The 72,089-nt window shown below is 43.9% G+C and overlaps 1 protein-coding gene across 1 annotated transcript; it reads left to right on the top strand.

Moving 5' to 3' along the window:
• Positions 1-20,792: 20,792 nt before the first annotated feature.
• On the top strand, positions 20,793-58,284 carry LOC118391628 (trimeric intracellular cation channel type B-like). Its single transcript, XM_052458473.1, has 6 exons — positions 20,793-21,218; positions 39,033-39,189; positions 50,107-50,291; positions 52,302-52,389; positions 56,383-56,500; positions 57,192-58,284. Exons 1-6 carry the CDS (start codon positions 21,095-21,097, stop codon positions 57,480-57,482), a joined length of 963 nt encoding a protein of 320 aa, XP_052314433.1. The 5' UTR covers positions 20,793-21,094; the 3' UTR covers positions 57,483-58,284.
• Positions 58,285-72,089: the final 13,805 nt, after the last annotated feature.

Here is a 72,089-nt window from a genome sequence, read left to right on the forward strand (position 1 = left end):
CCTCCTCCCCCATCCCCCTCTCCTCTTCCTTTAACTCCATCAGCTCCTCATGTCCAAAGAGGAGTTTCTGGTTGATCTCCATGGTAATGAAGGGAAAGGAAGGACAGGGGAGGGGGTGCTTAAGACCTTCTGACTTAATTAAGGAGATGGCAGCTCCCACCATGTGCTTGTTGTGATAGTCTTTCTGACACAAACCATTCTTGAGATCAATGGTTTTATATGACATCACATACATGACCACAATGATCGAATGGCATACAGTATGTGACGTAGTGACGAGAGGACATTTGACCCCTGCTGTATTCACATGCCATTGTCATACATAACGGGATGGCTACCACCACAAAGAGTGGAGACAGACAGTAGCGGTTCGTTGAAGGTCTTTAATGCCGAGTAGTAGTTTCACCGCCACCCAACACTCCAGTTATAATGGAGCAGTCACCTCCAGGCCTCCGGGTGTTGGTGCCATTAAGATGGTCTAACTGGGAGGCAGTTCGCCTGGCAGGGATGAGGAGATTGCCCTCAAAACAGCCCTCCACCTCTCCCCTGTGGTGTGGTCTGCCTGCATCAGAAAAGACTACACCCTGATCTGGAGACTCTTCCCAGTGTGACCATATGCTCCTAGATATTTTGCTGTGCGCCAGTGCAACCAGGAAACAAATCACCCAGATAATAATTGTTGTACTGATAGGCTTTCACTGTGCAGTTGTTTCCGGGTGCCCTAGAGAAAAAAATATAGTGCAGATTAATTCAATCCAAAGTCCACATATAAGGAATATTAAAGAATGCATCAGTGATTTGTATTCCTTGCTACTTTCTGAAGAGTTGATGTCATGGGAATGCCTGTAACTACCACATTGTGCAGTCACTTAGCAATGCCAAAAACAGTCATTTCTAAAGAGTTTTCCCTAAAAAGTTCCAAATGAAATGCTCACTGCAAGTAGGCTTACCTGACAGAAGGATAAGATATCATGATGGTTAGTATCCATCGTATCAATCAGGTGCTCTTTTGTCAAACAACACCCACTTGTCACAGACGTCAATTCAACGTCTATTCCACGTTGGTTCAATGTGATTTCATTCAGTGTGTGCCCAGTGGGATAGGACAGTCTCTTGAAGTGAACAATTCAAATGAAAGGGCAACTATACCCTCCAAAATATATATTTTTATTTACTTCCCCAGACCTCAAAAGTGTTCTCCTGAAGTGGTTTTAAGCATCCAATTGACTTGTTTTTCTATTAAAATAGTGTGATTTTGAGAGTGAAAATCGAAACCTGGAAAAACAAAACTGATAAATGTTTTGTGTGGTTTTAGGTGTTATTATGGCTAATAAATGCATTGGCCGATAATTCTGAGTGGCTGGTATATTTTCTTATCTACCTGCCACAGTGGAAGGTGGACCAAGAAGTTAGTTTTTATTTATCTAGGCAAGTCAGTTAAGAACATATTCTTATTTTCAATGACAGCCTAGGAATAGTGGGTTAACTGCCCTGTTCAGGGGCAGAACAACAGCTTTTTACCTCGTCAGCTCAGGGATTTGATCGTGCAACCTTTCGGTTATGAGTCCAACACTCTAACCACTAGGCTTCCTGCTGGTTACGAGTCCAACACTCTAACCACGAGGCTACCTGCTGGTTACGAGTCCAACACTCTAACCACGAGGCTACCTGCTGGTTACGAGTCCAACACTCTAACCACTAGGCTTCCTGCTGGTTACGAGTCCAACACTCTAACCACGAGGCTACCTGCTGGTTACGAGTCCAACACTCTAACCACGAGGCTACCTGCTGGTTACGAGTCCAACACTCTAACCACTAGGCTACCTGCTGGTTACGAGTCCAACACTCTAACCACTAGGCTACCTGCTGGTTACGAGTCCAACACTCTAACCACTAGGCTTCCTGCTGGTTACGAGTCCAACACTCTAACCACTAGGCTTCCTGCTGGTTACGAGTCCAACACCCTAACCACTAGGCTTCCTGCTGGTTACGAGTCCAACACTCTAACCACTAGGCTTCCTGCTGGTTACTAGTCCAACACTCTAACCACTAGGCTTCCTGCCTCCCCAGTTTGGAGGTACAGAAAGAAAAGGAAATGGATAGCTTCTTTAGAATATCAATGATCATCACAATGAATGAATGAATGACTGATCTCTTGCATGTTATCACTCACAACATGACGCTCTTTAAGAGAGAGTGTAGAATTTGTTATGTATTACATCTCAATAGGTAGTGCTTTTACACAATTTTTGTATCAAAATGTTTGTTTTTTATATTAGTTTAACAGAGCACAACATGTGCTTCTAAAAAGCAGCGAGAATGTATATAGGCCCACTATGCTATAGCTCAATCTTCTGGTGCTCCTAGATTTTGTGTTGGGCTGTTGATGTTTTTAAGTTGGGAGAACCAGTGCTACCGAAAAAACGTTAATTTAATGCCTGTGGATTCTGTCAGACCAGAGATGGAGAGAGGGGCTGAGTGTATGTGTGAGAAAGAGTGAGAAAGGAGTAAGAGAGGAAGACAAAATAAGAGAGAGAGAGGAAAAGAGAGAGAGAGAGAGAGAGAGAGAGAGAGAGAGAGAGAGAGAGAGAGAGAGAGAGAGAGAGAGAGAGAGAGAGAGAGAGAGAGAGAGAGAGAGAGAGAGAGAGAGAGAGATAGGAAAAGAGAGAGAGAGGAAAAGAGAGAGAGAGGGAAAAAAAGAGAGGAAAAGAGAGAGATCGAGAGAGCTTGACGGAAAGAGAGAGAGAGGAGGGAGAAAGAGCCAAAGAGAGAGCGAGACGAAGACAGGGACAGAGGAAGCGAGTGCAAAAGAGTAAGGTTGAAGCCAACAATCCCCCAGCAGCCTTGGCGACACACAGGAACCCTCAGCAGCATTCCCAGCTTTCTCTGTTCCGCTCGGAAAACAGCCACCACATCCGGAGAAGGAAACATCTCCTGCCAACATCACAACAACAATCACACCAGCTAGATCTTTCCCACATCCTAGAACCATTGAATGTAATGGCTTTTTCCATCGCAATTATAAGAATATAAGGATAGTTGTTGGTGGGGTATTTTGGATCTATCTATCATGTTATTCCCCTTCATTTTACAGCAATTGAAAAATGTTCCATTGCAATTTCAAAGACATTTCAAGGATGGTTGTTGGTGCTGTATATTGGAGCTCAGCTATCAAGTTGTACATAAATCCCTTTTTGATTGTGGACTTTCTGGTTAAATAAAGGTTAAATAAATGTGTTACTAAGGCAGGGCCTGATCTGACGTCAGCTGCAGTGTTCCATGTGTCGCTGTGTGTGATGCAGGGGAGGAGAGAGTCATCACAGAGAGAGTGAGACGGATGTGCGGAGCCCGAGGGGTGGTGGGGTGGGTGGTGTGATACATGCATGGAAGGACTGTGGCGAGGTCACATAATCGACATCGACGGTCTGACATTCCTGTGAAGGAACAATGCTGAGTCATAGAGTGACCTACACATCCCCTCTAACCCACTGCAACCCCCTCTAACCCAATCAACCCAATGTAACTCACTCTAACCCAATCAACCCAATGTAACTCACTGTAACCCACTCTAACCCACTGTAACCCACTGTAACCCACTGTAACCCAATGTAACTCACTGTAACCCACTTTAACCCACTGTAACCCAATGTAACTCACTGTAACCCACAGTAACCCACTGTAACCCACTGTAACCCACTCTAATCCACTGTAACCCACTGAAACCCACTGTAACCCACTGTAACCCACTGTAACTCACTGTAACCCACTGTAACCCACTGTAACCCACTGTAACCCAATGTAACCCACAGAAACCCACTCTAACCCAATGTAACCCACTGTAACCACTGTAACCCACTGTAACCCACTGTAACCCACTCTAATCCACTGTAACCCACTGTAACCCATGGTAACCCACTGTAACCCACTGTAACCCACTGTAACGGACTCTAACCCAATGTAACCCACTCTAACCCAATGTAACACACTGTAACCCACTGTAACCTACTGTAAACCACTGTAACCCCTCTAACCCACTGTAACCCCCTCTAACCCAATGTGACCCCTCTAACCTTCCACCAAAAGTGTGTTTTTTGATCAGTTTAATACCATGCTTAGGGAATGTGATTTTGGGAAAGAGGTCATCTTAATGGGAGATTTTAACATTAATTATGAAGACAAGTGTTGTAGGAAAACCCTCAAACGGATCACTAATACCTTTGACCTTACACAGCTAGTTAAAGGGCCAACCAGGGTGACTTGTTGCTCTAAAACACAGATTGATTTGGTGTTCAGTAATAAACCAGAGAGAGTGACTAAATCATTCAATATGGTTACTGGGCTGTCTGATCATAATCTGACACTTATAGCCAGAAAGCTGTCTAAGAGCAGGTTTAACCTCTCTACTGTTAGAAAGCCGGATCAACTCAGAATACCTAAGAGTGAATTAAACTATTTTGAAAAAGCAATTAAGGGAATAAACTGGAATGATCTCTTGTCCTATACAGACGTGGAAGCTGATAGTCAGGTTTTTCTATCCACAATCCAGACTACAATAAATGGCTTCCTAAAGAAAATCAAATCCAAAACCTGGCCAAAAGAGCACTCTTCCTTGGCTAAATGGAGAAATCTGGAAATTGATGAAAGAACGAGATTATGCTCTAAAAACAGCCCTAAAATCTAAATTAGAGCATGACAGATGTAGGTTTACCATGCTGAGAAATAAGGTGATAAAAGAAATCAGACAGGCCAAGGCAAACTTTTTTATTAACATAATTGGTGAAGCAAAGGGAAATTCTAAATTGATATGGGAGAATCTAAAAAAGTTAACAGGGAAAGACCATAGTAACACTGCAAAAAGACTAGACATCATGGTGAATAACAATCTAACACAGGATGCAGTTGAAATAGCAACAGCCTTCAATTCCTACTTTATTGACTCTGTCAGGTTACTGACACAGAACCCCTCCACTGGTTTCTTGGGCTCAGTGCTAGTGAATGACACTCAACCTGTCTTCATCATAAGGGAGGTTTCTGAGTCAAAGGTAAACAAGGTGATTAGCTCACTAAAGAACTCTAAAGCCAAAGATGTGTTTGGGAAGGAATCTACCTTTCTTAAAAACTACAAAGAGTCACTCATTGGCCCCATTACTAAGGTCACCAACACATCTATTGGTCTCGGTGTGTTTCCAAGGGTATGGAAGTCGGCCATAATAACGGCCATCTTTAAATCAGGCGACCCTGCTGACGTGAGTAACTACAGGCCCATTAGTATACTACCTGTGGTGTCAAAGGTTGTTGAAAAGTGTGTAGCAGAACAACTGATTGCCCACCTCAACAACAGCCCCTTCACATTACACTCCATGCAGTTTGGCTTCAGAGCGAAACACTCCACAGAAACGGCCAACTGCTTTCTTCTGGAAAATGTGAAGTCCAAGATGGACAAAGGGGGTGCTGTTGGGGCTGTGTTTCTGGACCTAAGGAAGGCTTTTGATACTGTTAACCATGAGATTCTCATCACAAAATTGTCCAAGTTCAACTTTTCCCCTGATGCCTTGAGATGGATGAAATCATACCTTGAAGGCAGAACTCAGTGTGTCAGAGTGAGCAATGAGCTGTCGCCCACTCGTAGCTATGATGTGGGCGTGCCCCAAGGGTCAATACTGGGGCCCCTCCTGTTCAGCCTGTACATTAATGATCTGCCTTCTGTATGTAATGGGTCTGAAGTTCAAATGTATGCAGATGATACAGTGATATATGTGCATGCAAAGAGCAAACAACAAGCTGCACAAGAACTCACTACTGTAATGGTCCAGGTTACAAAGTGGCTCTGTGACTCGTGTTTGCATCCCAATGTGAAAAAAACTGTTTGCATGTTCTTCACAAAAAGGGCAACAGATGCTACTGAGCCAGATGTCTATGTGTCAGGGGAGAAGCTCCAGGTGGTATCCGATTTTAAGTACCTTGGCATCATACTTGATTCCAACCTCTCTTTTAAAAAGCATGTGAAAAAGGTAATTGAAATAACTAAATTCAATCTAGCTAATTTCCGATTTATACGAAATTGTTTGACTACAGAGGTAGCAAAACTGTACTTCAAATCTATGATACTACCCCACTTAACATACTGCTTGACTAGTTGGGCCCAAGCTTGCTGTACAACATTAAAACCTATTCAGTCTGTCTACAAACAGGCTCTCAAAGTGCTTGATAGGAAGCCCAATAGCCATCATCATTGTCACATCCTTAGAAAACATGAGCTCTTGAGTTGGGAAAATCTTGTGCAATACACCGACGCATGTCTTGTATTCAAGATCCTTAATGGCCTGGCTCCCCCTCCACTCAATATTTTTGTTAAACAGAAAACCCAGACATATGGCAGCAGAACCACAAGGTCTGCCATGAGAGGTGACTGTATAGTTCCCCCAAGGAAAAGCACCTTTAGTAAATCTGAATTCTCTGTGAGAGCTTCCCATGTCTGGAATACACTGCCATCAGACACACATAACTGCACCACATATCACACTTTCACAAAATGCTTGAAGACATGGCTAAAGGTCAATCAGATTTGTGAACATGGTCCCTAGCTGTGTGTTGCCGCTTTCCATGTTGTCTGTAGCTTGTGAGGTATGGAAACACTTTGTTGCTTTTATGAATTTTGTCTTGCTGCTTTTTGTTCTATGTTGCTCTGTCTGTATGCTATGTCTTGCTTGTCCTATGTTGCTATGTTGCTATGTCTATGGTGCTATTGTCTATATTGTAATTGTTTTTAATAACCTGCCCAGGGACTGCGGTTGAAAATGAGCCGGCTGGCTAAAACCGGCACTTTTACTGAAACGTTGATTAATGTGCACTGTCTCTGTAAAAATAAAATAAACTAAACTAAAAAAAAACTAACCCACTGTAACACAATGTAACCCACTGTAACCCCTCTAACCCACTGTAACCCACCACGCTCTCAGTCAGGACAGTAGCAGGATGTACTAACTCTCTCTCTTCACAAAGTATTATGCAGTGCAGACTCATAAGGGAAGGGCCAGGCAGGAAGGGCCAGGCAGGAAGGGCCAGGCAGGAAGGGCAGGGCAGGAAGGGCCAGGCAGGAAGGGAAAGGCAGGAAGGGCCAGGCAGGAAGGGCCAGGCAGGAAGGGCAGGGCAGGAAGGGCCAGGCAGGAAGGGCAAGGCAGGAAGGGCCAGGCAGGAAGAGCAGGACAGGAAGGGCCAGGCAGGAAGGGCCAGGCAGGAAGGGCCAGGCAGGAAGGGCCAGGCAGGAAGGGTCAGGCAGGAAGGGCCAGGCAGGAAGGGCAAGGCAGGAAGGGCCAGGCAGGAAGGGCCAGGCAGGAAGGGCCAGGCAGGAAGGGTCAGGCAGGAAGGGCCAGGCAGGAAGGGCAAGGCAGGAAGGGCCAGGCAGGAAGGGCCAGGCAGGAAGAGCAGGACAGGAAGGGCCAGGCAGGAAGGGCAAGGCAGGAAGGGCCAGGCAGGAAGGGCAGGACAGGAAGGGCCAGGCAGGAAGGGCCAGGCAGGAAGGGCAAGGCAGGAAGGGCCAGGCAGGAAGGGCCAGGCAGGAAGGGCCAGGCAGGAAGGGCCAGGCAGGAAGGGCAAGGCAGGAAGGGCCAGGCAGGAAGGGCCAGGCAGGAAGGGCCAGGCAGGAAGAGCAGGACAGGAAGGGCCAGGCAGGAAGGGTCAGGCAGGAAGGGCCAGGCAGGAAGGGCCAGGCAGGAAGAGCCAGGCAGGAAGAGCAGGACAGGAAGGGCCAGGTAGGAAGGGCCAGGCAGGAAGGGCAAGGCAGGAAGGGCAAGGCAGGAAGGGCAAGGCAGGAAGGGCCGGGCAGGAAGAGCAGGGCAGGAAGGGCAGGGCAGGAAGGGCAGGGCAGGAAGGCCCAGGCAGGAAGGGCAGGGCAGGGCAGGAAGGGCCAGGCAGGAATGGCAAGGCAGGAAGGGCAAGGCAGGAAGGGCCAGGCAGGAAGGGCCAGGCAGGAAGGGCCAGGCAGGAAGGGCCAGGCAGGAAGGGCAGGGCAGGAAGGGCCAGGCAGGAAGGGCCAGGCAGGAAGAGCAGGACAGAAAGGGCCATAAATGGAACTGTTGGCTCGACGCCACTGTCTGATTGAAACCAATTGTCTTGATTTCATACAATTAAAGTTCATCAGATGAGATAAAACGTTTGAAAAGAACAGAGATTAATCAACTGTGTGTGTGTGTGTGTGTGTGTGTGTGTGTGTGTGTGTGTGTGTGTGTGTGTGTGTGTGTGTGTGTGTGTGTGTGTGTGTGTGTGTGTGTGTGTGTGTGTGTGTGTGTCCACAGTCATCTTCGGCATACCAGGGTACTCTCAATCTCTTTATCATTAGGGGTAGCAAACTGGTGGATTTAACAGGCAGACCATGGGGTCTTTGTATGGGTCCACGGCATACCCCTGTTTAAGCAGCGTGACAATGTGCTATTCACAGACGGAATGAGGAATATGCCACCAGTATAACCTCTTCCATGGGTTGTCATACTTGGTCTGAAACCACCAAAATGACACTGGTCTCAGGCTTCAGATATGTCGAGGCTCCTTCCACCCAAATCAAATCGAATCCAATCAAATGTATTTATATAGCCCTTCGTACATCAGCTGATATCTCAAAGTGCTGTACAGAAACCCAGCCTAAAACCCCAAACAGCAAGCAATGCAGGTGTAGAAGCACGGTGGCTAGGAAAAACTCCCTAGAAAGGCCAAAACCTAGGTAGAAACCTAGAGAGGAACCAGGCTATGTGGGGTGGCCAGTCCTCTTCTGGCTGTGCCGGGTGGAGATTATAACAGAACATGGCCAAGATGTTCAAATGTTCATAAATGACCAGCATGGTCGAATAATAGTAAGGCAGAACAGTTGAAACTGGAGCAGCAGCATGGCCAGGTGGACTGGGGACAGCAAGGAGTCATCATGTCAGGTAGTCCTGGGGCATGGTCCTCGGGCTCAGGTCAGTTGAAACTGGAACAGCAGCATGGCCACCCCTGCTCTTTCTACGGATTTGTGGGCAGAGAGAGACTCTATGACAATGTGTATGTGAGTCACCATTTGCAGCCTAGCGTGACTGTGTCCTGAAGGGGTACCCCATAGCACTACTATAGCTCCTCTCTCTCTGACATTGACGTTTACATTTGTGTCAGAAATATAAAGCAACCAAAATGACATTTCAGGAAGATTATGGTGGTGGGAGCTATACTGTCATCATAGACTTCTCAATGTCAGAGTTTTACAAAATGTCATATGATATCCACACTGTGAGAAAACCCACCACAGCCTTTAGACAAGCTCAGATTCAGGAGGGGGAAAAAATATGATTTTTTAAATAATAAAATGTGACTTGTTTCAGGAAACTAGGTACAGTTGAGGTCGGAGGTTTACATACACCTTAGCCAAATACATTTAAACACAAGTTTTCACAATTCCTGACATTTAATCATAGTAAAAAATCCCTGTCTCAGGTCAGTTAAGATCACCACTTTATTTTAAGAATGTGAAATGTCAAAATAATAGTAGAGAGAATGATTTATTTCAGCTTTATTTCTTTCATCACATTCCCAGTGGGTCAGAAGTTTACAATTAGTATTTGGTAGCATTGCCAAGCATTTAACTTGGGTCAAACATTTTGGGTAGCCTTCCACAAGCGTCCCACAATAAGTTGGGTGAATTTGGTCCCATTTCTCCTGACAGAGCTGGTGTAACTGAGTCAGGTTTGTAGGACTCCTTGCTCACACATGCTTTTTCAGTTTTGCCCACACATTTTCTATAGGATTGAGGTCAGGGCTTTGTGATGGCCACTCCAATACCTTGACTTTATTGTCATTAAAAACTTCTTGGCGCACCCATCCCTTTAGCGGGATCATTTTCGTCAACATCCGCTGAATTGCAGAGCGCTAAAAATATTACATTTTCATGAAATCACAAGTGCAATATAGCAAAACACAGCTTAGCTTGTTGTTAATCCACCTGGCGTGTCAGATTTCAAAAAAGCTTTTTGGCAAAAGCTATCCAAGCGTTTATGTAAGGACATCTCTCTCAGCAGGCAAAACATTACAAACAGCTAGCAGCCAAGTAGATTGATCACGAAAGTCAGAAAAGCAATAAAATGAATCACTTTTACCTTTGATGATCTTCGGATGTTTGCACTCACGAGACTCCCAGTTACACAATAAATGTTCCTTTTGTTCCATCAAGATTATTTTTATATCCAAAATACCTCCATTTGATTGGCGCGTTATGTTCAGAAATCCACAGGCTCGAGCGGTCACGAAGGGGCAGACAAAAATTCCAAATAGTATCCGTAAAGTTCGTAGAAACATGTCAAACGTTTTTTATAATCAATCCTCAGGTTGTTTTTACAATAAATAATCGATAATATTTAAACCGGACCGTAGCATTTTCAATAGGAGAGAGAGAGAAAATGTCTGCTCCAAGCTGCTTGTGCATGCAAAACGCTGCTGGCACCCAGCCATCCACTGATGCGATGTGATCTTTCTCGCAAATTCTTCAGAATAAAAGCCTGAAACTATGTCTAAAGACTGTTCAGACCATGTGGAAGCCATAGGAAAAGGAATCTGGTTGATATCCCTTTAAATGGAGGGAATGCATGCAATGGAACAGGGAGCTTTCAAAATAGAAGGCACTTCCTCTTTGGATTTTCCTCAGGTTTTCGCCTGCATTATCAGTTCTGTTATACTCACAGATAATATTTTTACAGTTTTGTAAACTTTAGAGTGTTTTCTATCCTAATCTGACAATTATATACATATTATAGATTCTGGGCCTGAGAAATAGACAGTTTCATTTGGGTACGTTTTTCATCCAAACATCAAAATACTGCCCTCTACACTCAAGAGGTTAAACCATTTTGCCACAACTTTGGAAGTATGCTTGGGGTCATTGTCCATTTAGAAGACCAATTTGCAACCAAGCTTCAACTTCCTGGCTGATGTCTTGAGATGTTGCTTCAATATATCCACATCATTTTCCTGCCTCACGATGCCATCTATTTTGTGAAGTGCACCAGTACCTCCTGCAGCAAAGCACCCACACAACATGATGCTGCCACCCCCGTGCTTCCCGGTTGGGATGGTGTTCTTCAGCTTGCAAGCCTCCCCCTTTTTCCTCCAAACATAACGATGGTCATTATGGCCAAATAGTTCTATTTTTATTTCATCAGACCAGAGGACATTTCTCCAAAAAGTAAGCTATTTGTCCCCATGTGCAGTTGCAAACCGTAGTCTGGCTTTTTTATGGTGGTTTTGGAGCAGTGGCTTCTTCCTTGCTAAGCGGCCTTTCAGGTTGTCGGTATAAGACTAGTTTTACTGTGGATATACATACCTTTTGTACCTGTTTCCTCCAGCATCTTCCCAAGGTCCTTTGCTGTTGTTCTGGGTTTGATTTGTACTTTTCGCACCAAAGTACGTTCATCTCTAGGAGACAGAACACATCTCCTTCCTGAGCGGTATGACGGCTGCTTGGTTTCCATGGTGTTTATTGCTCCCAAGGATGAACCAGACTTGTGGAGGATTACAATTTTTTTCTGAGGTCTTGACTGATTTCTTTTGATTTTCTCATGATGTCAAGCAAAGAGGAATTGAGTTTGAAGTTAGGCCTTGAAATACATCCACAGGTACACCTCCAATTGACTCAAATGATGTCAATTAGCCTATCAGATGCTTCTGAAGCCATGACATAATTTTCTGGAATTCTCCAAGCTGTTTAAAGGCACAGTCAACTTAGTGTATGTAAACTTCTGACCCATTGGAATTGTGATTCATTGAATTATATGTGAAATAATCTGTCTGTAAACAATTGTTGGAAAAATTACTTGTGTCATGCACAAAGTAGATGTCCTAACCAACTTGCCAAAACTATAGTTTGTGAACAAGAAATTTGTGGAGGTGTTGAAAAATGAGTTTTAATGACTCCAACCTAAGTGTATGTAAACTTCCAACTTCAACTCTATATGTCGCATGTCACTACTTCACAGGAGAGGCATTTGAACGTAAACATGTATGTTTTTAATCAAAATGCGTTTTTGGACAGAAATGCTTTCTGGAACAAGCTATGTGTGCGTGCTTAGTCCCCTCCTGTACTCCCTGTTCACCCATGAATGCGTGGCGCGCACTACTCCAACACCATCTTTAAGTTTGCCGAAAACATGACAGTGGTAGGCATGATCACCCGACGATGATGAGACAGCCTATAGGGATGAGGTCAAAGACCTGGCAGTGTGGTGCCATTGACAACTACAGGAAACGTAGGGCCGAGCACGCCCCTATTCACATTGACGGGGCTATATTGGAGCGGATCAAGAGCTTTGAGTTCCTCGGAGTCCACATTACTAACAATCTATCATGATCCACACACACCAACACAGTCATGAAGGTCCAGAACAAATTTAAGGAAACGTACCGTATTATACAAAGCCATGAGTGCATGGAACTCCCGTCCATCTCATATAGTGCAAGTGAACATCAAACACCTCACGGCACAACATCTCTCCCCCATGTGACCTACTTGTTGTGTTTATGTGTAACTGATAGATGCACACACACACTACATGTTAATGTCTTTAAATGTTCAGTATGTAAATTGTAAAGTATTTTGTCTGTAATGTATTATTTGTTATGTGTCGGATCCCAGTAAGACTAGCTGTTGCCATTGGCGTTGGCTAATGGGGATCCTAATAAATCAAAAAATAAATCAAAGAGGGCACAGCAATGCCTCTTTCCCCCCAGAAGGCTGAAACTATTTGGCATCGGCCCTCAGATCCTCAAAAAGTTCTACAGCTGCACCATTGGGAGCATCTTGACCAGCTGCATCACTGCTTGGAATGGCAACTGCTTGACCGCAAGGCACTACAGAGGGTAGCACGCATAGCCCAGTACATCGCTGGTGCTGTGCTCCCTGCCATCCATGAGCTCTTTACCAGGCGGTGTCAAAGGAAGGCCCTAATAATTGTCAAAGGCTCCAGCCACCCAAGTCATAGACTGTTCTCTCAGCTACCACACGGCAAGAGGCACGTGTGGTAGCCAACAGAACCAACAGGACCCTGAACAGCTTCTACCCCCAAGCCATAAGACCGCTAAGTAGTTAGGCTGGGAAGCTATTTGGTTAATTATTTAACTATCTGTGTTGACCCTTTTGACGCTGCTACTGTTTACTATCTGTCACTTTATTCCTAGTTACACCTGTATGTACAGTGCCTGTATGTACAGTGCCTCTATGTACAGTGCCTGTATGTACAGTGCCTGTATGTACAGTGCCTGCGGAAAGTATTCAGACCCCTTGACTTTTCCCACATTTTGTCGCGTTACTGCCTTATTTTAAAATGGATATAATACCCCATAATGGCACAATACCCCATAATGACACAATACCCCATAATGACACAATAATGGCACAATACCCCATAATGACACAATACCCCATAATGGCACAATACCCCATAATGACACAATACCCCATAATGACACAATACCCCATAATGACACAATAATGGCACAATACCCCATAATGACACAATACCCCATAATGACACAATACCCCATAATGACACAATAATGGCACAATACCCCATAATGACACAATACCCCATAATGACACAATACCCCATAATGACACAATACCCCATAATGACACAATACCCCATAATGACACAATAATGGCACAATACCCCATAATGACACAATACCCCATAATGACACAATACCCCATAATGACACAATACCCCATAATGACACAATACCCCATAATGACACAATACCCCATAATGACACAATAATGGCACAATACCCCATAATGACACAATACCCCATAATGACACAATAATGGCACAATACCCCATAATGACACAATACCCCATAATGACACAATAATGGCACAATACCCCATAATGACACAATACCCCATAATGACACAATAATGGCACAATACCCCATAATGACACAATACCCCATAATGACACAATAATGGCACCATACCCCATAATGACACAATACCCCATAATGACACAATACCCCATAATGACACAATAATGGCACAATACCCCATAATGACACAATACCCCATAATGACACAATAATGGCACCATACCCCATAATGACACAATACCCCATAATGACACAATACCCCATAATGACACAATACCCCATAATGACACAATAATGGCACCATACCCCATAATGACACAATACCCCATAATGACACAATAATGGCACCATACCCCATAATGACACAATACCCCATAATGACACAATAATGGCACCATACCCCATAATGACACAATACCCCATAATGACACAATACCCCATAATGACACAATAATGGCACAATACCCCATAATGACACAATACCCCATAATGACACAATAATGGCACAATACCCCATAATGACACAATACCCCATAATGACACAATACCCCATAATGACACAATACCCCATAATGACACAATAATGGCACCATACCCCATAATGACACAATACCCCATAATGACACAATACCCCATAATGACACAATACCCCATAATGACACAATAATGGCACAATACCCCATAATGACACAATACCCCATAATGGCACAATACCCCATAATGACACAATACCCCATAATGGCACAATACCCCATAATGACACAATACCCCATAATGACACAGTACCCCATAATGACACAATACCCCATAATGACACAATAATGGCACAATACCCCATAATGACACAATACCCCATAATGACACAATACCCCATAATGACACAATACCCCATAATGACAAAATACCCCATAATGACACAATAATGGCACAATACCCCATAATGACACAATACCCCATAATGACACAATACCCCATAATGACACAATAATGGCACAATACCCCATAATGACACAATACCCCACAATGACACAATAATGGCACAATACCCCATAATGACACAATAATGGCACAATACCCCATAATGACACAATACCCCATAATGACACAATACCCCATAATGACACAATAATGACACAATACCCCATAATGACACAATACCCCATAATGACACAATATCCCATAATGACACAATACCCCATAATGACACAATAATGACACAATACCCCATAATGACACAATAATGACACAATACCCCATAATGACACAATAATGACACAATACCCCATAATGACACAATACACCATAATGACACAATACCCCATAATGACACAATAATGGCACAATACCCCATAATGACACAATATCCCATAATGACACAATAATGACACAATACCCCATAATGACACAATACCCCATAATGACACAATAATGACACAATACCCCATAATGACACAATAATGACACAATACCCCATAATGACACAATATCCCATAATGACACAATAATGGCACAATACCCCATAATGACACAATACCCCATAATGACACAATAATGGCACAATACCCCATAATGACACAATACCCCATAATGACACAATAATGGCACCATACCCCATAATGACACAATACCCCATAATGACACAATACCCCATAATGACACAATAATGGCACAATACCCCATAATGACACAATACCCCATAATGGCACAATACCCCATAATGACACAATACCCCATAATGACACAATACCCCATAATGACACAATACCCCATAATGACACAATACCCCATAATGACACAATAATGACACAATACCCCATAATGACACAATAATTACACAATACCCCATAATGACACAATAATGACACAATATCCCATAATGACACAATAATGACACAATAATGACACAATACCCCATAATGACACAATAATGACACAATACCCCATAATGGCACAATAATGACACAATACCCCATAATGACACAATAATGACACAATACCCCATAATGACAAAGCGAAAACAGGTTTAAAGAATCTTTTGCAAATCTAGTAAATATAAAAAACAGAAGTACCTTATTTACATAAGTATTCAGGCCCTTTGCTATGAGACTCGAAATTGAGCTCAGGTGCATTCTTGAGCTCAATTTGAAACACAACCCCCCAAAAAACTAAAATGACAGAACATAGATTTTGGTTGAATATTGTGCCGATTTAATACAAAAACACAAAAAATATAAAATAAGTTGAGCTCAGGTGCATTTCCATTGATTATCCTTGATATGTTTCTACAACTTGATTGTAGTCCAGTTTTGGTACATGTTATTGATTGGACATGATTTGGAAAGGCACACACCTGTCAATATAAGGTCCCACATTTGACAGTGCATGTCAGAGCAAAAACTAAGCCATGAGGTTGAAGGAATTGTCCATAGAGCTCCGAGACAGGATTGTGTCGAGGCACAGATCTGGGAAAGGGTACCAAAACATTTCTGCAGCATTGAAGGTCATGGAGTTTGCCAAAAGGCACCTAAAGACTCTCAGACCATGAGAAACAAAATTCTCTGGTCTGAGAAAACCAAGATTTAACTCTTTGGCCTGAATGCCAAGCGTCACGTCTGGAGCATGGTGGTGGCACCATCATGTTGTGGGGATGTTTTTCAGCAGCAGAGAGCAGGGAGACTAGTCAGGATTGAGGCAAAGATTAACAGAGCAAATTTCAGAGAGATCCTTGATGAAAACCATTTTATAATAAAAAAAATAATAATTAAATTGGGAATATTTCTAAAAAACGTTTTTTTGCTTTGTCAATATGGGGTATTGTGTGTAGATTCATGAGGATCTAATGTAATTTAATAAATTTTAGAATAAGGCTGGTACTTAAAAAAGCGTGGAAAATGGGGTCTGAATACTTCCCAAAGGCACTGTACATATCTACCTCAATTATTTTGTACCCCGTGTATCATTACTCATTGTGTACTTACTAAAAGCCCGTATATAAGATTTTTTACTGCTAGTCTACACCTGTCGAAGCATGTGATGAATAACATTTGATTTGAAACCATCTCTAGGACTGGGCAGAGAAAGCAGCATCTCTGAGGCTGCAAGAAAGGCTCTTAGAGACATATTTCTGAAATATTGAGAGCTGTACACACATGCACACACGCACGCACACGCACACACACACACAGCCACACAAACACACACAGACAAATGGCGCAGTACCCCATGTGAGCTAGTGATCCAGAGTGGAAACAACATCCTGCAGGCAGCAGCATGACAAGGCATTTCCTGACCCACCACATAGGCTTGCATCCCAACTGGCACCCTATTTGACCAGACCTCTGTGGACCCTATGGGCCCTGGTCAAAAGAGAGAGGGTGAGAGAGACAGAGAGAGAGAGAGAGAGAGAGAGAGAGAGAGAGAGAGAGAGAGAGAGAGAGAGAGAGAGAGAGAGAGAGAGAGAGAGAAAGAGTGGGAGAGGGATAGGGAAAGAGAGAAAGAGATAGGCGGATAAATATATGCCGAGAGAGAGCAGGGCTATGGATCGAGGAGCATGGAGGTTCCCTGTATGTGCGATTTATAGCCCTCTGTCTCCCCTGCCTGCCTGTTCTACACAGGCATTACTCATCTGGACCAGCCGTGACATGGTAGGGCCACTACCCAGCCAAACACTGCTCTGGGGGACACAGCAGGCTATGACCAATGATTGGCCCGGACCCAACCTTTGTGTGTGAGTGTGTGCGCACGTTTCTGTGTGTGCGTGTGTGTGTTTGGTGAGGGCCAGGCCATTCAGTGAGTGATAAACACACAGAGGTGATGATATCGGCTCTATTGTAACTCTTAAGCAGGGCAGGGGGTTGCCGGAGTGGAGCGATCAACCACTGAATCACCAGACCTGACTCAGACAGGAAAAGAGAATGGGAAGATGGAAGAGGCACAGCTGCTGCTCATGGAGGTCAATCCAGCTAATATAACAAACATCCAGAGGAAAACAGTCACTCAGGATTCAGGAGTGTGTGAGTGGCTTTTGTGTATGTTTAGGAATGTCTTGTCACTATAGTTACCATAAATGGAATGTTTTGTCCCACTTTCCTTAGGAAGCTGAGGTTAATGACTGACACTTCATTCATCCATTCATTCATTTGAAACTCTTTCTTCAAAAAACAGACCAAACCAGAATGCTATTTGGCCCTAAACAGAGAGTACACAATGGCACCTAACCACTGTGACTGACCCAAAATGAAGGAAATTTTTGACTATATAGACTCAGTGAGTGTAACAGTGTTACTTTAAACCGTCCCCTCGCCCATACCCGGGCGCAAACCAGGGACCCTCTGCACACATCAACAACAGTCACCCACAAAGCATCGTTACCCATCGCTCCACAAAAGCCGCAGCCCTTGCAGAGCAAGGGGAACTACTACTTCAAGGTCTCAGAGCAAGTGACGTCACCGATTGAAACGCTATTTAGCGCACACCGCTAACTAAGCTAGCCGTTTCACATCCGTTACACTCACCCCCCTTTTGACCTCCTTTTCTGCAGCAACCAGTGATCCGGGTCAACAGCATCAATGTAACAGTATAACTTTAAACCGCCCCCTCACCCATACCCGGGCGCGAACCAGGGACCCTATTGAGAATATCCACTGAAGGCAGATCTGGCTCTCAAGAGAAGACAGGCTATGTGCTCACTGCCCACAAAATGAGGTGGAAACTGAGCTGCACTTCCTAACCTCCTGCCAAATGTATGACCATATCAGAGACACATATTTCCCTCAGATTACACAGATCCACAAAGAATTTGAAAACAAATCCAAATTTGATAAACTCCCATATCTATCGGGTGAAATACCAGTGTGCCATCACAGCAGCAATATTTGTGACCTGTTGCCACAAGAAAATGGCAACCAGTGAAAAACAAACACCATTGTAAATACAACCTATATTTATGTTTATTTATTTTCCCTTTTGTACTTTAACTATTTGTACATCATTACAACACTGTATATAGACATAATATAACATTTGAAATATCTTTATTCTTTTGGAACTTTTGTGAGTGTAATGTTCATTGTTAATTTTTTATTGTGTATTTTGTATTCACTTTTCTTTATTATCTATTTCATTGCTTTGGCAATGTAAACATATGTTTCCCATGCCAATAAAGCCCCTTAAATTGACATTTCGAGAGAGAGAGAGAGAGAGAGAGAGAGAGAGAGAGAGAGAGAGAGAGAGAGAGAGAGAGAGAGAGAGGAGAGAGAGAGAGAGAGAGAGAGAGAGAGAGAGAGAGGGAGAGAGAGAGAGAGAGAGAGAGAGAGTGAGGAAGAGAGAGAGAGTTTACAAAATCCAGCACTGTCATTATGTGGTGTCCATCAGGAAGGGATATAGACACACACACAGTCCTGAGCTGTTGACCAGACTTAGAGGTGATCATTGAATAATTTGAATAATTCACTCCGGGGTGAGATTTCCGCTAGGTACAAATCAAAATATTAGTGGGGAAAATGTCAAAGTGCCCCAACATCAGCATCTTGGGGACTGAGAGACAGGGGTAGGTATTAAAGCCTAGGGTAGGTATTACCTTAGGGTGCCAACTCAAGTCTTTTGTTTTCAGTCTTCTCTCACAGGCATAAACATGGTTGTTGTCACAGTAACCTGTTTCTGTAATTGTTCCACTGCTATAGGATGCATTTACCACTGCTATAGGATACATTTTCTACTGCTATAGGATACATTTCACCTGTCTAAACTGTACTCTCTCCCACTCCTACTGTGCACGTACTCTGGACTACCTCAAGGCATTAAAATACATCCTTCACAGTTTCGGTGCTGTGTCATCACTCACAAGGGGACTTTCCACCATGTCTGGTATGAACTTCTCATAGACCTATAATCCATTGTGAAACTAAATGTATTTATTTTTCACTTTAGGTAACAATTGCTGTCATCAAGGCAAAGGGTGGCTACTTTGAAGAATCACAAATATAAAATATATTTGGATTTGTTTAACACTTTTTTGGTGTTATGTGTTATTTCATAGTTTTGATGTCTTCACTATTTTTCTACAATGTAGAAAATAGTTTTAAAAAATAAAGAAAAAAACTTGAATGAGTAGGAGTGTCCAAACGTTTGACTGGTACTGTATGTTTGTCCAAGAAAACATTGAAAATCACATTAACCTGCCTACTTATCAGGTTTCTGGTCAAATAAAGTCAACACCAATGTCACCAAGTATCTGATCTGTTGTCTCCATCGACTGGCCTTTACTGCGCATTACAGATCACTGGGTACTGGGCAGGAGCTTTCCACATACATTTCCAATTGCTGACGAACAGAGAAAGCATAATTATGCAATGCTCCCCTCTGGTGGCAAAATGATGTAGGTTCGTTGTGTCCGTTGAGCCCCAACCCGGATCAAAGTATGTCCTTGTCCATCAAACTAAGCCTCCCCATAAAAACATGCATCCCCTCTTTATTTTTGGCAAGTAGCCTACAGTAGGTAGCCTACACAAATTGCATTAAAAGTGCAATACTCCTAATATAACCGTGTGTTAGTGTGGCTTTTTTGTGTGAATTTATGTAAATCACGAAGCTCATCTGCAGGAAGATTCTCAGCAACAAAAGAGTGATCAAATTAACATCTTCCACCTGTATATACAGCAGTAGGTCTGCCTATGTAATTACCATGTAAACGGTCGCAACGATAATAACATGTGCATAACTGTACCCTTCTGCTCAGGTAATTACCATGATCTAAGTATATCTAAATCATGAACTCTCTGCCTATGCGTGTGTGTCCACGCGCGAGAACCTGTCCTCTGACTGTAAATGGTCCATTACTACACACACCTCTGATTGGCTAATCCTCCCACTATTTCCCAATCAGAGAGCTCGGCTTGCTCCAGCTGCCACATCATAGCAATGGCGGACCGAAGTAGCAGGAATTCCGCGTCCTTGTATTTCCAATCCCGTGCCCATAGGGAGCCGTTGCTGAGCGACCAGCGGAGATCCCAGAAGTCCGCTAACCAGCTGTTGGCTGCTTTTTTTCCCGCTCTCGTCAGATCCAGCTGTTTTGTTCGGAAGACAAAACCGACTGGGACAGACCCGGGAGAAACCAAACTGACTGCTTTGATGCTTGAAGTTGGACGTCTGCCGCGTATTGACACCTCGAGGATTAGACATAGGGAACACTCCAAGTGAAGGGTTCCACAGTAACAGAAATATGGATTTGTTTAGGGTTTTGAATTTGGACGAACTGTCCCATGGACTGGCTGGTCTGTCCATGTTTCCATACTTTGACACGGCGCACTATACTGTGTCAGTGATGGCTCTACGAGAACAGCCAGGTAAGCAAAGGACATTCAACAACGGGTTGTGTTGGACAGGTCCAGCTCATTACAATTGTTCAAACTTTTTTTAATGTAGCCTAATATACCAGCATATTGAATGGATTGGTTCTTTACTTCTCATATTTTAATGGCAATTTGTTGAATGTTAGACCAGGCTACACTTTTTGCTCACCCCAGAGACAGACTTCAGCCTCTCGCTGCTAAATTAGCGTGTTTGAAAGAACATGAAACTTGAGAGAAGGTTCCACACAATTCTCCCTATTTGGCCACGTTGATATTGAGATCGTTTACTATCATGTTTTCATTTTCTAAATCCCCACAACTGGATGGCATACTAAAATTATGCAATGGATTATTGCTGCACGGATATTTTGAGATCCCTCATTTTTAAGAGTAACATTTATGCTTTAGTCCGCTTATGGTTGACCTATTTGCCCAGTTAAAATGAATCACAAGTCACACCACACAAGTCACACCACACAAGTCACACCACACAAGTCACACCACACAAGTCACACCACACAAGTCACACCACTTTTGCATTCTTGATGTATTTAAATATAACTTTTGAAGTACATATTTGTAAACAAAATACATGTGTTGTCCCAGTGATCTTTACACACACACACACACACACACACACACACACACACACACACACACACACACACACACACACACACACACACACACACACACACACACACACACACACACACACACACACACACACACACCCTGTGCTGTATCAGGGTGGTTAGACTCATCATACCACAGTAACTTAGATCCAGACTGTACTGCCGAAGCTTTGCAGACATATTATATTGCTTTTGATACTCATTGCCAGGGATGGGAGGCGAGGCCATCAATAATGGAATAGTCCTCCTTTCTGGTTATTTTCTGGCATCAAGTTTGCCTCCAAGACTCACTGAGGAAACACATGGCCCAAATAAATGATAACAAAAGTGGATTATAACACAGCATGTGTAATTCTAGTAGGAACAGGGCTACTGTACCTTGAGTTGCCTGACACTATTCCACATCTGTTATGTTTATATGTAACTCTGGTCGTGGCTCAGTCTGAAGACAGGTGGACTTTTACTGCCTCAACATGGACCTTTTCTCCAAACAAACCACACATGGGTTCAAGTACTATTTGAAATCATTCAAAAACTTTTAGTATTTACTCTAGTCTCATTGGAGTGTCAGATAGGCCAGGTTTGCACTTTTGCCATTTTCTATTGGTTCCATTGCAGTAGGCAAGTTCAATCAAGCCCAGATAAAGCATTTGAGATGATTTGAAATAGTGTTTGGGCTCAGGTCTGGATCAAACCTCCCATTGTTGTCCCTGGCGACCACAGTGTAACAGCAGTCTATTTTAGAGAAGTGTTGCTTCACTTACTTGTGTGGCATCTCATTCCCTCTGGCCTTGTGTCAATACCTCAGCCTGTACTCATATAGGCTATGGTTGTGTCTTAAATGGCACCTTATTCCCTATATACAGTAGTGCACTATTTTGACTAGAGTCCTATGGGTCAAAGGTAGTGCACTATATAAGGAATAGGGTAGTACTGGGGATATAGGCTCTGTCTCCCACAGGCTCTCTGGGAGTGATTGAGGGATTGAGTAATGGAAGGGTTGGCCTGGTGCAGTTTCCCTTGGCTGTCAAACCATCCCAAAATATCACACTGTCATCCAACACACACTGAGGGTCCTCATGTTACCCCTCCTCTGGGTGTGTGTGTTTGTTTTTTTATTTATTTTTATAAATAAAATAATGGGAGTCTAGAGCCATATCAGGGAGAGATTGTAGAACTTAAAACATTAGAACACCAGAGCTTATGAGAACACCGGAGCCGGAGCTTATTAGAACACTGGTGCTTAATAGAACACTGGTGCTTAATAGAACACCGGTGCTTATTAGAACACCTGAACACCTTATTAGAAGACACCTTTTCCTTATAGTAGCTGGCACATTCTAGACTAGAGGCTCAACGAAAAGCGCTACTGAACATTAGTTTGCCCTTTAGTGTTTATTACAGACTTATAAATAGTAAGATTCTAATTATTTTTCACAGGGACACTTTTACTTGTCTTTATAAAGAAGACTTATCTCAAGCACTGTCCAAACTACACTGAGTGAGGTCTAACATGGAAAACAGAACATTAGTTATAAGACATTGTACTATGAACAATCTGTAACCTAATAATAAGTGTTCCATCCTCTAGCAGGATGCTCAGAGCAGAGAGAGAGAGAGAGAGAGAGAGAGAGAGAGAGAGAGAGAGAGAGAGAGAGAGAGAGAGAGAGAGAGAGAGAGAGAGAGAGACTCTCCCCAGTCTCTCCCAAACTCTAATGGACTATGTGATATACGACTGTTTCCTCGGGATGACATCTAAAGACACATAAAAGTGTTTTATGAACAGGCCTCTATAGAAACAAGGTGCTGTTTGCAACGTAATGAATGTACTCTGTAGACCGGAACTACAGAAAGACAGTGAGACAGGTTACACTACATTCGGTCCCTTCTGTTTGGAGAGCATTTGAAATGATCACAGACTGGGGCCATCTCTTCTAGCCTGGTTCCAGATCTGTGTGTGCTGTATAGCCAACTCCTATGTGGTCGTTGTTATTGAATGTGACAAAACAGCAAAAAACAGATATGGGAACAGGCTATAAGTCCCAAGGATAACACCTGAAGTGCAAGTAGAGCTCAGAGCTGTCTTCAGTTTGTCATTGCATCAGATATTTTCTCCATTTTACCCACAGGTAAGATTTGACTTGCAAAATGTCCTCTGAATGCAAATCAAGCTGATTACCACAAGGTATCTTGAGTCCTGCTGGTCATGGTGTAATAATAAACACGCCTTCTATACTGTCAACTAAACAAGCTGTTTCTACAGTGTGTCTCACTCGACTGGTGTTTGGGATTCTGTGTCTCACTCTGCTGGTGTTTGGGACTCTGTGTCTCACTCTGCTGGTGTTTGGGATTCTGTGTCTCACTCTGCTGGTGTTTGGGATTCTGTGTCTCACTCTGCTGGTGTTTGGTATTCTGTGTCTCACTCTGCTGGTGTTTGGGATTCTGTGTCTCACTCGGCTGGTGTTTGGGATTCTGTGTCTCACTCTGCTGGTGTTTGGGACTCTGTGTCTCACTCTGCTGGTGTTTGGGATTCTGTGTCTCACTCTGCTGGTGTTTGGGATTCTGTGTCTCACTCTGCTGGTGTTTGGTATTCTGTGTCTCACTCTGCTGGTGTTTGGGATTCTGTGTCTCACTCGGCTGGTGTTTGGGATTCTGTGTCTCACTCTGTTGGTGTTTGGGATTCTGTGTCTCACTCGGCTGGTGTTTGGGATTCTGTGTCTCACTCTGCTGGTGTTTGGGACTCTGTGTCTCACTCTGCTGGTGTTTGGGACTCTGTGTCTCACTCTGCTGGTGTTTGGGATTCTGTGTCTCACTCTGTTGGTGTTTGGGACTCTGTGTCTCACTCTGCTGGTGTTTGGGATTCTGTGTCTCACTCGGCTGGTGTTTGAGACTCTGTCTCACTCTGCTGGTGTTTGGGATTCTGTGTCTCACTCTGCTGGTGTTTGGGATTCTGTCTCACTCTGCTGGTGTTTGAGATTCTGTGTCTCACTCTGCTGGTGTTTGGGACTCTGTTTCTCACTCTGCTGGTGTTTGGGACTCTGTTCTCACTCTGCTGGTGTTTGGACTCTGTCTCATTGCTGTGTTTGGGATTCTCTCACTCTGCTGGTGTTTGGGACTCTGTGTCTCACTCTGCTGGTGTTTGGGATTCTGTCTCACTCTGCTGGTGTTTGGGACTCTGTCTCACTCTGCTGGTGTTTGGGACTCTGTGTCTCACTCGGCTGGTGTTTGGGACTCTGTCTCACTCTGCTGGTGTTTGGGATTCTGTGTCTCACTCTGCTGGTGTTTGGGATTCTGTGTCTCACTCTGCTGGTGTTTGGGATTCTGTGTCTCACTCTGTTGGTGTTTGGGATTCTGTCTCACTCTGCTGGTGTTTGAGACTCTGTCTCACTCTGCTGGTGTTTGAGACTCTGTGTCTCACTCTGCTGGTGTTTGGGATTCTGTCTCACTCTGCTGGTGTTTGAGACTCTGTCTCACTCTGCTGGTGTTTGGGATTCTGTGTCTCACTCTGCTGGTGTTTGGGATTCTGTGTCTCACTCTGCTGGTGTTTGGGATTCTGTCTCACTCTGCTGGTGTTTGGGACTCTGTGTCTCACTCTGCTGGTGTTTGGGATTCTGTGTCTCACTCTGCTGGTGTTTGGGATTCTGTGTCTCACTCTGCTGGTGTTTGGGATTCTGTCTCACTCTGCTGGTGTTTGGGATTCTGTGTCTCACTCGGCTGGTGTTTGAGACTCTGTCTCACTCTGCTGGTGTTTGGGATTCTGTGTCTCACTCTGCTGGTGTTTGGGATTCTGTCTCACTCTGCTGGTGTTTGAGATTCTGTGTCTCACTCTGCTGGTGTTTGGGACTCTGTTTCTCACTCGGCTGGTGTTTGAGACTCTGTCTCACTCTGCTGGTGTTTGGGATTCTGTGTCTCACTCTGCTGGTGTTTGGGATTCTGTCTCACTCTGCTGGTGTTTGGGATTCTGTCTCACTCTGCTGGTGTTTGGGACTCTGTGTCTCACTCTGCTGGTGTTTGGGATTCTGTGTCTCACTCTGCTGGTGTTTGGGATTCTGTCTCACTCTGCTGGTGTTTGGGATTCTGTGTCTCACTCTGCTGGTGTTTGGGATTCTGTCTCACTCTGCTGGTGTTTGGGATTCTGTCTCACTCTGCTGGTGTTTGGGATTCTGTCTCACTCTGCTGGTGTTTGGGATTCTGTGTCTCACTCTGCTGGTGTTTGGGATTCTGTGTCTCACTCTGCTGGTGTTTGGGATTCTGTCTCACTCTGCTGGTGTTTGGGATTCTGTCTCACTCTGCTGGTGTTTGGGATTCTGTCTCACTCTGTTGGTGTTTTGGACTCTGTGTCTCACTCTGCTGGTGTTTGGGATTCTGTGTCTCACTCTGCTGGTGTTTGGGATTCTGTGTCTCATTCTGTTGGTGTTTGGGAATCTGTCTCACTTCACAGTGTAAACTGGTGTTTGTTGGATTCTAACAAGTGTCATTTTCAAACAATCTTTTTATTAATAAAAATTGCAACAATGGTGTTTTGGACTCTGTGTCTCACTCTGCTGGTAAAAATGTTTCATGGCTGGATTCTGTGTCTAAACTCTGGTGGTGTTTAAAACAAGATTCTGTCTGTTCTCTTCATATCTCAACACAGTTATGCCCTTGGTGTTTGGGATTTTGTCTTTGGCCACACACCAAGCTCCTCACTCTGCTGGTGTTTGGGATTCTGTTGTCTCACTCTGACAGGTGTTTGGGATTCTGTGTCTCACTCTGTTGGTGTTTGGGATTCTGTGTCTCACTCTGCTGGTGTTTGGGATTCTGTGTCTCACCAGTCTGTTGGTGTTTGGGATTCTGTGTCTCACTCTGCTGGTGTTTAGGGACCAGTCTGTGACTCAGAGACCAGTCTGTTGGTGTTTGGGATTCTGTGTCTCAGAGACTCTGCTGGTGTTTGGGACCAGTCTGTGTCTCACTCTGCTGGTGTTTGACAGGACCAGTCTGTCTCACTCTGCTGGTGTTTAGGGATTCTGTGTCTCACTCTGTTGGTGTTTTGGGACCAGTAGACAGTCTCAGAGACCAGTAGACTGCTGACAGTGACCAGTAGACAGGACCAGTCTGTCTAGACACCAGTCTGCTGGTGTTTGGGACCAGTAGACTGTGACCAGTAGACAGAGACCAGTAGACTGGGACCAGTAGACAGTGACCAGTGACAGAGACCACTGTGTCTCACTCTGTTGGTGTTTGGGATTCTGTGTCTCACTCTGCTGGTGTTTGGGGACCAGTCTGTGTCTCAGAGACCAGTCTGTTGGTGACCAGTGGGATTCTGTGACTCACTCTGTTGGTGTTTGGGACCAGTCTGTGTCTCACTCTGCTGGTGTTTGGGACCAGTCTGTGTCTCACCAGTCTGCTGGTGTTTGGGATTCTGTGACATTCATTGTGTCATTCCATAACAATTTACCTACAGTACATGACAGGGACCAGTCAGAATGCAGAACCAGTAACAGTGCTCACCAAACCTTCAGAGACAGTGTAAACACTGCCTCTCTCCAGTCAGAGACAGTACTGTACATTGTTGTGGAACCATTCTAACAAGTGAGAGAGACTGTCATTTTTAGACAAACAATAATTTTTATTAATAAAAACCAGTGCAACAATGAAGCCAGTGGAGACCAGTAGACGGCCACTCTAGACAGAGTGACAGAGACCAGTAGGACCAGAGACCAGCTCAACAACACCAAAAATGCAGAAGTCTTATATAGTAGACCTAAAAACCAGTGCTTAATCATGGCTGGTTCCACCCCAGTCCCAGGTAGACCAGGGCATCATAAACTATCAGGTGTGTGAAATCATAGCGCTAAAACAAGTGATAACGCCAGTTCCCAGTTACTCCCAGTTTCCAGTCAAGCCAGTAGACCCAGTCTGTTCCAGTAGACTTCATATCTCAAGACACCAGTTATAGACCCAGTAGAAAGATAAAAACCAGAACAGCTGCGGTCACTCTCAAATGATTTTTAGTCTTTGGCCAGTAGACAGGGACCACCAAGCTCCCAGTAGACAGGACCAAAGATGATTAGAAACCAATTACAGGTCTGTTCTATTCCTCAAGTTAGTAGACTCCAGTTGACAGAGACCATTCACACCATGAGACCAGTAGACAGAGACCAGACAGAGACCAGTAGACAGAAACCAGTAGACAGGGACCAGTAGACAGAGACCAGTAGACACCAGTAGACCCAGTAGGCAGAGACCAGTAGACAGAGACCAGTAGACAGGGACCAGTAGACAGGGACCACTAGACAGAGACCAGTAGACAGAGACCAGTAGACAGGGACCAGTAGACAGAGACCACTAGACAGAGACCAGTAGACAGAGACCAGTAGACAGAGACCAGTAGACAGGGACCAGTAGACAGGGACCAGTAGACAGAGACCAGTAGACAGAGACCAGTAGACAGGGACCAGTAGACAGAGACCAGTAGACAGAGACCAGTAGACAGAGACCAGTAGACAGTAGAGACAGAGACCAGTAGACAGAGACCAGTAGACAGAGACCAGTAGACAGGGACCAGTAGACAGAGACCAGTAGACAGGGACCAGTAGACAGAGACCAGTAGACCCAGTAGACAGAGACCAGTAGAGACAGGGACAGAGACCAGTAGACAGGGACCACTAGACAGAGACCACTAGACAGAGACCAGTAGGCAGAGAGAGACCAGTAGACAGAGACCAGTAGACAGAGACCAGTAGACAGAGACCAGTAGACAGGGACCAGTAGACAGGGACCAGTAGACAGAGACCAGTAGACAGACCAGACCAGTAGACAGGGACCACTAGACAGAGACCAGTAGACAGAGACCAGTAGACAGAGACCAGTAGACAGGGACCAGGACAGACCAGTAGACAGAGACCAGTAGACAGGGACCAGTAGACAGGGACCAGTAGACAGAGACCAGTAGACAGAGACCAGTAGACAGGGACCAGTAGACAGTAGACCCAGTAGACAGAGACCAGTAGACAGGGACCAGTAGACAGAGACCAGTAGACAGAGACCAGTAGACAGAGACCAGTAGACAGGGACCAGTAGACAGAGACCAGTAGACCAGGGACCAGTAGACAGGGACCAGTAGACAGAGACCAGTAGACAGAGACCACTAGACAGAGACCAGTAGACAGAGACCAGTAGACAGAGACCAGTAGACAGGGACCAGTAGACAGGGACCACTAGAGACCAGTAGGCAAGACCAGTAGACAGAGACCAGTAGACAGGGACCAGTAGACAGGGACCAGTAGACAGAGACCAGTAGACAGAGACCAGTAGAGAGACAGTAGGAGAGACCAGTAGAGACCAGAGACCCAGTAGACAGAGACAGAGACCAGTAGACCACTAGGACCAGTAGACAGAGACCAGAGACCAGTAGACAGAGACCAGTAGACAGAGACCAGTAGACAGAGACCAGTAGACAGGGACCAGTAGACAGAGACCACTAGACAGGACCACTAGACAGAGACCACTAGACAGAGACCAGTAGGCCAGTAGACAGAGACCAGTAGACAGAGACCAGTAGGCAGAGACCAGTAGACAGAGACCAGTAGACAGGGACCAGTAGACAGGGACCAGTAGACAGAGACCAGTAGACAGAGACCAGTAGACAAAGACCAGTAGACAGAGACCAGTAGACAGGGACCAGTAGAGACCACTAGACAGAGACCACTAGACAGAGACCAGTAGACAGAGACCAGTAGACCCAGTAGGCAGGGACCAGTAGAGATCAGAGACCAGTAGACAGAGACCAGTAGACCCAGTAGACAGAGACCAGTACACAGGGACCAGTAGACAGGGACCAGTAGACAGAGACCAGTAGACAGGGACCACTAGACAGAGACCAGTAGACAGAGACCAGTAGACAGAGACCAGTAGACAGAGACCAGTAGACAGAGACCAGTAGGCAGACCAGAGAGACCAGTAGGCAGAGAGAGACCAGTAGACAGAGACCAGTAGACAGAGACCAGTAGACAGGGACCAGTAGACAGGGACCAGTAGACAGAGACCAGTAGACAGGGACCAGTAGACAGAGACCAGTAGACAGAGACCAGTAGACAAAGACCAGTAGAGACCAGTAGACAGAGACCACTAGACAGAGACCAGTAGGCAGAGCCAGTAGAGGCAGAGTAGACAGAGACCAGTAGACAGAGACCAGTACACAGGGACCAGTAGACAGGGACCAGTAGACCCCAGTACACAGGGACCAGTAGACAGACCAGTAGACGAGACCAGTAGACAGAGACCAGTAGACCCACTAGACAAAGACCAGTAGACAGAGCCAGTAGACAGAGACCACTAGACAGAGACCGGTAGGCAGAACCCGTAGACAGTGACAGAGCCCGGTAGGCAGGGACCAGCAGTGACCGGTAGGCAGGGACCACTGCAGGGAACCACAGAAGGACAGCATTGGTAGTTATGAAAATCTCTTACTATTGTAAGAGGGAAAGGGGATACCTAGTCAGTTGTACAACTGAATGCATTCAACTGAAATGTGTCTTCCGCATTTAACACAAACCCTCTGAATTAGAGAGTCAATATTCATGCAGATATAGTAAACAAAGCAGATACATACTTCATTTTCCCTCACAATATCCACTGGGCAAATACTGTAATTCACAAAAAGGAACATTCAGTAGTTTCCCATGACATAGTGTAGATGAAATATTTGAGGCTCTTCATGGGACTATTGAAACACAAACATCTCTTGGACTCACAGTTCCCTTTACTTGCAGAAAAGCTTGTTTACTCATTCGTCAGGGATTTCCTGTATTGACAAGCAACCTCTTCTACATGCAGAGTAGCAACAACCCACTCAATGAATAATGGTCCCTAGCTGGCAGCATAGCATTCACCCATTCTTAATGGCTTCTCTGTACCAAGGCATAGACAATTAGCCTGGTCCCAGGTCTGCTTTTGCTGTTTTTCCAAATGAGCCTGGTCCCAGATCTGCTTATGCCTCTTGCAAGCTGTTGGGAACTTTGGAAAGACAGCACAAACTGATGTGGGATCAGGATAGTAGACAAAGCACAAGCTTCACTACTTACAAATGTACTCAAGCTGTATGCAGTGGAACTAAACGCGTTGGTTGGCAAAACCTCTTGATTAGTTCTGCTTTCTCAACCCACTAGGGACTAGTGGGTTGCTGTAAATGATAGTCTGTAAATATCAGTTTCAACGTTGTTGATAAGATCCCAAGAAAATGTCATTAGTTATCTATACATATTTTAATAACAGCTACAGTAGCATTTAAAGAGTAAAAAAGCATTAAATTAATTGTTTTTACTTACTTGCGTAGCTCGGTACTAAATAATGTACATAGTCATTAATGTTGTGCCTTTGCTGATGTTGCAGGTTATGTGTCCCAGTAGACAGGTATGTTACTATTTCACCAGTCATTATTGTAACCATCCCATCCACCTGCTACTGTACTACTACAGTACTACTAGTACTACTGCTACAGTACTACTGCTACAGTACTACTACAACAGTACTACTGCTACACTACTACTGCTACAGCACTGCTACAGTAGTACTACTACTGTACTACTACAGTGCTACAGAACTACTACTACTACAGAACTACAACAGTACTACTACAACAGTACTACTACAACAGTACTTCTACTACAGTACTACTGCTATAGTTAAGACCGAGCCATACACTCTGTATATATTGTATTTCTCTGAGTAAATCCAGCTTCAGGGATCCACTGTCGACAAGTCTTTTTCCCAGAAGGCTTTGTCCCGGATCTGATGCATGCATGGATACCGCTCCATGCTTATTTTTTTACAACCTTTATTTTACCTAGCCCGGTCCCAGATCTGTTGGTGTGGACTTGACAACTGTTTGCATGAGGAGTTGGCAAGAGAGCACAGACAGATCTGGGATCAGGCTATATTTAAGCTTTGTTGCGTCTGTGTTATGGAGACGGAGCCATGGCTTTTCTCCTCTTCTAATCCTGCTACCACTATTATATACAGTGGGGCAAAAAAGTATTTAGTCAGTTACCAATTGTGCAAGTTCTCCCACTTAAAAAGATGAGAGAGGCCTGTAATTATCATCATAGGTACACTTCAACTATGACAGACAAAATGAGAAAAACAATCCAGAAAATCACATTGTAGGATTTTTTATGAATTTATTTGCAAATTATATGATGGAAAATAAGTATTTAGTCAGCACAATTGGTGGCTGACTAAATACTTTTTGCCCCACTGTAACTGTTTCTTAAGCTTATTAAGAGGTTATTAAGGCTGTTAATAACCTGCCGTCATTTGACTACAACCTGCTTTCAATTGAGGATTTGCATGATTGCAGTTATTTTGATTAGTGACGTTGTTGTGGTGTTGAGGTACTATAACCACTATTTCAGTTACTGTGCTCCAATGCCAAATGCTGGCGACCATGGAGGCTGTCAGTTCTGACGTACATGTGTGTTCAGATGGCTACTGCTGTGCAAAGCTGGCTGTCCATCTGTAGTGAACAGTGATGCACAAAATATGATTTAATCAGCTATTCAATGGTTGTGCAAATGCTGGTTGTTGGTACGGCGACACCTGCGAGTTGTAGTTGTGAAGAATCTTTGTGCGTGTGTGTGTGTGTGTGTGTGTGTGTGTGTGTGTGTGTGTGTGTGTGTGTGTGTGTGTGTGTGTGTGTGTGTGTGTGTGTGTGTGTGTGTGTGTGTGTGTGTGTGTGTGTGTGTGTGTGTGTGTGTGTGTGTGTGTGTATAACCGTGTACCTGGGTAATCACTCATCTGTATTGTTGTAGCCAAGTCATGTGATGTTTGATGATATTAAACAAGAGTGTGTGAGATGCCCAGTGATAGTGAATGTTCCACTGCTGTTAGTTTCTCCTGTTAAACCTCTCTCCTCTTTGATATGTTGATGCTGGAGTTTTGTTGGAGTTTGGCCTGGCGGTAACATTGACTCTGCCAACTCCAGACCACTCATTATCCCAGGAGATCTGCATGTGTTCCATCTCTCTCTCTTTCCGTTTCTAATCCTGTTCTAATTTTCTCATTTCTAATGTTCCATTTTAAGTACAAAACATCTAAACCAGTTCGTTACTGGTGTTAGGTTCTAATTCTCAGAGTACAAACTCAATGGACACTATGAATGCTTTAAACCAAGTTTATTCATCCCGTGGTAGTATACATACCCCACTTTGGATGGAGTCTCCTCGTTATCGCAACACATTGCATCATTATTGCAAGGCAGGAAGCTGAATGATATCAGCCTTAAACGGTTCCTCCCCTTATCAGTACTGCCACGTGTGATCGTTTTCCCTGCACTCAGCCCCTCCCAAGCTTCATTATGACTCCACCCCTCATGTCTCTTTTACAACTAATGATTCATCATAGTTAAAGCTCAGAAACCAGACCTATCACTATACATGTATTTTATACAACACAACATTCTTGACCTTGTTGCTGTTGAGTTATTGAAACAAATATAAAGAATTAAGTGTAGATCTACTCTGCGATGTCTGCAGTATGCAGTATTATAAAGGGCCCTACAGTAGTTGTGGTCAGGAGATAGAACTGTAAACTACATGGCTTCATAGTTAGAACTGTAAACTACATGGCTTCATAGTTAGAACTGTAAACTACATGGCTTCATAGTTAGAACTGTAAACTACATGGCTACATAGTTAGAACTGTAAACTACATGGCTTCATAGTTAGAACTGTAAACTACATGGCTTCATAGTTAGAACTGTAAACTACATGGCTTCATAGTTAGAACTGTAAACTACATGGCTTCATAGTTAGAACTGTAAACTACATGGCTACATAGTTAGAACTGTAAACTACATGGCTTCATAGTTAGAACTGTAAACTACATGGCTTCATAGTTAGAACTGTAAACTACATGGCTACATAGTTAGAACTGTAAACTACATGGCTTCATAGTTAGAACTGTAAACTACATGGCTTCATAGTTAGAACTGTAAACTACAAACTGGGCTTCATAGTTAGAACTGTAAACTACATGGCTTCAGAAGAACTGTAAACTACATGGCTACATAGTTAGAACTGTAAACTACATGGCTTCATAGTTAGAACTGTAAACTACATGGCTACATAGTTAGAACTGTAAACTACATGGCTTCATAGTTAGAACTGTAAACTACATGGCTTCTGTAAACTAGTTAGAACTGTAAACTACATGGCTACCTAGTTAGAACTGTAAACTTCATAGTTAGAACTGTATGGCTACTGTATAGTTAGAACTGTAAACTACATGGCTATAGTTAGAACTGTAAACTAGTTAGAACTGTAAACTACATGGCTACATAGTTAGAACTAAACAGAGTTAGAACTGTAAACTACATGGCTACATAGTTAGAACTGTAAACTACATGGCTACCTAGTTAAACTACATGGTATAACTACATGGCTACAGAGTTAGAACTGTAAACTACATGGCTACAGAGTTAGAACTGTAAACTACATGGCTACCTAGTTAGAACTGTAAACTACATGGCTTCATAGTTAGAACTGTAAACTACATGGCTACCTAGTTAGAACTGTAAACTACATGGCTACATAGTTAGAACTGTAAACTACATGGCTACCTAGTTAAACTGTAAACTACATGGCTACATAGTAGAACTAAACTACATGGCTACAGAGTTAGAACTGTAAACTACATGGCTACAGAGTTAGAACTGTAAACTACATGGCTACCTAGTTAGAACTGTAAACTACATGGCTTCATAGTTAGAACTGTAAACTACATGGCTACATAGTTAGAACTGTAAACTACATGGCTTCATAGTTAGAACTGTAAACTACATGGCTACAGAGTTAGAACTGTAAACTACATGGCGTCATAGTTAGAACTGTAAACTACATGGCGTCATAGTTAGAACTGTAAACTACATGGCTACAGAGTTAGAACTGTAAACTACATGGCTTCATAGTTATAACTGTAAACTACATGGCTACATAGTTAGAACTGTAAACTAGTTAGAACTGTAAACTACATGGCTACATAGTTAGAACTGTAAACTACATGGCTACAGAGTTAGAACTGTAAACTACATGGCTTCATAGTTATAACTGTAAACTACATGGCTACAGAGTTAGAACTGTAAACTACATGGCTTCATAGTTAGAACTGTAAACTACATGGCTACAGAGTTAGAACTGTAAACTACATGGCTACATAGTTAGAACTGTAAACTACATGGCTACATAGTTAGAACTGTAAACTACATGGCTACAGAGTTATAACTGTAAACTCCATGGCTTCATAGTTAGAACTGTAAACTACATGGCTACATAGTTAGAACTGTAAACTACATGGCTTCATAGTTAGAACTGTAAACTACATGGCTACAGAGTTAGAACTGTAAACTACCATGGCTTCATAGTTAGAACTGTAAACTACATGGCTACAGAGTTAGAACTGTAAACTACATGGCTACATAGTTAGAACTGTAAACTACATGGCTACATAGTTAGAACTGTAAACTACATGGCTATAGTTAGAACTGTAAACAGAGTTAGAACTGTAAACTACATGGCTTCATAGTTATAACTGTAAACTACATGGCTACAGAGTTAGAACTGTAAACTACATGGCTTCATAGTTATAACTGTAAACTACATGGCTTCATAGTTATAACTGTAAACTACATGGTTATGCTTGTGTTTAGGACAGGAGGTTTCTGTAAACTACCCGCCTGCCTCTCCAGGAGTCTTTGATCCTTCAGATTAACCAGCCTGACTCTACAGGACTTGGCTAGAGTTGGGATAACCTTGTACACAATACCAGGAAGTAGATTACTTGGGAACTGGAAAATTAAGACTATAGAAGGGCCAGATTCATAGTGCTGTATATGGCTCTTAAAGTTAGGGCATCAAACTACATGGCTACATAGTTAGAACTGTGTACCTCCTATGCTCACATGATGGACTAGTCAAATACAAGATCAAGTAGTCAAGTACAGATTAAGTTGTTGGTAAACTACATGAACCTGATGCTGTGCACCAGCTAGCTATAGCTAGGCTCATGATGTTATTGCTTGTTTTCCTTTTATTTTGAAGCGCTTTGAGATAGTAGGAACTGGATCCTATTCTTGACCAGTACAACATCACCATGTGAGCATAGTATATTTAGCCTTGTTTTTAATTGACCGTAAAATGTGTTAGTCATAGTAGGTGGGGTTTATTAGCTTGCTTGCCACACAGTTTGTGGTTTTATGACCTTTTGGCTGACCTGAGTGACCCCGCTACCAGTGTCTGTCCCTAATACTCAGAAGTCTTAAACTAGGATCCAGGATCAAGAAGTATCTAGAATTGATTTATTTGAGGCAGTGTCCATAGTCACAATCCTGAAAGCCTTTGCATATGGGGAGACAGTACAGACACTGAGCAGATACCAGCACTAATCAACAATCAACTTTTGAGCTCTAAACGGGATATCATATCCATTGAAAATGGTGTGTAGGTGAGATGAGCACATATCGTGCCTCTGGGCCTGACCTGTTCTCAATTGTATATCTACTGTCCCTGGAAGTCTGAATGGACCTTCCTCAAACTGTTCATGAATGTTTAACAGCCCTGGAAGTCTGAAAGGACCTTCCTCAAACTGTTCATGAATGTTTAACAGCCCTGGAAGTCTGAAAGGACCTTCCTCAAACTGTTCATGAATGTTTAACAGCCCTGGAAGTCTGAAAGGACCTTCCTCAAACTGTTCATAATATATAATAATAATATATGCCATTTAGCAGATGATGTATTGCGCTTTTATCCAGATAGTAGCTGGACTTACAGTCACCATGTGTGCATACATTCTACATAGTAGGTGGGGTGGTCGCCACACAGGTCAGAATTGAACCCACTACCCTGGCGTTACAAGCGCCATGCTCTACCATACTGAGCTACAGAAATCAACAATCAACTTTGTTCATGAATGTTTAACAGCCTGGGCAGAGACTGAAGTCTGAAAGGACCTTCCTCAAACTGTTCATGACAGCTGTCTGACGCTCATATAATGTGAAACTCCTCCACTGTAATCTCTCCTCTCACTATGAACATATTGCTCTGCTGTGCTTTAGCTCCTCTGCAGTTTTACAGCAACACATTTGCTAGAACTGACAAGAAGAGAGCATTAAACAAGAACACACTATACACTTCTTGTTCTATATAATTGTAGACTTGTTCTAATTAATCAATCAATCAAATGTATTTTATAGATCTCTTCTTTTTTTACATCAGCAGCTGTCTCAAAGGGCTTTACAGAGACCTATTGCAGCCTTTTACATCAGGTCAGCAGCTGTCTCAAAGGGCTTTACAGAGACCTATTACAGCCTTTTACATCAGGTCAGCAGCTGTCTCAAAGGGCTTTACAGAGACCTATTGCAGCCTTTTACATCAGGTCAGCAGCTGTCTCAAAGGGCTTTACAGAGACCTATTACAGCCTTTTACATCAGGTCAGCAGCTGTCTCAAAGGGCTTTACAGAGACCTATTGCAGCCTTTTACATCAGGTCAGCAGCTGTCTCAAAGGGCTTTACAGAGACCTATTGCAGCCTTTTACATCAGGTCAGCAGCTGTCTCAAAGTGCTTTACAGAGACCTATTACAGCCTTTTACATCAGGTCAGCAGCTGTCTCAAAGGGCTTTACAGAGACCTATTGCAGCCTTTTACATCAGGTCAGCAGCTGTCTCAAAGTGCTTTACAGAGACCTATTACAGCCTTTTACATCAGGTCAGCAGCTGTCTCAAAGGGCTTTACAGAGACCTATTACAGCCTTTTACATCAGGTCAGCAGCTGTCTCAAAGGGCTTTACAGAGACCTATTGCAGCCTTTTACATCAGGTCAGCAGCTGTCTCAAAGGGCTTTACAGAGACCTATTGCAGCCTTTTACATCAGGTCAGCAGCTGTCTCAAAGGGCTTTACAGAGACCTATTGCAGCCTTTTACATCAGGTCAGCAGCTGTCTCAAAGGGCTTTACAGAGACCTATTGCAGCCTTTTACATCAGGCCAGCAGCTGTCTCAAAGGGCTTTACAGAGACCTATTGCAGCCTTTTACATCAGGTCAGCAGCTGTCTCAAAGGGCTTTACAGAGACCTATTACAGCCTTTTACATCAGGTCAGCAGCTGTCTCAAAGGGCTTTGCAGCAGAGACCTATTACAGCCTTTTACATCAGGTCAGCAGCTGTCTCAAAGTGCTTTACAGAGACCTATTGCAGCCTTTTACATCAGGTCAGCAGCTGTCTCAAAGGGCTTTACAGAGACCTATTGCAGCCTTTTACATCAGGTCAGCAGCTGTCTCAAAGTGCTTTACAGAGACCTATTGCAGCCTTTTACATCAGGTCAGCAGCTGTCTCAAAGGGCAAAGACCTATTGGCCTTTACATCAGGTCAGACCTAAAGGGCTTACAGAGACCTTTTTTACATCAGGTCAGCAGCTGTCTCAAAGGGCTTTACAGAGACCTCAAAGGGCTTTACAGCCTTTTTACATCAGGTCAGCAGCTGTCTCAAAGGGCTTTACAGAGACCTATTGCAGCCTTTTACATCAGGTCAGCAGCTGTCTCAAAGGGCTTTACAGAGACCTATTGCAGCCTTTTACATCAGGTCAGCAGCTGTCTCAAAGGGCTTTACAGAGACCTATTACAGCCTTTACATCAGGTCAGCAGCTGTCTCAAAGGGCTTTACAGAGACCTATTGCAGCCTTTACATCAGGTCAGCAGCTGTCTCAAAGGGCTTTACAGAGACCTATTGCAGCCTTTTACATCAGGTCAGCAGCTTTCTCAAAGGGCTTTACAGAGACCTATTGCAGCCTTTTACATCAGGTCAGCAGCTGTCTCAAAGGGCTTTACAGAGACCTATTGCAGCCTTTTACATCAGGTCAGCAGCTGTCACATTGTTCCAAAATAAGGTTAGGATGCTGATGAGAGAGCTGTCTCAAAGTCTATCAATAGCTGATGACTTCAACATGTATGATGACATGATGATGATGATTAGGAGAATGATGATGGAAGTCTTTGCTAATAGATGTACGGTCAGGCTTTTTTTACTAAGCACCTCCAGTGTTTCTCATCATCCTTCACATGGTGTTTGAAGTTATGTTGTACTTTGTTTGTTATTTGACTTTAGTTTTAGATGAACTACACTAACCTTTGCTGGTGACTGGGTTACAGGAGCCCTGGAGGTGGCGAGGAGGAGCCCGTTTGCCTGCTGGTTCAGTTCTATGCTCTACTGCTTCGGAGGGGGAATTCTCTCTGGTCTCATGATGGCTGAGGCCCCCATAGCCCCTCTGTCCAACAGCATCAACGTCCTCATGGCCTCAGTCATCTGGTGAGTGGATGAGAGAGAGAGAGAGAGAGAGAGAGAGAGAGAGAGAGAGAGAGAGAGAGAGAGGAGAGAGAGGTCAGAGAGAGAGAGAGAGAGAGAGTTTGTTAGACTTTAGTTTTAGAGAGAGAGAGCCCTGGAGAGAGAGAGAGAGAGAGAGAGAGGTCTCATGATGGCTGAGGCCCCCAGAGAGAGAGAGAGAGAGTGAGAGAGAGAGAGAGAGAGAGAGAGAGAGAGAGAGAGAGGAGAGAGAGAGAGAGAGAGAGAGAGAGAGAGAGAGAGAGAGAGAGAGAGAGAGAGAGAGAGAGAGAGAGAGAGAGAGAGAGGGAGAGAGAGGAGGCTGAGAGGTCCCGATAGCCCTTCTGTCCAACAGCACTAACGTCCTCATGGCCTCTGTCATCTGGAGGGGGGAGGGAGAGAGAGGGAGGAGGGTTCACAGGATTACATATGGTAAAGACATTTGACCAGTAGAATACTGTCTGTGGACCCTGAAAACCACTGTACCGTAGATTCCCTATGAGGCTCAGTGGTGGAAAAAGTACTCAATTGTCATACTTGAATAAAAGTAAAGATGCCTTTTAATAGAAAATGACTCAAGTAAAATACTCCTTGAGTAAAAGTGTAAAAGCATTTGGTTTTAAATATACTTCAGTTTCAAAATGCCTTACATTAAGCAAACCAGACGGCACAATTAAATGTTCTTATTATTTTTTTGTACAGATTAGCCAGGGGCAGCTCCTTGATTAAAAACATCCACCATGCTTCCTCTTCAATACCATAGTGTTTTAGTGCCCTCTGCTGGGCTGAAAGCCAACATGTATTTCAAATCAAATCAAAAGCAAATGGTCACATACACATGTTATGTTATTGTAGGTGTCGTGAAATGCTTGTGTTTCTAGCTCCAGCAGGGCAGTTATATCTAACAATTCACCACAATACACACAGATCTAAAAGTAAAATAATGGAATTAAGAAATATATAAATATTAGGATGACCAATGTCGAAGTCCAGAGAATAAATATATACATATATATAAATATATATAAAGGATTATGGACAGTAAGTATGTGGGTAGAATATTTAGTATATAATACCAGTCAAAAGTTGTAGAACACCTACTTATTAAAGGGTTTTTCTTTATTTGACTATTTTCTACATTGTAGAATAATAGTGAAGACATCAAAACTGTGAAATAACACATGGAATCATGTTGTAAACAAAGTGTTAAACAAATTAAAGTATATTTTATATTTGAGATTCTTCAAATAGCCACCGTTTGCCTTTATGACAGCTTTGCACACTCTTGGCAGCTTCATGAGGTAGTCACCTGGAATGCATTTCAATTAACAGGTGCCTTCTTAAAAGTTAATTTGTGTAATTTCTTTCTTTCTTAATGCGTTTGAGCAAATCAATTGTGTTGTGACTAGGTAGGGGTGGTACACAGAAGATTGCCCTATTTGGTAAAAGACCAAGTTCATATTATGGCAAGAACAGCTCAAATAAGTAAAGAGAAAAAACAGTCCATTTATTACATTAAGACATGAAGGTCAGTCAATCCGGAAAATTTCAAGAACTTTGAAAGTTTCTTCAAGTGCAGTCACAAAAACTATCAAGCACTATGATTAAACTGACTCTCATGAGGACCACCACAGGAATGGATGACCCAGAGTTACCTCTGCTGCAGAGGATAAGTTCATTAGAGTTACCAGCCTCAGAAATTGCAGCCCAGATAAATGCTTCACTGAGTTCAAGTAATAGACACATCTCAACATCAACTGTTCAGAGGAGACTGTGTGAATCAGGCTTTCATGGTCAAATTGCTGCAAAGAAACAATGACTTAAGGACACTAATAATAAGAAGAGACTTGCTTGGGCGAAGAAACATGAGCATTGGACATTAGACTGGGAGAAATATGTCCTTTGGTCAGGAGTCCAAATTGGAGATTTTTGTTTCCAACCGCCGTGTCTTTGTTTTGCTGGTGATACTGTGTGTGATTTATTTAGAATTCAAGGCACATTTAACCAGCATAGCTACCACAGCATTCTGCAGCGAAACGCTATCCCCATCTGGTTTGGGCTTAGTGGGACTATCATTTGTTTTTCAAGAGGACAATGACCCAAAACACACCTCCAGGCTGTGTAAGGGCTATTTGACCAAGAAGGAGAGTGATGAGTGCTGCATCAGATGACCTGGTCTCCACAATCACCTGACCTCAACCCAATTGAGATGGTTTGGGATGAGTCGGACCGCAGAGTGAAGGAAAAGCAGCCAACAAGTGCTCAACATATGTGGGAACTCCTTCAAGAATGTTTGAAAAGCATTGCAGGTGAAGCTGGTTGAGAGAATACCAAGAGTGTGCAAAGCTGTCATCAAGGCAAATGGTGGTTATGTTAAGAATCTCAAATATAAAATGTATTTTGATTTGTTTAACACTTTTTTTGGTTCCTATATGACTCCATATGTGTTGTTTCATAGTTTTGATGTCTTCACTATTATTCTACAATGTAGAAAGTAGTAAAGCCAAAGAAAAACCCTTGAATGAGTAGGTATATCTGTAGAATACGTAGGATAGAATAGTATATGTAGAGCAATAGTTGAATAGGATGGCATTGATTAGAGTACAATATATAAAGTGTCTTCGGAACATATTCAGACCCCCTTACTTTTCCTACATTTTGTTAGGTTCCAGTCTTATTCTAAAATTGATTAAAACAAATTTTTCCCCTCATCAATCTACACACATTACCCCATAATGACAAAAAGTTTTTGCTAATACATTTTTTTAAATAAACTGAAATATCACATTTACATAGAGTTGAAGTTGGAAGTTTACATTACACCTTCGCCAAATACATTTAAACTCAGTTTTTCACAATTCCTGACATTTAATCCTAGTAAAAATTCCCTGTCTTTGGTCAGTTAGGATCACCACTTTATTTTAAGAATGTGAAATGTCAGAATAATAGTAGAGAGAATGATTTATTTCAGTTTTATTTCAGTTTTCACATTCTCAGTGTGTCAGAGGTTTACATACACTCAAATTAGTATTTGGTAGCATTGCCTTTAAATTGTTTAACTTGGGTCAAATGTTTTGGGTAGCCTTTTCTCAGGTCTTGGTATATTTTTATTTTATTTTCCCATGATGTCAAGCAAAGAGGCTTTGAGTTTGAAGATTGGCCTTGACATACATCCACAGGTACACCTCCAATTGACTTTATCAGAAGCTTCTAAAGCCATGACATCCTTTTCTGGAATTTCCTAAGCTGTTTAAAGGCACAGTCAACTTAGTGTATGTAAACTTCTGACCCACTGGAATTGTGATACAGTGAATTATAAGTGAAAAAATCTGTCTGTAAACAATTGTTGGGAAAATGATTTGTGTCATACACAAAGTAGATGTCCTAACCGACTGGCCAAAACTATAGTTTGTTAACAGAAATGTGTGTAGTGGTTGAAAAACAAGTTTTAATAACTCTAACCTATGTGTATGTAAACTTCTGACTTCAACTCTACCTCTACTGGTATATTGTCAAGCCCTGTTTTTTTCCAGACTGAAAAGATTTTATTGCCTCAAAGTTCCTCATCTGTAAGTTGACCTTCACACCAGTCTTTCTGTAAATGTGTTAATTTTACATTATTATTATTATTATTAGAAATAAATCCATACAGTTAACATCAATCAGTGGAAATGGAGGAGACTGAAAAGAAAACTTATGCTTAAAATATTTTGCTTCCTCGTTCAAAATATAATTTGGTGAATCATGGATAACTAACGTTTCTGTAAATTATTTTTGGTAGAATTTCTGTGTTGAAGATTCAAGGAAAATGTTGTGAATTTTTTCCCCATTTTCCATCCAATTCACTTTATTTTTGGAATACATTACACTTGATCGTTCTTGAATAAGTCCCTGGGTTTCTTTTAGTTGTTCCTCTAACCTATTTTGTGCCTCTATAGTACAGTTTCCATTTCCATCTACCTGTGCTGTTACTTCCTCCATTTCCTTTATTAGTCTCATCTCTTTTGACCTAAACTACTTTTGTTTTAATGATGAGTATTATACTGAATGCCATGTAAAAATGGATCTTCTTTTTTTTTTATGATCTGCTAAGCCATCACAATTATACTTACCACAACCAATGTTTGTCAATTATACGTACCATTAAACTTACCATTAAAAAGCGCCATGATGATTAAGTGTCCATATAGCTGTACCATAATAATGTGCACTGTTAAGCATACTGTAGCTGCAACTTGGTAAACATCCAATTGTCCTAATATTCCACCCACTAAAACCTCCCCCCATATCTAGGTCTGTTGTCACTAAGACCATCAGACCATCTCCCTGACTCATGACGCACCTTTGCGTCCTAAGGCAAACACTTGGCCGCCAATTTGCATTGGCCAGAGGGAAATATGGGCAGTCCCATGATAACATAATTGTCTATGAGCCTAAGAGAACAAAACAAATAACATGGAAAAATAGTTTTAAAAATGTTTTAACAATAATAGATCATATCAATATAGATAATAACAGCACAATCTTCTACATGCCTGCTCATATTTGAAAGTTCTAGCAAGGCTATAAGCATGTCAGCCCAGCCTGCTCAGTTCATTGTATGCAATTGTTCATAAAAAAATGTAAATATATGAAAAAAAGAAGAGAAAACAACCTAAATATATCACAAGACCAGTCCCTTTAAAAAAAAAAAAATAGTCCATTACATGCAAGACATATTTAATGTAGTCCTCATTATATCCTGTTGTATTCTGACAAAAAAAAAGGAAAAAGGAACACAGATTCAAACAGCCGCTAATGACTGCAAGTCAAAATTTGTCTTAGGCATCACATTATATCCTGCTGTGTCGTGCCATGGCTGTGCCAGAGCCGAACGCAAGCCAACCCCGGGGTCTCCCTTATGGGAAGGCATACTCAAGTTCAACTCACAATCGATTCTGACACAACCACGGCACAACAGCCAAGAACACATGCAGTACTGACAATCCAGAGCGAGTAAACCTGTAAAACCAACCCTCTCTCTACCCTACACCCCCTCTCTACCCTACACCCCCTCTCTACCCTACACCCCCTCTCTACCCTACACCCCCTCTCTACCCTACACCCCCTCTCTACCCTACACCCCTCTCTACCCCCTCTCTACACCCCCCTCTCTCCCTACACCCCCTCTCTACCCTACACCCCTCTCTACCCTACACCCCTCTCTACCCTACACCCCCTCTCTACCCTACACCCCTCTCTACCCTACACCCCCTACCCTACCCCCTCTCTACCCTACACCCCTCTCTCTACCCTACACCCCCCTCTCTACCCTACACCCCTACACCCCCTCTCTACCCTACACCCCTCTCTACCCTACACCCCTCACCCTACCCTACACCCCTCTCTCTACCCTACACCCCCTCTCTACCCTACACCCCCTCTCTACCCTACACCCCCTCTACCCTACCCCCTACACACCCCTCTCTACCCTACACCCCTCTCTACCCTACACCCCTACCCTACACCCCCTCTACCCTACACCCCCTCTCTACCCTACACCCCCTCTCCCTACCCTACACCCCCTCTCTCCCTACCCCCTACACCCCCCTCTCTACCCTACACCCCCTCTCTACCCTACACCCCCTCTCTACCCTACACCCCCTCTCTACCCTACACCCCCTCTCTACCCTACACCCCCCCTCTCTACCCTACACCCCTCTCTACCCTACACCCCCTCTCTACCCTACACCCCCTCTCTACCCTACCCCCCTCTCTACACCCCCTCTCTACCCTACACCCCCTCTCTACCCTACACCCCCCCTCTACCCTACACCCCCCTCTCTACCCTACACCCCTCTCTACCCTACACCCCCTCTACCCTACACCCCCTACACACCCCTCTCTACCCTACACCCCCTCTCTACCCTACACCCCTCTCTACCCTACCCCTCTCTACCCTACACCCCTCTCTACCCTACACCCCCTCTCTACCCTACACCCCCTCTCTACCCTACACCCCCCCTCTCTACCCTACACCCCCTCTCTACCCTACACCCCTCTCTACTCTCTACCCTACACCCCCTCTCTACCCTACACCCCCTCTCTACCCTACACCCCCTCTCTACCCTACACCCCCTACACCCCCTCTCTACCCTACACCCCTCTCTACCCTACACCCCTCTCTACCCTACACCCCCTCTCTACCCTACACCCCCTCTCTACCCTACACCCCCTCTCTACCCTACACCCCCTCTCTACCCTACACCCCCTCTCTACCCTACACCCCTCTCTCTACCCTACACCCCCTCTCTACCCTACACCCCTCTCTCTACCCTACACCCCCTCTCTACCCTACACCCCCTCTCTACCCTACACCCCCTCTCTACCCTACACCCCCTCTCTACCCTACACCCCCTCTCTACCCTACACCCCCTCTCTACCCCCCCCCTCTCTACCCTACACCCCCTCTCTACCCTACCCTACCCCCCTCTCTACCCTACACCCCCTCTCTACCCTACACCCCTCTCTACCCTACACCCCCCCTCTCTACCCTACCCTACACCCCCTCCCCCTACACCCCTCTCTACCCTACACCCCCTCTCTACCCTACCCTACACCCCCTCTCTACACCCCCTCTCTACCCTACACCCCTCTCTACCCTACACCCCCTCTCTACCCTACACCCCCTCTCTACCCTACACCCCCTCTCTACCCTACACCCCCTCTCTACCCTACACCCCCTCTACCCTACACCCCCTCTCTACCCTACACCCCTCTCTACCCTACACCCCTCTCTCTACCCTACACCCCTCTCTACCCTACACCCCCTCTCTACCCTACACCCCTCTCTACCCTACACCCCCTCTACCCTACCCCCTCTCTACCCTACCCCCTCTCTACCCTACACCCCCTCTCTACCCTACACCCCTCTCTACCCTACACCCCCCTCTCTACCCTACACCCCCCTCTCTACCCTACACATTATGTTTTTTATTCCAGGGTCGTTGCTCTATCACCTCTATCCACATTTCTTGGTTTTGGTAGGTTTTAAAAGTCACAGTGGGAACAACATCCCCTATACACTTCCTGATAAACTCAGTCACCGTGTCCGTGTATACATCAATGTTATTCTCAGAGGCAACCCGGAACGTATCCCAGTACGCGTGATCAAAACTATCTTGAAGCATGAATTTCCGATTGGTCAGACCAACGTTGAACAGACCTTAGCACGGATACTTCCTGTTTGAGTTTCTGCCAGTATTTTTTTATAGAGTAGCTTACTGACTGTTGAACTAGATTGTTTGTTTATTTTGTCTCAATCCAAGATTTAATTTAGACATAGATTGTTTATATTGTCTCAATCCAATATTTAATTTAGATATGGATATTTAAGAACCTGTGTTTGTCAGGTTCTGGTTACCTTTTGCATTATACTGTATAAGTATAATGGAAGAGTGTCTTCTGCCTTGAGAGAGTTTTGATCAGTGGAGGCTGGTGGGTGGAGCTATTTGAGGACGGGCTCATCGTAATGGCTGGAATGGAATTAATGGAATGGAGTCAAACATGTGGCATCCATTTGTTTGATGTGTTTGAAACCATTCCATTCTAGCCACTACAATAAGCCTGTCCTCCTATAGCTCCTCCCACCAACCTCCTCTGATTTAGATAGCACCCACATTGGATGATTGTGACTATGCGCTAGTGTGACAGAATATACAAATGAGCGGGTAAATGACCACACAGAAGAATGGACAATAAGCCAGTTACTCAGCCATTAGCCATGCTCCAGGCTGAGATGATGAATCACTGTATCATATCAACACACAAGCTCAAGCCAGGAAATGCACATCATAGAAAACCCAAAACAGAATCATCAGTGTTTGCACACATTGTAACTTTGTCAACTGTGCAGTATTTGTCAGGCATTGAAGGATTGATTTGTTCTCCAGTGGGACGTGAATATTGTATTTATTCAGTTTACTACTTCCTGACTGTATATATTCTTGCCCGGCGACCCCCCCCGCCCGGCGACCAAGGGGGTCACATCATATGTTAGAAAAACGCTTGTCACATGTCTTGTCTTATCATCAGGGGAATGATAATGGCAAGGGGAAGTCATCAACATTTTCAAATAAACAGTAGATATTATTTCATTGTTTTTACCTCTTCAAATATATAAACGCAACATGCAACAGTTTAAAAGATTTTACCGAGTTACAGTTCATATAAGGAAATCAGTCAATATAAATACATTAATTAGGCCCTAATCTATGGATTTCACATGACTGGGCAGGGGTCCCGCAGGTGAAGAAGCCGGATGTGGAGGCCCTGGGCTGGCGTGGTAGAGAAATTAACATTCAATTCTCTGGCAACAGCTCTGGTGGACATTCCTGCAGTCGCTCCCTCAACTAGAGACATCTGTGGTGTTGTGTGACACAACTGCACATTTTAAAGTGGCCTTTTATTGTCCCCAGCAGACGGTGCACCGGTGTAATGATCATGGTGTTTAATCAGCTTCTTTATATGCCATATCTGTCAGGTGGATTGATTATATTGGAAAAGGATAAATGCTCACTAACAGGAATTATTTTTATTTCAGCTCATGAAACATAGGACCAACACTTTACCTGTTGCGTTTATATTTTTGTTCAGCATAATTTGAAAGGAAGGATAAACTCTAACATAGGAGTTACCTTTCAAGTTTATAGGCATTTTCATTAAGAGCAGCTGTTTAGCTGGTAAACAAAGGTTAGCCATGTGTTGGCAAAAATGTATTAAGTCAAGAAAGCTTACCAGCAGCCAGCACCACCACCTATTGACTGGTAGCCTGTTGACTGGTAGCCTGTTGACTGGTAGCCTGTTGACTGGTAGCCTGTTGACTGGTAGCCTATTGACTGGTAGCCTGTTGACTGGTAGCCTGTTGACTGGTAGCCTGTTGACTGGTAGCCTATTGACTGGTAGCCTGTTGACTGGTAGCCTGTTGACTGGTAGCCTATTGACTGGTAGCCTATTGACTGGTAGCCTGTTGACTGGTAGCCTATTGACTGGTAGCCTGTTGACTGGTAGCCTATTGACTGGTAGCCTGTTGACTGGTAGCCTGACTGGTAGCCTATTGACTGGTAGCCTGTTGACTGCCTATTGACTGGTAGCCTGTTGACTTGCCTGTTGACTGGTAGCCTATTGACTGGTAGCCTGTTGACTGGTAGCCTGTTGACTTGACTGGTAGCCTGTTGACTGGTAGCCTATTGACTGGTAGCCTGGTTGACTGGTAGCCTGTTGACTGGTAGCCTGTTGACTGGTAGCCTGTTGACTGGTAGCCTATTGACTGGTAGCCTGTTGACTGGTAGCCTGTTGACTGGTAGCCTGTTGACTGGTAGCCTGTTGACTGGTAGCCTGTTGACTGGTAGCCTGTTGACTGGTAGCCTGTTGACTGGTAGCCTATTGACTGGTAGCCTATTGACTGGTAGCCTGTTGACTGGTAGCCTATTGACTGGTAGCCTGTTGACTGGTAGCCTATTGACTGGTAGCCTGTTGACTGGTAGCCTGTTGACTGGTAGCCTATTGACTGGTAGCCTGTTGACTGGTAGCCTATTGACTGGTAGCCTGTTGACTGGTAGCCTGTTGACTGGTAGCCTATTGACTGGTAGCCTGTTGACTGGTAGCCTGTTGACTGGTAGCCTGTTGACTGGTAGCCTGTTGACTGGTAGCCTATTGACTGGTAGCCTGTTGACTGGTAGTCTATTGACTGGTAGCCTGTTGACTGGTAGTCTATTGACTGGTAGCCTGTTGACTGGTAGCCTGTTGACTGGTAGCCTGTTGACTGGTAGCCTGTTGACTGGTAGCCTATTGACTGGTAGCCTGTTGACTGGTAGCCTGTTGACTGGTAGCCTATTGACTAGTAGTCTATTGACTGGTAGCCTGTTGACTGGTAGTCTATTGCCTGGTAGCCTGTTGACTGGTAGCCTATTGACTAGTAGTCTATTGACTGGTAGCCTGTTGACTGGTTCTATTGACTGGTAGCCTGGACTGGTAGTGTTGAACCTATTGACTGGTTCCTAGCCTTAGCCTGTTGACTGGTAGTTTGACAAGTCTATTGACTGGTAGCCTGAAGTCTAACTGGTAAACTGGTAATTGACTGGTAGCCTGTTGACTGGTAGCCTGTTGACTGGTAGCCTTTGACTGGTAGCCTGGTAGCCTATTGACTAGTAGTCTATTGACTGGTAGCCTGTTGACTGGTAGTCTAACTGGTAGCCTTTGACTGGTAGCCTGTTGACTGGTAATTGACTGGTAGCCTAACTGGTAGCCTGTTGAATAATAAATAAAAGCCTGTTGACTAAAATAAAAGCCTTGACTGGTAGACTATTGACTGGTAGTCTATTGACTGGTAGACTGGTATTGACTGGTAGCCTATGTAGTAGTCTATTGACTGGTAGTCTATTGACTGGTAGACTATTGACTGGTAGACTATTGACTGGTAGCCTATGTAGTCTATTGACTGGTAGCCTATTGACTGGTAGCCTATTGACAGGTAGACTATTGACTGGTAGCCTATGTAGTCTATTGACTGGTAGCCTATTGATTGGTAGACTATTGACTGGTAGCCTATTGACTGGTAGCCTATGTAGTCTATTGACTGGTAGTCTATTGACTGGTAGACTATTGACTGGTAGACTATTGACTGGTAGCCTATGTAGTCTATTGACTGGTAGCCTATTGATTGGTAGCCTATTGACTGGTAGCCTATTGACTGGTAGCCAGATTTTTCAAAGCCTATGTCAGATACTCCAGTGAGTGTAATTTGCTTGACATTAGGTGTTGAGAAATGTCATTAGAATGAATGTAATTCAAAATGTGTTTATTCTGTTGTTGATCGTGATATTCATAACAACATTGGGGGGGATGTCTATGTGTCTTATATTCTAGGTACCTGGTATTCTACTGCCCCCAGGACATGGTGTACTCCTGTACTGCCCTCTTCCCTGTGCGTCTGGTGCTGACGGGCATGAAGGAGGTGACCCGCACATGGAAAGTCCTGGGGGGCGTGGCTGAGGCACACAGCAAGTACAAGGATGGACTGCTGGTGATGATCGCTATAGGATGGGCTAAAGGTAGGCATATCACTTTTTTAATATATACTGTACATATATATATATATATATATACACAGACAAGTCTCTCTTCATGGTGTAGTATAATTTGTTTTTAAGGTAAGTACCTTTGTTTATTGTATACTGACAAGTACATGACAGGGCCAAAAGTATGTGGACACCCCTTTAAGTTATTGGATTAGGCTATTTCAGCCACACCCGTTGCAGACAGGTGAATAAAATCGAGCACACAGTTATGGAATCTTTATAGACAAAAATTGGTAGTAGAATGGACTTTCAGTGACTTTCAATGTGGCACCGTCATAGGATGCCACCTTTCCAACAAGTCAGTTCGTCAAATTTCTGCCCTGCTAGATCTGCCCCGGTCAACTGTAAGTGCTGTTATTGTGAAGTGGAAACGTCTAGGAGCAACAACGGCTCAGCCTCAAAGTGGTAGGCCACACAAGCTCACAGAATGAGACCACAGAGTGCTGAAGTGCGTAGCGAATAAAAATCGTCTGTCCTTGGTTGCATCACTCACTACCGAGTTCCGAACTGCCTCTGGAAGCAACGTCAGCACAAGAACTGTTCATCGGGAGCTTCATGAAATGGATTTCCATGGCCGAGCAGCTGCACACAAGCCTAAGTTCACCATGCGCAATGCCAAGTGTCGGCTGGAGTGGTGTAACGCTCGCTGCCATTGGATTTTCGAGATGTGATGAATCACGCTTCACCATCTGGCAGTCCGACGGAGGAATCTGGGTTTGGTGGATGCACAACCTGCCCGAATGCATAGTGTCAACTGTAAAGTTTGGTGGAGAAGGAATAACGGTCTGGGGCTGTTTTTCATGGTTCGAGCTAGCCCCCTTAGTTCCAGTGAAGGGAAATCTTAACTCTAAAGCATACAATGACATTCTAGACGATTCTGTGCTTCCAACTTTGCTACCAACAGTTTGGGGAAGGCCCTTTCCTGTTTCAGTATAATAATGCCCCAGTGCACAATGCGAGGTCCATACAGAAATGGTTTGTCAATATCGGTGTGAAGAACTTGACTGGCCTGCACAGAGCCCTGACCTCAACCCCACGAACACCTTTGGGATGAATTGTAACGCCGACTGCGGGCCAGACCTAATCGGCCAACATGATTTTGGAATGAGATGTTCGACACGCAGGTGTCCATATACTTTTGTGTATATGTTGTGAATGCAATGCACACAACCATACAGATTAAGGGCTTGTAAGTAAGCATTTCACTGTAAGGTCTACCTATACCTGTTGTTGCGCAAGTGACAAATACAATTTGATTTGATTCTGTGAACTTCTGGCCACCATGCGCTATGCTAGGGAACCACTACACAGTGGTGTAGTTCAGAGTAAATACAGTTTATCCACCTTTTGCAGGAAAATGCATTGAAAGTATAGGCAGCGTTACCTCTTTTACTGCGACCAACAGTCAGAGTTTACCCACCTATTTTTATTTTTACCACTACATCACCGGTAGCACTGTACGTGTACAAGCATGTGGAAGATATGGCCAGATCTAGTACACACACGCAGATATATAAACTCTCCCCCACACATTTAATATAAATTGGTTATAAATCCATTTGAGGGGGGCTGTTGGTAATCAACAAGACAAGTTTCAGGAACGTAATGGAAATTAAACTCATTACTATTGTGGTTATTAGTCCTGACCTTTTGGTCCGTATGAATGCTTCTAAATAACATGAGGTTGCATTGACACTAATTGTGATCCTGAAGATTATAGTTTCGCTGTTCAGACCTGTGCTTTGAATAGCAAGCAGCCCTTACACATCACAAAGAAATAGAGCTATCTGATTTGACTTTGTTGAGTTGTTATTAGACATTAAGGCTATTCAGCTACTAGCCTGGTTTCAGATCTGTTTGTGCTTTATAGCAAACTCCTTTTTATGCCAAACAGACCATAGGAGCCAGACAGCACAAACGGTTCTATAAAGATGTTCTACCAGTCCAGGACAATGACGCAGGGTCGTATCTCTTTCTCTTCAGGTGCTGGAGGAGGTCTGATCAGTAATTTTGAACAGCTGGTCAGAGGAGTCTGGAAGCCAGAAACCAATGAGCTTCTCAAGATGACCTAGTAAGTCCCCTCCTCTCCCAGAGCTGGTACTGTAGGATCAGTTAGTAATTCCCCTGCTCTCCCAGAGCTCGTACTGTAGGATCAGTTAGTAATTCCCCTGCTCTCCCAGAGCTCGTACTGTAGGATCAGTTAGTAAGTCCCCTCCTCTCCCAGAACTCGTACTGTAGGATCAGTTAGTAATTCCCCTGCTCTCCCAGAGCTCGTACTGTAGGATCAGTTAGTAATTCCCCTCCTCTCCCAGAGCTCGTACTGTAGGATCAGTTAGTAAGTCCCCTCCTCTCCCAGAGCTCGTACTGTAGGATCAGTTAGTAATTCCCCTGCTCTCCCAGAGCTCGTACTGTAGGATCAGTTAGTAAGTCCCCTCCTCTCCCAGAACTCGTACTGTAGGATCAGTTAGTAATTCCCCTGCTCTCCCAGAGCTCGTACTGTAGGATCAGTTAGTAATTCCCCTCCTCTCCCAGAGCTCGTACTGTAGGATCAGTTAGTAAGTCCCCTCCTCTCCCAGAGCTCGTACTGTAGGATCAGTTAGTAAGTCCCCTCCTCTCCCAGAGCTCGTACTGTAGGATCAGTTAGTAATTCCCCTCCTCTCCCAGAGCTCGTACTGTAGGATCAGTTAGTAAGTCCCCTCCTCTCCCAGAGCTCGTACTGTAGGATCAGTTAGTAAGTCCCCTCCTCTCCCAGAGCTCGTACTGTAGGATCAGTTAGTAAGTCCCCTCCTCTCCCAGAGCTCGTACTGTAGGATCAGTTAGTAATTCCCCTGCTCTCCCAGAGCTCGTACTGTAGGATCAGTTAGTAATTCCCCTGCTCTCCCAGAGCTCGTACTGTAGGATCAGTTAGTATGTCCCCTCCTCTCTGAGGCCTCGTACTGTAGGATCAGTTAGTATGTCCCCTCCTCTCTGAGGCCTCGTACTGTAGGATCAGATCCTGCCATTAGCATATGCTTGTCTCAAAGATTAAGCCATGCAAGTCTAAGTACACACGGCCGGTACACACGGACAGTGAAACGGCGAATGGCTCATTTAATGAGCCACTGTACCGGCCGTGTATACTGAGACTTGCATGGCTTAATCTTTGAGACAAGCATATGCTACTGGCAGGATCAACCAGGTAGCAACTCACAACTTAGATGTTGTACCTGTCCCCTCCTCTCTGAAGCCTCGTACTGTAGGATCAGTTAGTATGTCCCCTCTTCTCTGAGGCCTCGTACTGTAGGATCAGTTAGTATGTCCCCTCCTCTCTGAGGCCTCGTACTGTAGGATCAGTTAGAAGGAGGATAGAATAATGTGTCTGTTTGTGTTGTTTATAGCTAACTCCTATGTTCGGCATGACAAGGACTAGCAACGCGCATGACCCGCCCTCCTGAGGATCTGTCTTTTTTCAGCCATCTATTTCCTGTGCAAAATCCACTTGTCATTTAAATCTCGCTGGATTCATTGCATTCATTTTACTCCTGCTACTCTTTCATACTTCTGTCTTTTTTTGCCCCGTTAACTTTACGACCACGTAAAGATTTGTAATGACCTGTCAAACACATCCCAGTAATGGCTGAAATGGACTCAATGGAATACATTGTCTTTCCGTTGCCTCTATAAGAACGATAAAGCTTAGTCGGGATTTAACGCACCATCTCAACACTTACACGAGAAGAAAGATAACTTTATTTTTATGGGTGTTATTTTTTGTGGATTTGAAAAAAGTTATAATTTAATATAATTGAAATGATTACTAATGAAATGCCTTGAAATGAAAGCTACTTCCCGAAAATTAACATTCAGATTGTACTGATGTTATGTCTGATCTCGCAAACATTGGAAAGTCTGTATACATGTTGATAGGTGTAATCTAGAGCCAAGCATGTTGATTTTTAATCTGAGGGCATCCGGCTGTTGACACACCTTGTTGAATTATGCAGCAGAACGTGACAACAACAGTAATTCATGACGCAGTCTATACAGCACAGGTGATTGCATGTAGGCCTAGGCCCCTAGATAGAGCAAGGTTTTGGTGGTTTCAGCCACGCCCCACCCCTTTACGTTAATGTATGCAAATATGCAAATACACCGGGGTGTTTATGCAAATGAAGCACATATAATTTTCTTTATTTTAACACAAAATAATACATTTGACAATAAATTGAATATCTGAATTCAAATAAAACCCTGGACTCATTATTTGTTAGAATGTTTGGAGTATCTTCATCCATTGTCCAAATGTTGCATTTATTACAATTGTTTAAAAAGACCAATTGACAATTTTGATGACTGTTGCTACAATGACGTGTCAAACTCATTCCATGGAGGGTCGAGTGTCTGCGGGTTTTCGCTCCACCCTTGTACTTGATTGATGAATTAAGGTCATTAATTACTAAGGAACCCCCCTTACCTGGTTGTCTAGGTCTTAATTGAAAGAAAAAAAGAAAAACCTGCAGACACTCAGACCCCGGTGGAATGAGTTTGATACCTCTGATGTAGGCTTTACAGCACAAACTGAACTGAGACCAGGCTAGGTCTGTGTAATGTTGTACACAGAAACCGAATTATGTAATTGGAGAGAGAGAGAGAGAGAGAGAGAGAGAGAGAGAGAGAGAGAGAGAGAGAGAGAGAGAGAGAGAGACTCTCTCCTAGATCTTCTGTCAGACCTGGGCCTGACAGTTAATCTCAGTAAGACACCATTGCCCTAGAGCACACAAACAACTATATATACCTTGGCCTAAACATCCACAAAGCTTTAAATGAGCTGAGTTGACAAGGCAAGAAGGGCCTTCTATGCCATTCAAAGAAACATAAAATTCGACATACCAATTAGGATCTGGCAAAAAATACTTGAATCAGTTACCCAACAAAGAATGCATGCAAAGAAGAATTAGGCCGACATCCGCGAATTATCAAAATCTAGAAAAGAGCCGTTTAATTCTACAACCACCTAAAAGGAAGCGATTCCCAAACCTTCCATAACAAAGCCATCACCTACAGAGAAATTAACCTGGAGAAGCATCTCCAATCCAAAGTTAAATCTAGAATCGGCTTCCTATTTCGCAACAAAGCCTCCTTCACTCATGCTGCCAAACATACCCTCGTAAAACTGACTATCCTACCGATCCTTGACTTCGGCGATGTCATTTACAAAATAGCCTCCAACACTCTACTCAGCAAATTGGATGCAGTCTATCACAGTGCCATCCATTTTGTCACCAAAGCCCCATATACTGCCCACCTCTGCGACCTGTATGCTTCCATTGGCTGGTCCTCGCTACATATATGTCACCAAACCCACTGGCTCCAGGTCATCTATAATTCTTTGCTAGGTAAATATCTCAGCTCACTGGTCTCCAGCACAACCCACCTGTAGCACGCGCTCCATCAGGTATATTTCACTGGTCATCCCCAAAGCCAACACCTGCTTTGGCCGCCTTTCCTTCCACTTCCTGCTGCCAATGACTGGAAGGAATGGCAAAAATCGCTGAAGTTGGAGACTTATATCTCCCTCACTAACTTTAAGCGTCAGCTGTCAGAGCAGCTTACCGATCACTGCAGCTGTACACAGCTCATCTGTAATTAGCTCCTTCCAACCAACTACCTACCTCATCCCCATATTTGTTTTAGTTTTTCTGCTCTTTTGCACACCAGTATTTCTACTTGCACATCGTCGTCTGCACATATACCACTCCAGTGTAAATTGCTAAATTGTAATTACTTTGCCACTATAGGCCTATTTATTGCCTTACCTCCTTATTTATTTTGCACACACTGTATACAGATTTTTCTATTGTGTTATTGACTGTATGTTTGTTTATCCCATGTGTAACTCTGTGTTGTTTTTGTCGCGTTGCTCTGCTTTATCTTGGCCAGGTCACAGTTGTAAAGGAGAACTTGTTCTCAGCTGGCCTACCTGGTTAAATAAAGGTGAAATAAAATCAATGAAAAAAGAGAGAGAGTTCTGTTCATAGCCATAATGATGAAGTTACTGACCTGACTGACCTCTGACTGTGTGCAGCCCTACTAAGATCACCCTGATAGGAGCAGTGCTGTTCGCCCTGCAGCAGACCCAGTACCTGGCCATCCAGAAGCACCACCTCATGCTGCTGTACACCGTCTTCACTGTTGTCAACAAAGTCAGTCACTAACCTGATCCTAACCCTAGCCCTATCCCTCAACCCTAACACTCACAGGGCAGGGCCTCTACAAAGACATAGGGCCAGTTTCCTGGACCCAGATCAAGCGTAGTCCCAGATCTGTTTGTGCTATATAGCCAACTCCTATGATCATTGTGGCACAATCAGATCTGGGATCAAGATAGATAAAGCCTACACCTGGACCAAAAAGCATGTTCAATGGAGAATCTCAACTACAATTTAGTCCAGAAATGGCTTCAATCTTGATCTGGGAATCCTCCCAATACATAATGTTTATGGAAATCAAAAACATTCTTTCTCCATGTTGACTGTCTCACAACATCCAGTCCATGTTATTTGAATGACCTATCTTATACTTATATTTAGTTATGACTCAACTCTAGTCTTGTATTGCCTCTAGCAGGAGAATTTTGCATCATTTTCTTCTCGTTGCATCATTCCTCCTCCATCCTCTCACAATGAGTGATGTCTCCTGCTCTTGACATCTTGCAAATCTAATCACAGGTTCTCAGAACTCGCCCAACTGTTCGATTAGAGTTACATTTAATCTGATAAATCATACGATAAATCGTGTCTACTTCTTTATTAGTCACTGTTGTAGTCATTCTCATCACTCCATCCTGCCTCTCCATCTCTTTAAATACTTCCATCTATTCGTTTTCCCCCCCAGACAAGTATGACGCTGACCGGCTCCTCCTCTTCGCCCTTCGCTCCCATCGAGTCTGTTGTGCACCGCACGTTCTTTGCCGGGCCGTCGCCATCCTTCACCTCTGAGACCAAGACCTCTGTAGTGAAGAAGGGCACCGGTGAGAGTTTGAACAGAGCAGCGGTCCCTGAGACCTCCAAGGCCCCAGGGTCCTCGTCCAAGACTGCAGAACACAACAGGGGAAAGGGCTCACCAAAGAAGGACAAAGTGCAGTCGGAGAGCACTGAGACAGAGAGCTGCAAGAAGAGTGACTAGAGTCCTTATACTGCATTGTAGTGTATAGAAATAGAATCTATAGAACGGACAGTTGTTTAGCACACTGCAATTTCACTGGTAAAGCCATGGGTGCACTTAATGGGGCTGTCCATTCTATAAATGATATTTATATTCTGTACGGCCCTTCTTATCCTGGCTAGGACAATCTATTCTCTGTGTCCTGTGGCACTGTCATCCTGTGATAGGTCCCAATTTGCTACCACGCCTTTTTTTGTCCTAACCCTTTGATGTTTGTAGATCTGTAAGGTGGAAGCAATATGGTAGAAGCTTCACTACACTGCTTAGGTTCATTGTACACCTATCCAGAACCTTCAGATCTTCAAATATGGAACGGTTATGGGCGAGCGGGAGGAGTACGAAGCAAATTGGGTCTGTCTGTCCCACTCTAGAAAGAGAGCAATAGAATATGTGCTGATTTTCATATATTATACATTAACATAGCTTTATAATCCTTTTCTAATTCTGCGATGATGGATCCTGTTTTCTACAGAGTTTTGGTGAAAAATACTGTTCACTATTGTCCACCACAGCCACTATTTATCTGTATATTAATAATAATATATTCTGTTTTATGTACCCGCATATTTCCTACTATGAAATGTTTTAAGATTTTACATGACAATTTATATAATTATTACTCAGGTCTTCTATTATATTTACGCTTAAGAAAATGCACTTGAATGCAGGAATGTCTAAATGGAATACTTTTTGCAGCTGCAAACACTGCCACTTCTGTGAACTTTAAATTCTATTGAAAAGTAAATGTTCACTTGCACTTTAATCTGACTTGTTGTCGTTCTTATCACAACCGAAATACAAAAACTTGGACATTTGTAAACATCTGTGTGATAAACCTTTAGTTTATAACCTTTTTTAGTTCATCAACTTTTAGTTCATACAAGTAATGTATCTACTGAGTGGAGGAGTGGTCTAAGGTACTGCATCTCAGTGCAAGAGGTGTCACTACAGTCCCTGGTTCAAATCCAGACTGTATCACATCTGGCTGTGATTGAGAGTCGGGCGGCGCACAATTGGCCAAGCGTCGTTTGGCTTTGGCCGGGGTAGGCAGTCGTTGTAAATAATCATTTGTTCTTAACTGTCTTGCCTAGTTAAATTAATCATGTTTTCAGATACACAGCCTCCATGCTCTGTGGAGTCAGTTGTTATCAATGTATTTGAAATATTCACATATTTCCTCCGTGATATTTTGATCATTGGCAAGGTTCTATAGCTGTTGTTATTGTTAGCTGTGGTCATGTCCAGGGCAAGACACATTTAACAAGGCAAACAGAGGAAAGGTCAGATTTAGCTGAAGAAATACATCAATATCTCAGTCTGCTTTACATTTAATTGGAAAAGAGGTGCAATTCTTTTAATTATGTCATTTGTGCAATGTGCTGCCCTTATCTGTGTCTCTATCTATGGCTTGTAATTGCCCTAATGTTGTCTCTGATTTAGAACAGAAACCAACGGGAGCTCACAGACGTAACCTTTCTTCCTTTAAGATGAAAAAAGAGTGAAACATTGCATCATTGTAGCATCAGAATGTGATTGATACTTCATCCACTTTAAGCAGCGTAGGAAAATAAAATCCTGAAATCCCTTCAGACTAGAAGTAAATGAGTGTTGTAGCAGATATCTGTCCATCTGTAATGATCAAAGTCCACAGAGGTGCCACCACCTCCACACTTTAATTAGAGTACCATCTACCTCTTGTGTGTGTACTGAGTATCAGGGTGAACTCTGAGCCCTGGGAAGTTTAAAGTAACATTTACAGGCAGGGATTCTCTCTCTCTCTCTCTCTCTCTCTCTCTCTCTCTCTCTCTCTCTCTCTCTCTCTCTCTCTCTCTCTCTCTCTCTCTCTCTCTCTCTCTCATAGAATGATGCAGGTGAGGAACAGCTCTGCTCCCAGCCTAGCCCCCCCCGATACACAAAGACCGTGGCATGGCCTGACAGGCCTGGGCAGGGGTCCCAGAATAAGCCAAGGGCATGGCATGCTGACTGTCTGGTTGTCTCTCTGTGTCAAATGGAAAGGAGAGAGGAGATTAGGCTGGAATGGCTGCTCAGTTAAATAGAGGGTCTGTGTTCCAAATGGCACCTGCTTTTGACCAGTGCCCAGAGGACTCTGACTTTAACCAGTTAAAGTCAGACCATGAACACTCTATTATTCAAATGCTGGAAATTCAATTTAAAACAATATCACCACCCATGATGACATCACATCCCAAGCACCAGGCATACACAACAGAGCTGTTGCTTGACAAATGGGCACGCTAGTTACCATACCAACAGAATGCTGGTTGCAGGGAGATTCTAATGTGTTTTAATCCCTTCCACCTGGACCGATTTGCCCTCTGATGTCAGTTGGAAATCCACACGGAATGATTCTCATTTAAATCCCAACCAACTGTAACAGACAGTCAGCAGAGTGTATTCCCTGGAGCTCTGGTCAAAAGCAGTGCACTATTTAGGGAATAAAGTGCTTCAGATGCACCCTCAGACTGGAGAGGCACACTATCACCCCCACCACTTGGTATTTCATCATCACGGTAGAAAGGGGTGCATGTACAGGTGTCTTCCACCGGGGGGCATGGGGTGTCCCTCCATGTCTGGCTGGAGGAGGAGAGGAGAAAGGCAGCTATAGGCCGGGACGGGAGGAGAGGACGGTGCTGGTGGGCTGGCCAGCTGGGGGCTCCTCTCCCTCAGAGGGAATGGTAGCTGTCCACAGCACAGCCACAGAGTGGCACGTCCCTAACAAAGGCGGGCAGAGTCCATCAAAACCAAACAAAGAGACCTCAGTCACACACACACGGCAGGCAGACACACACACGCATGAAAGTGCACATACACGGACACACATGTATGGACGTGCACACACACTTACACACACACACTTCCCACCAACGACCAGCAACCAGTCGTGCAGCCAGACGCAGATAAAGACCCTGTGTACATCCTTCTCCACACACACCAATACCTCACCCACACCAATACTGAACACACACCAATACTGAACACACACCAATACTGAACACTCACACCAATACCTCACCCACAACAAAAATATATATTTTTTAAAGTACCTCACCCACACCAATACCTCACCTACACCAATACCAAACACACACCAATACCTCACCCACACCAAACACACACCAATACCTCACACACACCAATACCTCACCCACACCAATACCTCACCCACACCAATACCTCACCCACACCAATACCTCACCCACACCAACACACCAAACAACCCACACCAATACCGAACACACACAAAACCCCGAACACACACACCAATACCAACACACCAATACCTCACCCACCCAATACCGAACACACACCAATACCGAACACACACCAATACCGAACACACACCAATACCACAACACACACCAATACCGAACACACCACCAACACACACCAATACCGAACACACACCAATACCGAACACACACCCGAACACACACCAATACCGAACACACACCAATACACACCAATACCGAACACACACCAATACCGAACACACACCAATACCTCACACACACCAATACCGAACACACACCAATACACACAATACCAACACACACCAATACCGAACACACACCAATACCGAACACACACCAATACCACACACCAATACCGAACACACACAATACCTCACCCACACCAATACCGAACACACACCAATACCAATCACCACACCAATACCGAACACACACCAATACCTACCGAACACACACCAATACCGAACACACACCAATACCGAACACACACCAATACCTCACACACAATACACACACACCAATACCGAACACACACCAATACCTACCGACACACACCAATACCGAACAACACCAATACCGAACACACACCAATACCGAACACACAATACCGAACACACACCAATACCGAACACACACCAATACCGAACACACACCAATACCGAACACACACCAATACACACACCAATACCGAACACACACCAATACCGACACACACCAATACCGAACACACACCAATACCGAACACACACCAATACCGAACACACACCAATACCGAACACACACCAATACCGAACACACACCAATACACACAACACACACCAATACCGAACACACACCAATACCGAACACACACCAATACCGAACACACACCAATACCGAACACACACCAATACCGAACACACACCAATACACCAATACCGAACACACACCAAACCGAACACACCAATACCACACACCAATACCGAACACACACCAATACCGAACACACACCAATACCGACCACACACACACCAATACCGAACACACACCAAAACCGACACACACACCAATACCTCACACACCTCACCAATACCGAACACACACCAATACCGAACACACACCAATACCGAACACACACCAATACCGAACACACACCAATACCGAACACACACACAATACCGAACACACAACACACCAACACACACCAATACCAACACACACCAATACCGAACACACACACCACACACCAATCACACACACCAATACCGAACACACACCAATACCGAACACACACCAATACCGACCACACACCAATACCGAACACACACCAATACCGAACACACACACCAATACCTCACCCACACCAATACCTCACACACACCAATACCGAACACACACCAATACACACCAATACCGAACACACCAATACCGAACACACACCAATACCACCAACACACACACAATACCGAACACACACCAAACCGAACACACACCAATACCGAACACACACAATACCGAACACACACCAATACCGGAACACACACCAACACCAATACCGAACCGAACACACACCAATACCGAACACACACCAATACCGAACACACACCAATACCGAACACACACCAATACCGAACACACACCAATACACCAAAACCGAACACACACCAATACCTCACACACACCAATACCTCACCACACCAATACCTCACCGACACACACCAATACCGAACACACACCAATACCGACACACACCAATACAGACACACACACAATACCGAACACACACACCAATACCAACACACCAATACCGAACACACACCACCAATACCGAACACACACACCAATACCAGAACACACAATACACCAATACCGAACACACACCAATACCGAACACACACAAAACAATACCGAACACACACACCAATACCGAACACACACCAATACACGAACACACACCAATGCCGACACACACCACACCAATACCGAACACACACCAATACCGAACACACACCAATACCGACAACACACACCAATACCGAACACACAATACACACCAATACCGAACACACACACCAATGCAGAACACACACCAATACCGAACACACACCAATACCGAACACACACCAATACCGGACACACACCAATACCAACACACACCAAAACCGAACACACACCAATACCGAACACACACCAATACCGAACACACACACCAATACCGAACACACACCAATACCGAACACACACCAAACCGAACACACACCAATACCTCACACACCAATACCGAACACACACCAATACCTCAACACACACCAATACAGAACACACACCAATACCGAACACACACCAATCCGAACACACACCAATACCAACACACACCAATACCGAACACACACCAATACCGAACACACAAAACCGAACACACACAATACCTCACACACCAATACCGAACACACACCAATACCGAACACACACCAATACCGAACACACACCAATACCGAACACACACCAATACCGAACACACACCAATACCACCCACACACACCAATACCAACACACACCAATACCGAACACACACCAATACCGAACACACACACCAATACCTCACCCACCTCAATACCGAACACACACCAAACACACACCAATACCGAACACACACCAATACAGAACACACACCAATACCGAACACACACCCAATACCTCACACACACCAATACCTCACACACCAATACCGAACACACACCAATAACACACCAACACACACCAATACCTCACCCACACACACCAATACCTCACACACACCAATACCGAACACACACCAATACCGAACACACACCAAACCGAACACACACCAATACCGAACACACACAATACCGAACACACACCAATACCGAACACACACCAAACCGAACACACACCAATACCGAACACACACCAATACCGAACACACACACCAATACCGAACACACACCAATACCGAACACACACCAATACCGAACACACACCAATGCCTCACCACACCAATACCTCAACACACACCAATACCTCACACACAATACCGAACACACACCAATACCGAACACACACACCACCGAACACACACCAAAACACACCAATACCGAACACACACACCAACACACACCAATACCGAACACACACCAATACCGAACACACACACCACACCAATGCCTCACACACACACCAATGCCGAACACACACACCAATACCGAACACACACCAATACCAACACACACCAATACCGAACACACACCAACCAATACCGAACACACACCAATACCGAACACACACCAATACCGAACACACACCAATACCGCACACACACACCAATACGAACACACACCAATACCGAACACACACCAATACCGAACACACACCAATACCGAACACACACCAATACCGAACACACACAATACCGGAACACACACCAATACCGAGACACACACAAATACCGACACACCAAAACCGAGACACACACCAATGCCAACACACACAATACCGAACACACACCAATGCAACACACACCAATGCGAACACACACCAAAACCGGACACACCAATACCTCACACACCAATACCGAACACACACCAATACCGAACACACACCAATACCGAACACACACCAATACCGAACACACACCAATAACGGAACACACACCCAATGCAGACACACACAATACCGAACACACACCAATACCAGACACACACCAATACGAACACACACACCAATACCCGAACACCACACAATACCGGACACCAATACCGAACACACACCAATACCGAACACACACCAATACCGAACACACACAATGCAACACACACCAATGCCGAACACACAATACCGGACACACGCAATGCCTCCCCACACCAATACCTCACCCACACCAATACCTCACACACCAATACCGAACACACACCAATGCCGAACACACACCAATACCGAACACACACCAATACCGAACACACACCAATACCGAACACACACACCAATACGGAACACACACCAATACCGAACACACACCAATACGAACACACACCAATACCGAACACACACCAATACAGACACACACACCAATACCGAACACACACCAATACCGAACACACACACACCAATACAGAACACACACACCAATACCGAACACACACCAATACCGAACACACACCAATACCGAACACACACCAATACCGAACACACACCAATACCGAACACACACCAATACCGAACACACCAATACCGAACACACACCAATACCGAACACACCAATACCGAACACACACAAAAACTGAACACACACAATGCCGAACACACACCAATACCGACACACCAATACCGAACACACACCAATGCCGAGACACACACCAAAACCGAACACACACCAATACCTCACACACACCAATACCAACACACAATACCAACACACACCAATACCAAACACACACCAATGCAGACACACCAATGGGACACACACAATGCCGGACACACACAATACCGAACTACACCAATGCACCGAACACACACTCAAACCTAACACACACACAATACCTCAACACACACCAATACCGAACACACACCAATACCGAACACACACACCAATACCGAACACACACCAATACCGGAACACACACCAATACCGACACACCCAATGCCGAACACACACCAATACCGAACACACACCAATACCGAACACACACCAATACCGCACACACACCAATACCTCACACACCAATACCAAACACACACCAATACCTCACACACACCAATACCTCACACACACCAATACCGAACACACACCAACACACACACCAATACCTCACCCACACCAATACCTCACACACACCAATACCGAACACACACCAATACCGAACACACACCAATACCGAACACACACCAATACCGAACACACACAACACACACCGACACACAATACAACACAAAACCGAACACACACCAATACCGAACACACACCAAAACCGACACACACAATACCTCACACAACCAATACCAAATACAGACACACACCAATACCTCACACACACCAATACCGAACACACACCAATACCGAACACACACCAATACCGAACACACACCAATACCGAACACACACCAATACCGAACACACACCAATACCAACACACACCAATACCGAACACACACCAATACCGAACACACACCAATACCTCACACACACCAATACCTCACACACACCAATACCTCACACACACCAATACCTAACACACACCAATACCAAACACACACCAATACCTCACACACACCAATACCTAACACACACCAATACCGAACACACACCAATACCAAACACACACCAATACCGCACCCACACCAATACCTCACACACACCAATACCGAACACACACCAATACCGAACACACACCAATACCGAACACACACCAATAACACACACCAATACCGAACACACACAAACCAACACACACCAATACCGAACACACACCAATACCGAACACACACCAATACCGAACACACACCAATACCAACACACCAATACCTCACACACACCAATACCGAACACACACCAATACCAAACACACACCAATACCGAACACACACCAATACCGAACACACACCAATACCGAACACACACCAATACCGAACACACACCAATACCGAACACACACCAATACCGAACACACACCAATACCGAACACACACCAATACCGAACACACACCAATACCAAACACACACCAATACCGCACACACACCAATACCGAACACACACCAATACCGAACACACACCAATACCTAACACACACCAATACCGAACACACACCAATACCGAACACACACCAATACCGAACACACACCAATACCGAACACACACCAATACCGAACACACACCAATACCGAACACACACCAATACCGAACACACACCAATACCGAACACACACCAATACCGAACACACACCAATACCGAACACACACCAATACCGAACACACACCAATACCGAACACACACCAATACCGAACACACACCAATACCGAACACACACCAATACCGAACACACACCAATACCGAACACACACCAATACCGAACACACACCAATACCGAACACACACCAACACACACCAATACCGAACACACACCAATACCGAACACACACCAATACCTAACACACACCAATACCGAACACACACACAATACCGAACACACACCTCACCCAATACCGAACACACACCAATACCGAACACACACCAATACCAAACACACACCAATACCGAACACACACCAATACCGAACACACATCCTCCATGTCTTTATTCAACCTTGATCTAAGGTGGGGTTTTTTTTTTCAAAAGTAAAGTACATTAGCTACACTACAACATATGACATCCAAGATTTGGATTACAAATGTATGGTCTATCTTGTGTTTCTCACTGCCCCTGAAGCAAACACTATTGTATGGTGTTGGTGGTGTGTTCCTTCAGTTGTGTGATTGATAGTCGTCTGACTATCCTCTGGCCTTACAGTTGAAAGTGACAGGCTTCCCAGCTAACAATTCTAGGGAGAGAGAACGTTTTTATAATGTTAACCGTAATGTTTCCCAGATGTTTGAGTGTTCAGTTTTCCATTAGTTAGGGGAACATTCTATGTATGTTAACAAAACAAACATCCTGAGAACCTATTTAGCATGTTGTTAAAGATAGTAGAACATTCCCTCAATGTCAGACAGAACCTACAGAGAACGTGGTTGACAGAATATCCAATATTTATGTTCTAGACACGTTTCATTGGAACACTGAAAATAACATTTCTTTGTACAGTTTTCTGAGGGTTAGGAGAATATTGCATCAACTTCCCACCAATCGTACACAGAACATGGTTGTCGTGTTCTCAGAATGTAAAATATTAATGTTTTAGACACGTTGCAGGAACATTTATGTGTATCAGAAATCAGTGTACCCCCCCCCCAAAAAATGGTTTCATTACAAATCCCGCCTTGCTACTGTTGCCGAGCCCATCAAGGCCCTGATTGGTGAACTACTGATCTGATCCATTCACAGCTCTTTGTCTGTTGTCAAGTTTAAAGACACACATACGCAGTGTTTTTAAACATACGCTGTTTTCAACTTACATATTTGACACACTTTGACATATATGATTACATTATGCATGTTCGTTTTTAAAAAAGTACTTATGATTCAGCATGTCCTCACCTTGGATTTGAACTCACAACCTCTTGGTTCATGGCATTCTAATATTTTTTGCTACATCACCATTTCTGTGTCAATTAACAATTAGTATGACTATTTTCTCATCATTGATTTGATTGACTTATTCAAGCAATTTTAGTGATCTAATGTTGTTGCAGCATTTTACCTTGTTTTAATGTTACTGAATCACTATGATCAGCAATCGTTGTTCTTGAGTGTGCCTTTCAACAGAACTGAAATCTACTTCAAAGTGCAGTTTAGAATATCTACATAAATTCAGCAATTGCATTCTTCTATTACCCTGTAAGAGGGGGAGGGGGGGGGGAGCAAGGTTCTGACAGATGAGTGTGTCTTGGTGATGGCAAGGACACACCCAAGAAACACCCACATCAAACCACACCCCCAACCCAACTCAGGTTTGGCTTCTGTCATGGCCGCCAGAATTTCTTCAGGAGCAAGCCCAAAAAACGAGGCCAAATCAGCGGGTGCAGCTCCCCTTTAAAATATAATTTAGGGGTGTTGAAACTGTTTGCCAAATAATGACATTAACAAGTTTTGCTAAGAATGTGAGAGAATAACGTGACTCAAACTCAGGTCACCAGCGACGAACACCCAAACCACTGTTGCAATAAGGGATATCCCTAGGGCATGTGCTTATTAGGCCAGTGTCCAGACGTGAACCCCAACCCCCCCTCCATAAGCACTTGTGTAGATCTGAAACAACTGGATAGGTGTAAACAATAAGGGGAATGCACTTTGAAGTAACTTCAGCTCTGTTATAAGGTACGCTCAAGAACAACCATTCCCAGATGTTTGAGTGTTCAGTTAACAACCAATCGTGAATAATGATGAGTGAGAAAGTTACAGATGCACAAATATCATACCCTTAATAAGACATGCTAACCTTTCAATAATACAATAACATGGGAGGTTAGCATTTTTGGGGAGGTATGATATTTATGTGTCTGTAACTTTCTCACTCATCATTATTCACGATGTATTCAGGACTATCTGTATTCATGGTAGCATGCACATTAATGTAGAAGTGTTCTTATTTTAAATAAAAAAGTGACTCCAAAATGACACAATAAATGAATACCCATTCATTTCTGTTGGGCACAAAATTATCTGAAACAAACAGCAAATGCATCCAACAAGTTAGTAAAGTCGCAAGCTTGATGTAGTCATTACGTGCTAAGAATATGGGACCAAATATTAAGCTTTTGACGACTTGAATAAACATACTGTTCCTAGGCCGTCATTGAAAATAAGAATTTGTTCTTAACTGACTTGCCTAGTTAAATAAAGGTAAAATAAAAATACAATAAAATTTGTTTCAATACTTTTGCTCCCTGAAATGGGGGGGACTATGTACAAAAAGTTCTGTAATTTATAAACTGTTCACCAGTTATGGATGAAAATACCCTCAAATTAAAGCTGTCATCACTTCAAATCCAAAGTGCTGGAGTCCAGAACCAAAACAACAAATGTGTCACTGCCCCCAATACTTTTGGAGCTCACTGTATCTTATGTTCTGAGAACATGGCAACCATGTCCTGTGTATGCTTGGTGGGACGTTGATGGAATATTCTCCTAACCCTCAGAAATCTGGACACATGAACGCTCTTGCAACATCCCATAAAACGCATCTAGAACATTAATGTTGTATATTCTGAGAACATTGTAACTACTATCTAGATGAGTTCTACTCGACATGAAGGGAATGTTCTCCTAACTTTAACACCAAAACCTGACATAGAATGTTCCCCTAACTAATGAAAAACTGGACACTGAAACACTAGGGGAACATTACTAAAACGTTCTCTCTCCCTAGAATTGTTAGCTGGGAAGAGAGAGATATTTCCATCTTTTAATACATCTTCTGTTTGGCTCGAAAGGAGCAGAAAGCACCAACATGGTTGATGTTGCCAAGCTCTAGTCAGATTTGTACTAACGAGAGAGCGTGACCATGAGCCAGACAGAGAGAGAGAGAGAGAGAGAGAGAGAGAGAGAGAGAGAGAGAGAGAGAGAGAGAGAGAGAGAGAGAGAGAGAGAGAGAGAGGGAGAGGGTTCAAGGCTTTCAGCGCAATGGTGTCACGTCAGGCCATCATGACAGAGCAGCAGTGATGCACACTGCCTCTTTTCAGATAGAGAGAGAGAGAAAGAAAGGGAAAGAGATAGAGAAAGGAAGTGTGATAGAGAAAGGGAGAGATATATAGAGAGAGAGAGCGAGATAGAGCGACCTGAACTGAATGCCAAAGCAACCCGCTGTCTGAGCTCTGAGCCCAGGCTATTCAAGATCTGACTTGTATAGTAGGAACAGCTGCAAAGAGAATGTAAAAAATGGAGCTGGCCTGGTACTCGCTCTTTAGAATGAGGAGAAAGCAAGTACCAACTGAACCAAATACAAAATGTTCTCTTGTTCTGCAATTCAATTTGAGGGTCAAAAGAGTAGCATGAAACTAAATCACTAATGTTCCCAACTGTTTCTAACAGGTGTTTTGGAGCTTCTTTTAAACTGTGGTTCTATCATCTTGGCTATGGAAGGTGAATCTGTAGTTCCTCTCATCTTGGAGATGGAAGAAGAATCTGTAGTTCCTCTCATCTTGGTGATGGAAGAAGAATCTGTAGTTCCTCTCATCTTGGCTATGGAAGGTGAATCTGTAGTTCCTCTCATCTTGGTGATGGAAGAAGAATCTGTAGTTCCTCTCATCTTGGCTATGGAAGGTGAATCTGTAGTTCCTCTCATCTTGGTGATGGAAGGTGAATCTGTAGTTCCTCTCATCTTGGTGATGGAAGGTGAATCTGTAGTTCCTCTCATCTTGGTGATGGAAGGTGAATCTGTAGTTCCTCTCATCTTGGAGATGGAAGGAGAATCTGTAGTTCCTCTCATCTTGGCTATGGAAGGTGAATCTGTAGTTCCTCTCATCTTGGTGATGGAAGGTGAATCTGTAGTTCCTCTCATCTTGGTGATGGAAGAAGAATCTGTAGTTCCTCTCATCTTGGTGATGGAAGGTGAATCTGTAGTTCCTCTCATCTTGGTGATGGAAGGTGAATCTGTAGTTCCTCTCATCTTGGTGATGGAAGGTGAATCTGTAGTTCCTCTCATCTTGGTGATGGAAGGTGGAATGGAAGGTGAATCTGTAGTTCCTCTCATCTTGGTGATGGAAGATGGAAGAATCTTGGAGATCTGTAGTTCCTCTCATCTTGGCTATGGAAGGTGAATCTGTAGTTCCTCTCATCTTGGCTATGGAAGGTGAATCTGTAGTTCCTCTCATCTTGGCTATGGAAGGTGAATCTGTAGTTCCTCTCATCTTGGAGATGGAAGGTGAATCGTTCCTCTCATCTTGGCTATGGAAGGTGAATCTGTAGTTCCTCTCATCTTGGCTATGGAAGGTGAATCTGTAGTTCCTCTCATCTTGGAGATGGAAGGTCTGTAATCTGTAGTTCCTCTCATCTTGGCTATGGAAGGTGAATCTGTAGTTCCTCTTGGCATCTTGGGAAGAAGAATCTGTATGGAAGGTGAATCTGTAGTTCCTCTCATCTTGGAGATGGAAGGTGAATCTGTAGTTCCTCTCATCTTGGAGATGGAAGGTGAATCTGTAGTTCCTCTCATCTTGGAGATGGAAGGTGAATCTGTAGTTCCTCTCATCTTGGTGATGGAAGGTGAATCTGTAGTTCCTCTCATCTTGGCTATGGAAGGTGAATCTGTAGTTCCTCTCATCTTGGTGATGGAAGAAGAATCTGTAGTTCCTCTCATCTTGGTGATGGAAGGTGAATCTGTAGTTCCTCTCATCTTGGTGATGGAAGGTGAATCTGTAGTTCCTCTCATCTTGGCTATGGAAGGTGAATCTGTAGTTCCTCTCATCTTGGCTATGGAAGGTGAATCTGTAGTTCCTCTCATCTTGGTGATGGAAGGTGAATCTGTAGTTCCTCTCATCTTGGAGATGGAAGGTGAATCTGTAGTTCCTCTCATCTTGGATGGAAGGTGAATCTGTAGTTCCTCTCATCTTGGCTATGGAAGGTGAATCTGTAGTTCCTCTCATCTTGGAGGAATCTTGGTGAATCTGTAGTTCCTCTCATCTTGGCTATGGAAGGTGAATCTGTAGTT

The sequence above is a fragment of the Oncorhynchus keta genome, chromosome 12 (assembly GCF_023373465.1).
Source record: "Oncorhynchus keta strain PuntledgeMale-10-30-2019 chromosome 12, Oket_V2, whole genome shotgun sequence".
NCBI classification, from domain to species: Eukaryota; Metazoa; Chordata; class Actinopteri; order Salmoniformes; family Salmonidae; genus Oncorhynchus; species Oncorhynchus keta.

Excerpts from the sequence above, each read along its gene's own strand:
- LOC118391628 (XM_052458473.1), top strand. The coding sequence starts at position 21,095 with ATGGATTTGTTTAGGGTTTTGAATTTGGACGAACTGTCCCATGGACTG. Across the intron at positions 39,190-50,106 it reads CTCATGGCCTCAGTCATCTG|GTACCTGGTATTCTACTGCC; the intron begins GTGAGTGGATGA and ends CTTATATTCTAG. Across the intron at positions 52,390-56,382 it reads GAGCTTCTCAAGATGACCTA|CCCTACTAAGATCACCCTGA; the intron begins GTAAGTCCCCTC and ends GACTGTGTGCAG.